Source organism: Eubalaena glacialis, chromosome 4 (genome assembly GCF_028564815.1).
Source record: "Eubalaena glacialis isolate mEubGla1 chromosome 4, mEubGla1.1.hap2.+ XY, whole genome shotgun sequence".
Classification (NCBI taxonomy): domain Eukaryota; kingdom Metazoa; phylum Chordata; class Mammalia; order Artiodactyla; family Balaenidae; genus Eubalaena; species Eubalaena glacialis.
In genome coordinates this window covers 67,851,662-67,923,750 of record NC_083719.1, presented here as the reverse complement: position 1 = coordinate 67,923,750, position 72,089 = coordinate 67,851,662, and positions in this window count along the sequence as shown.

Genomic DNA, 72,089 nt, shown 5'->3' with positions numbered 1-72,089 from the left:
CACCCTCTCCAGCATTTACTGTTTGTAGATATTTTGATGATGGCCATTCTGACCAGTGTGAGGTGATACCTCATTGTAGTTTTGATTTGCATTTCTCTAATAATTAGTGATGTTGAGCAGCTTTTCATGTGCTTTTTGTCCATCTGTATGTGTTCTTTGGAGAAATATCTAGTTAGGTCGTCTGCCCATTTTTTGATTGGGTTGTTTGTTCTTTTGATCCTGAGCTACATGAGCCGTTTGTATATTTTGGAGATTAACCTCTTGTTGGTTGCTTCATTTGCAAATATTTTCTCCCATTCTGTGGGTTGTCTTTTCATTTTTTTTTTAATCGTTTCCTTTGCTGTTTGAAAGCTTTTAAGTTTAATTAGGTCCCATTTGTTTATTTTTGTTTTTATTTTCATTACTCTCAGAGGTGGATCAAAAAAGATCTTGCTGCGATTTATGTCAGAGTGTGTTCTGCCTATGTTTTCCTCTAAGAGTTTTATAGTATCTGGCCTTGTATTTATTGATAGGTCTTTAATCCATTTTGAGTTTATTTTTGTGTATGGTGTTAAAGAATGTCTTAATTTCATTTTTTTTTTACATGTAGTCCAGTTTTCTCAGCACCACTTATTGAAGAGATTGTCTTTTCTCCCCTATATATTATTGCTTCCTTTGTCATAGATCAGGTAACCATAGGCGTGTGGGTTTATCTCTGGACTTTCTATCCTGTTCCACTGATCTGTATTTCTGTTTTTTGTGCCAGTACCATACTGTAGAAACACTAAATTCTGATGAACAAAGATAAGAATTACAGGTGACTTCTTGTTCATACGACATAAAGCAGAAGCTAATGGAGTGACATCTCTAAAGTGATGAATGCAAAAGAAAAAGCAAGAATTACATGCTTTGAAAATATCTTTCCAAAATGAAGGTTAAATAAAGCCTTTCTCAGACAAACAAAAATTTAAGGATTTATTGCCAACAGATAAACTACAAGAAATTTTAAAATATATGTAGACATAAAGAATGTAATAAACATAAAGCAGAGAATAATTAAAACTACAAACTAATAAAGAAAATAAATCTAAAATCTGGTCTTTTGAAAATATCAGCCAAATTGATAACCTTTAAATAAACTAACCTAGCAAGAAATAGAGGAGACAGAAATGACCAATACTAAGCATGAGAAGGAATAATACTACATATATTACATACATTTAAAAGAGAATAAGAAAGATTGGGTCCATCAGTTGAACAATGGAGGTGAAAGAGACTGATTCCTTGTAAGGTACATATTTCCAAAAATCACTTAAGAAAAAATAAAAAATATAGGATATAGGAATGGTCTTATATCAAATAAAGAAACTGAATTTGCAGTTAAAACTATTCTAAAAATAAATCTCCAAGTCCAGATGGAGACTGATTGTGTTGAGTTCTACCAAATATTTAAGAATAAAATAATATTAAATCTGCATAATTTCTTACAGAAAATTAAGGAAAAGGAATCATTTTCCAACACATTATATAAGCCTAGCCTAACTCTAATACCAAAACAAGACAAAGATATTGCAAGAAAAGAACTGAGCACCCCTTAATGTCCCTCATGAATGTAAAAACAAATATCTTTAAGAGAATTCTAGCAAATTTAATCTGGCAATATATAAAAATAAAAATATCCAGCCAAGTGGAGTGTATCCTCAGGGAAACAAGGCTCATTCAACACTCAATAATCTGTGTCATTCATCATATTTAAAGACTTAGGGAGAAAAAACATATGATAATCTTAAAAGATGCAGAAATACCATTTGATAGAATTTGAAAATATTCATCATAAAAGCTTTCAGTTAAGTAGCTATAAAAGGGAACTTTCTTAATCTTATAAGATTATCAAGATAAGATTATAATCTTATCAAAACAAACTTATAGCTAATATCAAACTTAATGAAGAAAGACTGAGTGAATTTTTCCTGAGATTGGGAGAAAGTTAAAAATGTCCTCTCACCTCTACTATGTGACACTGTATTCGAAATCCAAGCCAGTGCATTAAGGCAAGAAAAATAAATAAAATGCATACAGATCAGAAAGGAAGAAATAAATTGATCTGTTTTCGTGTTATAATTTTCTAGGTAAAATATTTTTTATGTAAAAAGAATTCACAAAGAAACCTCTCTAAACTAATAAATTAGTTGAGCAAGACCCAATACAGACATAGAAAAATCAACCCTATTTCTATGTACTTGTAATGAACAAGTAAAATTCACAATGGAAAAAACATTATAATGACACTAGAAAAAAGATGAAATACTTGGGTAAAAATCTAACAAAATATATGTAGGATCTGGTATATTTGAAATTATAAGTTACTGACATAAATTTTTAAAAATTGGAGGTATACCATATTCATGTTGCTAAGTTATAGTACCCCAACATAAAAGGCAAAGTACTGTATGATTCTATTGACATGACACTCTGGAAACTGGTAAAACTATAGGAAGGAAAAGAGGTCAGTGGTTGCCAAGAGTTGGTTGGTAGGGAAGAGGTGGGTAGCATGGGGGAATTTTTTTGTGGAAACTATTCTCTTTGTAACTAGTGTGGCAGATACAAGACTCTATGTGTTTGCTACAATCCATAGAACTATACAGCACAAAATGTGAATTTTGTTGTATGAAATGTCTTTAAAATATCAACTAGGATGTTGGGGGATATTAGGATTGCTATGGACTGAATTGTATGCCCCCAAAATTCCTATGTTGAAGCCCCAGTGTGAGTGTAATTGGAGTATGGAAGCAATTAAGGTCAAAGAGGTTATAAGAGTAGGGCCCTAATCTGATAGGATTCGTGTCCTTATCAGAAGAGACACTGGAGAGCTCTCTTTCTCATCACCATGTGAGGACACAGGAAGAAGGGTGCCATCTGTGAGCCAGGAATAAAGCTCTCACCAGAAACTGAATTGACTAGCACCTTGTTCTTGGACTTTTTAGTCTCCAGAACTGTTAGAAAATAAATTTCTGTTGTTTAAGCTGCCCAGTATATGGCATTTTGTTATGGCAGCCCAAGCTGACTAATATTTAATACAAGGACTGGACAAGTGAATCTAACTGTATTATACATGAACTAAATAACCACATTGAAGGAGATGGAAAGAAAGGAGCTGACCTAAGAAACATGGGAAAACAGTGTTTTGACTGGATGCAATATGACTAAAGACAAAAAGAAATTTATGCAAACAGTTTACTCTAGTTGAAAATTATTTTTTCCTCACAAAGGTATGGCTTCTGTGTTCTGAAACTATAGTTTGTATCTTAAGATTGAACAAATAGGTAATATATTATAGAAAATGAAAATTATATTTCTCACGGTAAGAAAATGAAATTAACAAATAATGAAATGGAGAAAGCTAGATTGAGCTCACTGCTCCTGAATTAGAGTCAGAGTAATTTTTATGGACTCATTTAAAATATATATTTAGGGAAAAATCGATAGAAATATAATTGTGTGTTTGTGCATGGTTAGTATACACTCATACATTCCCTAGCTTTATTCATTCATAGGAGTTTGAAGCAATGACACCACCTAGCACCCAGATAATTGTTTCTAAATACCATTTTCTAATAAAAGGAACCAGGGCTCCTTGAAGAACAGTCATTCCAGGGCTGGTATAGGGGAAATACAAGATAAACCTGAACCATCTTTTGGATTCCATGAAGTAAGGAATTGCTATATAAGAAAGGGGGAGGCAGGGAAAGAGAGAAGAAGGGAGGGAGGGAAGGAGAGAGGGAGGGAGGGGGGGAGGAAGGAAGGGAGGGAGGGAGAAGGAAGGAGAGAAGGGAAAGTTGGGAACTTATTAAAAGAACATCATATAGACAACCTGAAAGACTTCTCAATGGCCACAAAATTTAAAAATATACATACCAGTAGTATTGGACTATAACATAATAAATATCCATGTGTCCATATTGCTGCAAATAAATATTAAATGAGGAAGAACAACACTTCCTTACAGAAGCATTCTAATTAGTAATGTAGAAGCAATAAGGAACTAGAAAATCATTATTAAAATACAAGAGTAATAATTGCCACAGACAGGATCCACTGATGGATATTAAAATTAGTGGATAAAAGTTTAAGCAGAAACAAGATATTTCTATAGTTTCAAAGTATCTCTCCCCCAATATTTAATAATTACAAAAGGACAAAAATAGAAATTTTGCCTTGGAGAATCCTGATAGATACCACTTCAGTCAAGTGATCAAGATTTACATTACCAGCAATAAGTTATGATAATATCATGTACCTCCTGATATTATGTAGTGAGGGCATATCACCTCTGTGATATTTTCCCCAAAATGCAAAACCTCATTCTAATAATGTAAAATGCCAAACAAACCTATGTAGAAAATATTAAAAATAACTGTCCAGTACTCTTTTAAATTATCAAGGTCATGAAAGAGAAGGAATAACTGAGGAGCTCTCACAATAGGAGAAGACTGAGGAGACATGGCAACTACATGCAATGTGAATGGACAGTGTCTTGAAAATGCTCATTAATAGCTCCAAATTTTGAGGGTAGAGGGCTAAGGAGAATTCTTTTCTATTTTCATTTGAGGGAAGCCAAATGGCTTTGAGGAAAAGATATGTGAAACAGGGACATTAGACAAGTAGTGATAACTCACTCTGATAAAAATAAAAGTCTACAGTGCTTCACATAGAATCAGGGAATGAGCTGCATCCAAAGTGAATCATCAGATGAGAATATGATTCAAACTCCCAACCCAAAGAGCAAATCCTTGAACAGAACATTCAGTAAAGCCTCAGAAAAGAAAGCGAAACTAAGTTCCTTCACAAAAGCTATTTTTTCCCAGTTTTACCCTCTTCGGTATGTTACAGAAAAAGGCTCAAATACACAGCTTTCTTTCAAATTACAGCTTAGGTATGGAGACAAACAGGTATTGGATAAGGTGCAAAGAAAGCCAAACATCATATAAAAGTAAATGAATGGTTTGCACTGCGCTGCCCACTTTAAACATGAGCAAGAATTAAAGAAAACATGATTGTACAGATATAGCATTACCAAAAAAAGAAAGAAAACAAAGAAAAAAAACAAAGACCAAAAGACCCTATGGAGCCAATGTGGAAAAATATACATGATCAAAGAAATTATTAGCTGATAAAATGACACAATTACAGCCATCTCAATTACCTAATTGCAGTCTAAAAGATGAAAACGTATTAATCTCATGCTCTGTGATTCCAGGTTGTCTACTGTAGTGAGAGGTGCCCTCAGAGGGAATTCAAAACATATTTTAGATTCCTGTTCCTAGTATTTTAAAATTAAATTGTATTAACATGCAGTCATAGTTAATTTAGCTCAGTAAATGAATAATAATATTGTGCCTGTACAAGTTAATGCAGTAACAGAAAGAGTAGTTGTTTTATGTTGTTTGGATTATAACTGTTCCATAAGTCTGTAAGGCAACAGCTAGATTCTTCATTTAGTAACTTTTTTTGTCAGTGATTATCACTGAGATAATCATGACATTTTATCACAGTGAGACAATCATTATATCAATTTGTTATACAAAATAAAGACAGGTGATATAATTATTCTAGCAAAAGGCAAAATAAATGCCCTAATCCTTATTTCCAAATTCAACATTAACATAGATTTGCTGGAACTAGACATTATTTATTGTAAAAATTATACTACAGAAAAGAAAATGCTTATATTTTATACAACTGATTTTTCACTAATCATTAGGATATGTTTGGAACGATTTGACAAAACTATTATCAAACTAATAAATAATTACATTCCAGAAGCTACCTTCTTTTGCTCATTTATTCTGTCAACAGATCACTTTATGGGTCTGTGTAATGTGAAGCACACCCAGATGTGAATAGATTTCTTTGGAATTAAAGAAGTCTAAAAATGCTGCTGATTAACTGGATTTTTCTGTGCTCTAGTATCTTGACAGAAATTGTCAGTTACATTCATCTAGTCGAGGCATCAATAGAAAAACGTGTACCTTATATTTGCAAAGTATATGGAATCATATACTACTTGTTTAATGGATCTGTAAACCGGTGGATATTACCCAAAATAAGACCATCAAATTTGCGTTACATGTAAAATAATACACAAACTAATGAAAATATATAACATATTAACCAACAGAAGTAATGTAACATTATGAGTCTTCAAATTAAACCATAAATTAATGGAATTCAATTAACTTCTACTAATATTCTTTGAGGAATTTGACAGATTCTAAAATTAATTTTGAAAATACATGAATTGGTAATGAAATTTGTAAAACTACAGCAAAGACTGTGTTTGGTACAAAAAGATTCAACTTACCAAATATTTAGGCATAATTCAAAACCATGTTAATTAAAAAGCTTAGCAATAAACTAAAATTTCATATATGATAAAAGGTAAATGTGGCACCGCATAAAAAGCCTGATTGTTTGATAATAATGGAAAAACTGGCTTGGTATATAGATACAGTTATAGTTGGATACCTAATCAATATAGTATACAAAGGAGTCCATGTGGAATAGAGATTTAAAGGTTATAATAGTAGTGTTGTAATTAATAGAAAAAAATAGAGGGATGTCTTTGTGATCATAGAATAGAAAGGAATTGTTAGATAAAATCTTAAGAAGAAAAAATAAGGCAAAAACAATAGATTTTTCTCGTCAACATTTAGGAATCATGGTCAATAGAGAGGACTATCTATATCCAAACCTACAAACAGAATTAAGATCTAGAGTATAACTAGAGTTTGGAGAAGTCAAAATAGAAAACAAAACAACAACAAAATACTTAACAGAAAAATAGGGGACTCAAATGAATTCAAGTAAAAGAAGATATACTCGATCATCTAGTAATAAAAGAGATGTTAATTAAAACAACCTTGAGATACCATTTTATATCTATCATATTGGCAAAAATTTGCATTTCTACAATACAATCACAGTTTTTACTGAGACAACCTGAATGCCTCTGGTTTACTAGGAGAAAGATCACTTCCTAGGAAGTGTAGAAAAGTAAAATGCACAAATGAATACTTCCAGATACTATCACATTCCATGTATCTGAAAATATTTTCAGTTTTTCCTTATGTATGATTATGGGTAGAGAATTCTAAATTCTTTTTATTTTGATTTTTATTTTTTATAACTTGAAGACATTGTTCTTTTGCCTTTATGATCAGTGTAATGATCAGTGCATTGCTAATCTAATACTCATTACTTTCTTGATGAACTTTTCTTCCTAGTCATTGGAAATTTTTAAAATCTGTTTTCTTTTATTCTTGGCACTTTGAAATTTCAGAAAGGTATCTTGAACTTCATCTTTTTTCTCCTATAGGAACTAGGTGAGCTCTACTAAACTCTGATGACCTTCTTTCTTTAACTCTGTGCATTTTTATTATTTTTTAAAATAAATACTCTCTTTTGTTTTCTCTGCTCTTACATAGTGGAATAGTTTTTAACTATATTTTGTAACTCCAGGATTGATCTACTATGTCTCTTACACTCTCTCATATTTTCTGCCATTTTGCTTGATATTCAGGAAGATATTATTGACTTTATCAGCTATTCTTTGTATTCAATTTCTCATTTTGGCAATAGTATTTGTAATTTCCAATAACTACTTTCTAATTATCTATCCCTTTATTTTAAGTGTCATTTTCTTATACTGTCAGAATTTACTTTACTTTGATATTGTAGGCTCCCCTAATGTCAAGGGGTAGATTTACTGAAAGACAAGCTATATCTTCAAAGGCATAGAAGAATTTAACATACACAAAAAAGGAAGGAAATTCATATTGTGTTAAAACAAAAATAGAGGAAAAACATCACACACTTTGCTTGGGGAATTGCAATCCATCCATTTTATTTGAAATATATCATACAAATTCTGGGATAATCACATAGTAGAACAGATTAGAATCTGGTTTTGACAGGTAGTTCTTACATGTCTAAAATTTGGAACCAGTTTATTAGGCTGTGGGAAGCCAATGAAGTTTGCATTATTTAAGATATAAAAAGTTATAAAGCCATATATATATATATGTATGTGTGTGTTTCTGTGTGTGTGTATATATATGGAGAGGGAAGATGGGAAACTGGGCACAATACCCAATAAGAAGATTTAAAACTTAGATGAATTATGATGCCATTAACCAAATTGTATAAGCTGGAAGCTGATCTATAAGGGGATAGTAAAGTGCCTCCATATATCACAAATATCTTCTATATTAAATTGTTAACCTCTGGGATAAAATTATGTTTTTATAATTTGGAAAACTGAGTGACTAAACGAGAAGCTAAATTATATTATTTTGGTTGAATCAAATAGTCCACTTTCCAAAGATTTTTTTTTTTTTTGACTAATTTTTTGTCCACACCCAACAGCAATCTTAACATCAGATTTAAGTATAGTTTAAGAAAGTAGACAGTTCCCTTCAGGAAAATAGACTCCAGAATGAGTTTCCCAGGTCAGTGACAGATGACATTTATTTCTGTTTTAATAATCTAAGAGGAATATTAAACACCTAAATACTTAGGAGGAAATCAAAATATATTCCCATAAGCAAAACGTTGGTAAGGGAATATTTATAGAATTTATAATGCTACAAAAATTGTTTTAGGAATAACTTAACACTTGCATATTAGTATGTAAAACTTAACAGAATTATTTTATCACAAATCAAATAATTGTATTTTCTTCTTCCAAAGCATCCAGTATTAATCCCTCTTAGTGCTCCTTTTACAGACTCTTGCTGTTTCTTTATCACACCAAACTCATTCTGGCTCCAGGACCATTCTATTTGCTTTTCTCTTTCTGTGGAATCTCTTGCTATAGATCTTCATGTTACTAATGCTCCACACATTTCTGGTCTTTGTTAGAATAACATTGCTTTGGAGATATTTCTCTGATCACTTAATCTAAAATAATACTCTCCCTCCCCATTCCGTCTATCCCTTGCTCTCATTTTTCTTCTCAGTACTGTCTTGGCATTATATTAATTGCTTCTTTATTTCTATAGTTGCTTAGTGTCAGTTTCCCCTACTAACAGATAAGTTCCATAGGAACAGGAATTTTCTCCAAGAGACTGAAGGTAGAGTACATGATGCTATTCCTGCAATACTGTCTGTGATCTCTCCCTTGTCCAGTGACCTGTGTAGTACTGTTTGGCACAGATAAGGTCCTCAGCCACTTAATCTAAATGAATGAATGAAAGAATAGAGCGGGTTTTGCCAAACAATTCTGAAAGAGTGCCAAAATATTGTTAACACATCAAACAATTTGCATTCCAATCTCTCCTTTCTGCCACATTACTCATCCATTCTTATGAATCCATTTTTAATCTTCTCCTTCAACTTTTGTATTCTTTCAGTCATCAATTAGTACTTTTTTTGTATTAGTATTACATGTTACTGCCTCTCCAATCACACTTTTGCCAGACTAAGATTAGGATTCTGTTTATTTCATACTTATACTATAAAACTAACTCCTAATAGATGTTACATACCAATAATTACCCCATGCCTGTGATCCCTGTTACTTATGTAATGGATGCCAAACTTCCTATTTTAACACTTAAATCTCAAACTTTACTGCTTTTCCCACACCATTCCCTCACTATCCCCTACTACCCTTTATTAATGTTATTAATTGTTGACTTTGCTATTTCTCAACTTTATGTGTTTTAGTTTCTTTTCACTATGCATAACTTGTTTTTTTTCTCTTTCATCTATCATTCCTCCAATACTCAATTCATGATGTACTTCCATTGATGTTTTCCCTATTCACTTCATTTTCCAGTATTCTCTCCTGAAATAAATATTTTACATCTGATAATACCTTACTGTAGGTGATGGTAGTACATATTTTTATTTATGATTAGTATTCTCCTCATTCTAAATCCTTACCCTTACCCCTTAGAAATATAAATGCATACATAGAAACTTACTTCAAGCCCTGGTGTTTAAAACTTAATAATTTGATTATCCCACTATTGCTATGGAGATAAGTCCTGACTTTTTTGAAAAACACAAGTCTCCAAGAGTTGACAATGAAATATTTATTTTTAAATACAGTTTTCTGACGTGGTGCAGATGTGGTGTTGGAACAGTCATACCAAGATCCCTTTATTGTGTGATAAGTAAAAATTAGCAAATCATAGAAAGGAAGACTAAGAAAGAGACTGGTCAAGTAGAAGGATGAGTCTGTATATTTGAATATATATATATATTAAATTTATATTTAAAAGATAACCATAGAAAAATGATAAAAGAAGCTAAAAGTTTGTAAGATTAATGTTTTCCCCCTGAATGCTTATCTGGCTGGAACAGATATTCAATTTACATCTGGGTAAAGCTATTGCTGACAAATTCTGATCTACCTTGTCAACACCAGGTGTTATTAGGTTGTTTCTACCGCATTCTGGAATAATTGATTTCTGTGTAATATAAAATTCTAATGAGTAGAGTGCACTTAAACGTCTAAACAAATTGACTAAAAGAGTCATAAAATTGGACTAAAGACGGTAAATTTATTTGGGGGAAGTAGAGTCTCTGGCTGATACTTGTTGCTTTTGATGGGAGATCCATAAGTCTGGATCATAATTATCAACTTAAAATCAGTTTATTTCTGGGGACACTAAATGAGTATAAATGAAATCATAAGATAAGTAGCAGAAGTGCACATGGAGTGCAATGCTACCATGATATAAAAAACCAACAATCTGAGTTTTTATCATAATGATGGGTAGTTACATATCCTTTTAAAGGTTAGAATTTAGTATTCTGGCAGTGGAAAAATTCTGAAAAAAGAAGATGATTAAATTTTTTAGATATGTGATGACCCCTATATCGTTACTTATACTTTCTTTAGTAAAGATTACACAGTCATGATAGTTAGTTAATACCAATGAAATATCAGAACAAATTAAAAGTTACATAGTATTTAAAAAAAAAAAAAGAAGACCAAAGGTGCTGGAAAGTGATGTTTTCTTTGCAACTATTCAGGTACCTAGTGACAGATACTTAAACAGCTTCCAAAGAGACTGATTTAAATGTCAAAACTAAATATACTTTTTATTTGCTTTTGAAATGGGGTTTAACTTTTTAATTTTGAAAATAATTTGAGTTATTCAGAAAAACATGTCTTTAGTAATTTGTCGACTGAAATGTAAAGTGATTGTCTTTTGCTCCTTTTTTCCCCTGCAACTATACTTCTCCTTGTCCTTGTAGAACAACTACAACATCTGGTTAGTATCTGATATATTCAGAGTAGAAATAACATATTGTACTGTTTTGACCTTTTCAATATTCTGCACTTTAATTGGCTGTTCATTCTATCTCTTCCCTACAGGTTAGTGGGACACCAGGCAAGGGGAAAATGCAATGAGTAGCCAATCAAATCATAGAACACTGAGAAGGTCAAAGTTGTATAGTAGAATCCTGTAATTTACAGGAATATATGAGACATTAAAATTCTACCACATCCTTCTTATGACAGAGACTATAATGAAACAGAAAATGGCACCACGTGAATCTGTTCCTACGACAATCATTGTTCTGAGAGTTGAGAACATAATTTAACACATTCCAATTATGATTTTTGAAATTGTATTATTTTGGTATCCCACAGATTTTGTAGTGGTGAAGTTAAATTACACTTAGATAGTGGAACTATTGTCTAGCAGTAGATATTCAGTTCAACATAGAATAGCTTATCAATCTTAAATTTAAATAGGTCTACACTTCTAAAAATCCAGAGAGACATTATTCTCATAAGGCATACTTTTGTCTTATGCAGGACTCACCAGACTTACTTGAAAAACTTAGGGAAACTTGTTTTTTATTTAGAAGGGAGACCCCAAACTAATATGAGAGTTTTCTCCATTTTCACAGAAGCTATCTTCATTGATGATAAAATCCGGACTCAGAGTTCCCTAAGAGAAAGCTATGGGGCCTGAAGCTGTAAATATATTCTGTTAGCTGGTTCTTAGATGATAATCAAGGAAGACAGTTATACACACACACACACACACACACACACACACACACACACACGCACACATGTACACCAAGAGCACTGGAATTGATAAATTTGTGGATAAATATAAAAAATGTTTGTCTTGAATGCCCCCAAATTTAATTGATTGATGAAAGCAAATATATTAACAATGTATTGAAATAGAACTAAAGTGGATAAAAATAATACACAAAGAATAAGGGAGGCTGGTTAAAATTATAGTGCTGTTAAGTTCTTATACTGGAGAGAAGGAGGGTAATATTAATACATAGTATAAAGTGATAGGTTAAGGATATATATTGGAATCACTAGAGTAAGCATAAAAGTAATTAAAAATATACAGCTGATAAGCCAAGAAACTAGAAAAAATATTAAAACAAGCAGGCAAACAAAAACAAACAAAAAACCAAGATTAACAACAAAAACAAAAGGTAAAAGAAAAGGAGGAACAAACCAGAAGAGATGTATAAAAAACAAATAGCAAGACTGATGATTGAAACCTTACATATTAGTAATTACATTTAACGTAATTAGATTAATATGTTTTATTATAAGGCAGTGGTTGGTATCTATTTCTCTCTCTACGTATATCATATAGAGAGGCAGCTTAATTATAAAGACCCAAGTTGAAAATAAAAGGATACAAATATAAAAGTGTAAGAAATTTGATGTGATTGTATTTATATCAGATAAAGCTGACTTAAATACAAGGTGCATAGCCAATGGTTTGAAAATGGGTTTGGGGGCCATTTCATAATAACAAAGAAGACTTCATGACTTAACAAACCCAGAAGGAGGTATTTTGTTGGTAAAAGCCAGTGAGATCCTAGGCATCCTTACATTAACCAGAGTTCAAACCCCACTATCATTATAAACTCTGTATCCAGAGCCATCTAAGGAGGAAAGCAAAAAGAAAGGAGAGGGGTAGAAACTTGAATTGATTCAATTAACCCAAAAGAAACTAAATTTTAAAAGAAGACTCCAACTTACTTAAAAGGCCAATGTTTTCCACTGACATCAGTGGATATAAGAACTTATAAATAAGTTGAATTCACTAGCAGAAAAACAGGTTTCATTTCTTACCTCTGAATTCTATCCATAGAATATAATTTTTTACATAGTCCAAATTTATATATTTTTTTAAATAACATTTTTATTTTAGAGCATGTTTAGATTTTCAGAAAATGCAAAGATAGCATAGAGTTTCCATATACCTTGTGCCCAGTTTCCCTTATTAAACCTTATTTGAGTGTGGGAGAAAAGCCACTTGCCAGCATGGAAGAGGAAATTGCTTCTCAACCACAATCAGGAAAATAAGTAAATAAGTAGAGAGATACATAGATAGATGATAGGTTTTTGAGCTTTAAAAGCTGATTAAGACTAAATCTTACAGAAGGATTAAATCAAGAATAAGGCCTTCACACTAATTTTTAAAAACTCTGAATGGACTAATGAATTTCAGAGTAAAGATCCAACTCAGTTTGTGGCACCTTTCAGTTATATAAAAGGTTTAAGGAAAAGAGAATATATGTGCATATATGTGTGTGTGTGTGATCAAAATCTGACATGCTAACTAAAATTACATAGAGAGAGGAGAGTAAGATAAAGGTAAGGAAGAAAAATACAGAAAATATGAGAATTTTGTCTAGAAAGAAATTGTGTGTTGTCTTTTGGCATATACAGCTAACTAGAATCAAATATATAAGAAGTCAACAAAGTTTGAGAGAGCTTAAATCCTGGTGTCAATAGAAACATTAACCCAGACTAAACGAAACTTGGATTATTCTATATCTGTGGGCAGGATGAGGGTTGGAAAGTGCTGTTCAACCTCCAAAGTGGATGTGGCCAAGGAAAAAACTTTGAGAGGAAGGAACCAGGGTCCCAAATAAAAATCGACACTGATCCCAGGGAACAGATAAAAGGCTAATCAAGAAACATTCTCTACTCTTAGAGCAGTAGACCCATAGACCCACATAATATTTCTAATGCTAGAGAAAATTCTGTGTTTGAATCTTTCTACTTTATACTGTTTGGTCTCATTGGGATAGTAGAAAGATCTAAGACATTTTTTTTGTAGTGATGCTTGTCATTTTAGTAAATAGGTATCTTATTCCAAAGAGTCCACCACCAGACCTGATGTAGATACTACAGCTGCTACCCTACTATCAAAAGACTACATAGCACATCACCCAGGAACCCTGGATTTTGAGCCTGATTGAACATTACAAATGCAGATTGTGGTAGTTATGGGGGCTGATCAGAAATAATCCTCACACATGATAAGACTGTACATCCCTCCCCCACTTTGAAAGAAAGTGTGGCTTTCTATGTGGATTTGATCTATATATATGAATGGAAGTGACAAATACATTTCCAGGTAGAAGCTCTAAGAGCTAATATACAATTTGCCATTTTCCTTTTCCCTGCTTTGTTGACTCTGAATCATGTATTAAGATTGAACATCTGTCATCCCGGGTCTCTGAGTGACTGTGATCTGAGGCTTATAGAACTTTTAAGTAAAATACCCAAGGCCACATAATCTGTTACAATACAGATATGGGAATTCAACACTTGACTGTCATCATAGTAAAAGTGTGTGCTGTTAACTACACTATTACAATAGAAAAATAGACAAAGCAAAGGAATAACAATTCACAAAAGAATAAATACAATTGGCCCCATATATATATATATATATATATATATATATATATATATATATATGTTACATATATATATATATAAATGTTTACTTCAGTAAAAACAAAATGAATACTTAGGAAAAATTAGATCATGGTGTTGCCTGCTATCTTGATAAAGATATGTGTACACGCACAATCACACACAAAGTGCAATATTAGATATAATGCAGGGCAACAGGTAGTCATGCACTGCATGTGGTATTATGTTAGTATACTCTTTATGGAGAGTAATTTGACAATATTTACTTAATGCCATGAAAATGTGCATTCACTCAGATCTAGCAATTACAGTTCAAGGAAGTTATAATAAATAGATAATTTCACAAGCATACAAATCTTAGTGTGTATGGATATTTAAAATGCTTTGTCACTTCCAATAATATTTTATAGGCCAATGAAAGTTATATGGCATGTCAAAATTCATATAGACAGAATTCAGTGCCATCAAATTCTGGGGAGGAAGATAATTAGAATGAGCCTTAATGTCTACCACAGGATGACCATGTATCATCATATATTCAATATATATTTTTGCTTGTGAAAAATATACTCACTTTCTTCCAAAGGGTATCAGACTGAATTTTTATTCTAGTCACAGCATCAGACTCAAAGATAGGGATGCAAAGTAGTTTCCACATAAGTTTCAAATATGGTCCTAGGCTCTGTAGCCAGTAGAAGTCCTTCTTTTCCACATCCTCCTTAGATACCTAAAAAATGAGTTTTGAAGCATGTACCATCATTGGTTTGTCATGCCAAAAAGTGGTTGCTGATCCCAGGGCTATTTTAGGTCTTGGAAGGTCTTGTTTTTTATTCTCTACTTCTGATTTCTTTAGCAGCACACAGCTCTCAGATACTTAGTAGGCTTCTCCTCTCTTTAACTCCAGTCATTTCCCTTTTTTTTTTCTTTTTTTTACATTTGCTATATGTTGAGGTTTTGTGACCCTATGCCTTTGCCTTTCTCTCTCTTAAATTAGATTGGTTAACTTGAGACTATAAGGCTTTTATAAAAAAGCCATTAGTTTAGTTTCTTTTCTCTCATTTGACAATCCAATTGAAAGATTTTACTCAATGTCACACCCACAGTTAGGCCTTTTCTCTCAGGAATATTATTTATTTATTCAGTTTTTAAGAATGGATGCAATGTTTTTACTCTTAATTTGACCCTTCCATTGGGCTTTAGTGAATCAAGGCATTTCTCCAATGTATATATTCTTGAATGGGTCTAAAATAACTGGATTTTCCAGTATTTCAAGGCCATGAATTTCTGGAATCAGTCTAGTTTCTTTCATTTCTGCTTGAAAAGTAAATGATTCCTTTCTGAATACATTTGTTTATTATAATTCCTACATAGTAAGGAACTAATATTCTTTTTTCTAACTTTGTCCAGTAGAGCTAAACATTTATGAAGTAAATTTTCCGTAAGGTGATTATATGATATATTGCTCAAACCAGGACCCTTTTGAGAGGGAAGGGAAGACCACTAAGAGTAATACCGGGTCAATGGATACAGACTGGAAATGTACTGAGCAAACTTGGATAGAAAGTCACACTATCTGTTATTCCAATCATAGCAGATGAGAATTTTACAAAATATTTTGCCACCGTATTAATCAAGAGCACTATCTTTCTAGGTTCTGGATATCATTTTTTCCTGTCTATGGGAAGATTGCTAATCCAATGCCACATATTTTAGATTTTTGTACAATACCACTCGATTTCTGTATACTGCATTCTACATGAGACAAAATGGGCTAGTTTATATTACAGTTTAAAAAGCAACTCTAAAATCTTTATGGTTTAATGAAACATATTTTTATTTCTCTTATATGCTGCTTATCTATTATGGGTTGGCAGTGAATCCCTGCCCACTTTGGAGACTTTATGGACTGAATTGTGTCCCCCAAAAGTTCATATATTCAAGGTGCACCTCAGAATATGACTGTATTTGGAATAGGGCCTTTAAAGAGGAAACTAAGGCTAAATGAGGTCACATGGGTGGGTCCTAATCCTACAGGACTAGTGTTCTTATAAGAAGAGACACCAAGGGTGTACATCTACAGAAGGATGACCATCTTAAGAGACAGCAAGTTGGAAGCCATCTGCAAGCCAAAGAGAAAGGCCTCAGGAGAAATGAAAACTGTCAAAACCTTGATTTTAGACTTTTGGCATCCAGAAGTGTGAAAAAAAAAATTTTGTTGTTTAAGCCACCCAGTCAGTGGCATTTTGTTACAGCAAACTAATACAGAGACTCAAAGAATCTTTTCTTGGATTCCCGACTGAACGTGGGCTTTCATGATCACTTGGACAGGCAGAGTAAGCTTGATGAGTCACACTCTGCCTGAAGCAGGATGCTACCGGAAATTACATATATATATGTGTATATATATCTTATATATATATGTGTGTATATATATATATATATTTATTTATTTATTTAATGTCATTGGCAAAACAATTCATAAAGCCACACATGATACTTACAAGATTCTGGTTCTGCATGTAAGATCTTGGAAGTCACCACTCTGTCCTAACAACAAATACAAAGGTGAGCAGACTGAAAAATTAACACCTCTTCTTGGATACGTAAGAGTTAGTAGGATACAGGGAAAATTGCTGCCCCCAAGACTGGAGAGATAGACAAGTGTATACAGGGAGTCACAGCTTACTGGAGCAGACTCAAAGTGGAAACTACCTTGGGAACCAGTGCCAGAATAGGAAACCCTGAACTGTTATTGACAAGTTGCTGGAGGCTCAGTTTGGACAAGTCTGAGATTAAAAACTCAAGGGTTGTGGAGTTGGGGGACACAGTGTTGGAGATTTACCTCCAGGAACTTGACCAGATTCCCAAAGTAAAAATCTGAGAAAAATCCCCTCATGCTTCTAGCAGGGAGAGGGAGAAAGAAACTATTTTGAAATATGCCAGAGTATTCTGCTCTTCTTAACAAGGCCTAAACTCAGGGGAAGCAACATAACTAGAGCCTAACCTGCTGGGAAGTTATCAGAGCCTAACTGACCTGGGGGAAGAGGAATATGCATCTCCAGCCAGCTCTAGCCTTCCCCATGGGAAAAAGGGAGCCCCCAACTCCAGCCCATTCTAGCTATCCTGTCCTCCAAGGGAAGATTAAAAAAAAACCGGGAAACTCTTGTGAATTCACAGACCAGAGTTATAGGCTCACTGAAAGATTGAGTCATAGGCTCACTGAAATCATAAGACTATAGAATGCTTCCTGGCCCCCAGCACCTCACCACCACCACATTACTAAAGGCCTATTTATAGCAGTTACTTTTATCTGTTACATAATGTCTGGCTATCAAGAAAAAATTACAAGGTGTACCAAAAGAAAAAGAAAACAGAGAAAAACACAACTTGAAGAGACAGAACAAGTGTCAGAAAAAGACATGGCAGGGATGGTTGGACTTTCAGACAGAGAATTTAAAACAATGATAATTAATATGCTAAGGGCTCTAATGGATGAAATAGACAGCATGCAAGAACAGATGGACAGTGTAAGCAGAGATGGAAATCCTAAGAAAGAACCAAAAAGTCACACTGGAGATTAAAAAATATTGTAACAGAAATGAAGAATCCCTGTGATGACCTTTTAGTAAACTGAATGGTGGCTGAGGAAAGAGTCTCTGAGCTAGAGAACATGTCAGTAGAATACTGGGATCTACATAAAGAAGCAGAGAGCATCAAAGAAAGAATAAGTGAAAGTAAATAAAAGCATCTATTTTTCTTACTCTTAGTTGGCTAACACAGGGGTCCCCAACCCCCAGGCTGTGGACTGGTACTGGTCTGTGGTCTGTTGGGAACCGGGCCGCACAGCAGGAGGTGAGCAGCGGGCGAGCGAGCGAAGCTTCATCTGCCACTCCCCATCACTCCGCATGGCTCCTGTTATGGCCTGAACCATCCCCCCCATTGCTCACATTGCCACCTGAACCATCACCCGCCCCCGTCCATGGAAAAATTGTCTTCCACTAAACCAGTCCCTGGTCCCAAAAAGGTTGGGTACTGCTGGACTAACAGATAAGAAATTGTTCAAAATAACAGCAAAACTATTCAATTATGTATGCACCTTATGTGTATATATGTATATATATGCTTATAAATGATTATATATAAGTGAAATGAATGCCAGCAATGATACAAGAGATTGGAGGGAGGAATCAGGATTATTTGGTTATTATAAGGTACTCACACTATCTGTATAGTGGTATAGTGATATTGGAAAGGTGGCTTGGATTGGTTATAAACGTATATTGCAAACTCTAGGGCAACCACTAAAAAAGTAAAAAGTATAACCGATGTGCTAAGGAAGGAGAGAAAATAGAATTATATAAAATGTTCAATTAAAACCAGAAAAGGCAGAAAAAGAATGGAAGATAAAAACAAAGAACAAGGGCAACAAATAGAAAACAGTAACTAATGTGGTAGATATTAACCAGATCTATCAATAATCACTTTCAGTAGCAGTGGTCTAAATCTACCAATTAAAAGACAAAGATTCACAGTGGATCAAAAAACAAGGCTCAATTATATGTTGTCTACAAGAAACCCACTTTAAATGTAAAGACACATATAAATAGTAAATGGTTAGAGAAAGATATACCATGGTAACACTAATCAAAAGAAAGCAGGAGCGCTATCTCAGTTTCACAGAGTGGACTTCAAAGCAAGGAAAGTTAACAAATAAAGAAGGACATTACATAGTGATAAAGGGTCAGTTCTCTAAGGAGACATAACAGTCCTTAACATGTATGTACCTAATTACAGAGCCTCAAACTATTTGAGGCAAAAACTAATAGAAATGCAAAAAGAAATAGATGAATCCACTATCATAGTTGGAGTCTTCAACACCCCTCTGTCAGAAATGGACAGCAAGAAGAAAATCAGTAAGGACATAGTGGGACTCAGCAGCACCATTAAGCACATGGGTATAATTGACATGGCCACACTTACCTTCAAGAGATTAGAGAAATGCAGTCCTTTCATGTGGCCTTCCCCCAGAAAAAGAACTGCAATATAAGTGAATAGTTCTAATGAGACTTGCAGAATCTATTGCATTTTCCCTTTGAGACCAATAAACCTATATATCTGCATTCATTATGCTTTGTGCAGACCACTGTATAGCTCTTATCTTACAATTTTGTTTACTGTAATTAGTAGCCCCAGCTAGATTATAAACTCATTAAGGCACAACCTATAGCTTTTTTTTTTAACCTCTGATACCCAGAAAAATGCAAGTCATGATTCTGAGTGTGTGCTTAAGGAATGCTATTTAAAGGACTACCTGCCTGATTTTCTTTTCATTCTTTCTGTATGAGGTATTCCTTTCTGAATTCTCTAGTTTAAATCTAATTATTCTTTTGATAACATGCACCAGTTATCCAGTGTGTTAGGCACTAATACAGTATCTCTTTCCCTGAAGAGCTCACAAATATAAATAAGTAGACACCAATTATATAGGGAAAGACAACAAGCACATACAAAATATACTGGGGAGGTAAATAAATCCTCCCACAAGGAATTTTATATAGTTTACAAGGATTAAAATGCACAGATCTTATGTGTATAATTTAACAAGTTTTGACAAATACATGCATGTGTACACTGATGAATTTTACAGCCCTATGAAGATAAAGTTCTTATCTTTCCAGAAAGTTCCTCATGCTCCTTCCCAGTCAATTCTGATCACTCCCCAGAAGAAACCACTGTTCTGATTTTTAAACACAAATGATTTGTGTTCCTGTTGTTCTAGAAATAGAGTCATAAATGTAGCATATGTATTTCTAGCAAAATATTTTTGAAGTTCATATTATTGGGTATATTTGTAGCTCTTTTCTATTGGCATTGTATAATATTTATTTTTCTTTTTTATAATATCCATTTATTGTTAAAGGATATTGGGTTTGTTTCCAGATTTGATTATTCTGATTATATGGCTTTTAAGAACCTTCATATAAGAATATATTTGTTGACTTACATTTTTATCATCCTGGGTTAGTTAAGTAGGAATAGACTCACTGGATCACAGGACAGGTGAATGTATAACTTTATTAGAAACTGCTAGGACAATTGTCACAGTTTTTGTATCATTTTACACTTCCATCGGTTGTTCCACATACTTGCCAACATCTGGTCATTTTGGTCTTTTGGTAATTATCCATCTGGCAGACCTGTAATGGTATATCACTGTAGTTTTAATTTTTATTTCTCTGGTGACTAATGATATTGAACACTTTTTCTGATGTGTATTGAACATTTGTCCATTTCTGCATCATCTTTTGTAAACAGGTTGGCAAGTGATCTTGTTTTATCTTTTTTTTTTTTTGTCTTTTTGACTGTTGAGTTTAGGAGTTCTATATATGTTCTGTATACAGGGGTTTTTTTGGTCAAATATATTTACTGTGAATATTTTCTCTATATAGCTTTATCTATTTATTTTCTATAATATTCTTTTGATGAGAAAAGTGATTTGTTGTTGAAATACAATTTAGCATTTTTGTTTTACAAATTTGCTTTCTGTGCCATTTTTAAGAAATGTTGCTAACTCCAGTTATGAGGATATTTTCTTATGTTTTATTCTACAAGGTTTATAATTTTAGCTTTAACATTTATGTTTGTGGTCCATCTCAGATTAATTTTTATATATGTTTGAAGGTAGCATCAATTTATTTTTTCCCACATTGATATAAAGTTCTAGCCCCATTTTTTGCAAAAAGAAAACCCTTATACTATGAATTTCTTCAATGACTTCATTGAAAATCAGTTGATTGGATGAGTTTATTTCTAGTCTTTTTTCTGTGCCATAGGTCTTTATACCTGTGCTTCTGTTATTACCAGGCTGTCTCAATTCCCATAGCTTTAGAGTGAGTGGAAATTAGGTAGAATATCTAAAATCAGGTAGTATTTTCCTTCCTACATAATCCTTCTTTTCCAAGATTATTTTGCAGAGAAAGACTACATTTTTCTTTTCTTGCATCAGTCCTGCAATATTTGTCTTTTTTAGAGATTTTCCATTTTATCCAAGATGCAAGTTTTTGACATATATCTATTGGTTACAATCACTTGTTATACTTTTAGTGATCTGAAGTGATGTCCTCTCTTTGTTTCCCTTTATTGGTAATTTTTTTTCTCTTTTATTGTCTTAATAATTCCTATAATGGTTTATAAATTGCTTTAATCTTTTTTAAAGAACACATTGTTCTCCTTTTTTTCCTGCTTGTCCATTTTCTAATTTATTCATTTCCACATTTATAATTTTAATTTGACTTCATTTAGCCACTTTGTTTTTAATGTGTCTTTTTTCCCCCTAATTTTTCTAAGGTGGAGAATACATGATTGATTTTAAGGCTTTCTTATTTTCTAATACAATAATTTTTCAAGCCACTGTATTATTTGCAATTTACAAAGTTTGATGTGGTGTATTTATACTTCATTCAATTCAAATATTTTATATTTTCCTTTTTAATTTCTTTTTTAACAAAAGTTTTTAGAGATATGTTATTTAATTTGCAAATATTTGGGGATTTTAAAGATGACTTTTACTATTGATTTTTAGTTTAATTTTATTAGGGTTAAATAACTTTTTTTAAGATTGTGAAATTTATTAAAACTTGTTATATGGCTCAACAAATGATATATCATGGTGAATGTTCTATATGCATTTATAAAGAATATCTGTTGTATTGTATTTTTGGCATACTGCTCTACAATACCAGTAAGGTTAGGTCGGTTATCTTTTTCAATTTTTTTTAAACTCTAGGATTATTTTGTTTATTTCTTTTAGTAATTATTGAGAGTTTTGCTGAAATCTCCAACTTTATCTATCTAATTTACTTCTTTATTTTGAAGGTCTGTATTTAATCTTACACATATTTAAGACTAATATCTTTCTGATGAAAAGACCTTTTATCATTATGGAATGTATTTTTTCATCTCTGATATTATTTTTCTTGAATTATACTTTGCCTGATATTAAAATAGGCAAATAAGTTTTCTTATATTTACTGTTTGCATATTGTATATTTTTCCAGTTTTTAATTTTACCTATCACATGTCTGTGTATTTTTATTTTATAAATATCTACTCTGTCTGATCTTAATGTAGTTGTACCTTCACATTTACTTTAATCTATGTTTATACTTTTTATATTTTATACTTAAATATGAAATAGGTATTTATATTTTAAAATGTAGAGTAAGTTCCATGTAGTTGGTTCTGTAAAATTTTCAGCCATTATTTCTTCAAATATTCTTCTCCTCCATAATTTTTTTCCTCTAATTCTGGGATTCCACATACATATATTAGACTATCTAATATTATCCCACAGGTCATTGAAGACCTGTTCTCTTTTTCATTTCTTTTTCTTTTTCCACATTCCATAATTTCACTTGCTATATCTTCAAGTTTACTAATCTTTTATTCTGTAGTGTTCAATTTGTTGTTAAATTCATATAGTTAAATTTTAGATACTTTATTTTTCAGTTCTAGAATTTTCATTTGGTTACCTTAACAGTTTCTATTTATTTTCTAATATTGCCCATATATCACTCATTATGTTGATCTTTATTCCTTGGATGTTAATTTCAACACATAAGCTGTCTTTGGTTTCATCCTATTGACAGGTTTTTGCCTCAATATGGGTTTCATTTTTTTCTGCTTCTTCATATGTGTTGTGAACTTGTAATTGAAAACTTCTGACCTTTTTATGCCTACTTTATTGAGATACTAGATTTTGGTTTCTTTTTTTAAAGATTGTAGAGTTTTATTCTTACAGGCAATATATTTACTGTTGGATCAGATTGTTCTGTCAAGGTTTATTTGGGGCCTAGTTGGGATAGGTTCCAGAGTAGCTTTCTCACTAGGGCTAAAGTAGTTCTAATCTGAAGAACTGGTCTCCAGTTGATGTTTTCTTACAGACCTTGCAGGGTCTCACCCTGCATGTAGAGAGCTTATGATTTGGCCAAAGACAGAAAGGGCCACACACAGATTTTTCCAACTTCTTCTCTTTGTAATGCTTTCCTGTCCATTATCCTAACCCTCAAATTTCAACCTCCTCAGCAGCCCTGGACTGTGATCTCTGTTTCCTCTATCCAGTGACATTGTATCATGGAATACACACTTCAGTTTCTTGGAGAAATATTTCTCAAACTGGTATCTGTGGAATCCTAGGGTTAATTAGAAAAATTCTTATAAGTTTAGAATTTGTTTTCATTATCTGTGCTTTACTTAAGTTTGAAAGGCTTGAATAAAATGTAACCTAAAATAAATAAAAGTCAAGCAATTTTGAGCTACACCTGAAGTTGTAGCATGGCTGTGAAATGAAGCCAAAATTGCAGAATTGCATAATTTTTTCCAATCATATCTTATCAGCATATGAAAAGGAAGAAAGTGATGTGGTTTTTCATGATTTTGTGTTAGCAAGACCATTCTCAAAAGATTGAGGAAGTAGGAAAATATAAAATGCTTATAAAATTCTGGCACTTTCTAAGAGATTCTTAGAATCAGATAGGCTTAAGTGCCATTAAAATGTACATTAGATCATGTTAATGTCTCCATTAAAATTCTTTAACAGCTTTTAGTTGCAATTTTTTAAATTAAAGACTTGATATTTTTAGAGTAGTTTTAGGTTCACAGCAAAATTGAAAGAAAGATACAGGGATTTCCCACATACACCCTGCCCTTACACATGCATAGCCTCCCCTGTATCAACATCCCCCACTAGAGTGGTACAGTTGTTACAATTAATGAACCTACATTGACATATCATAATTACCCAATGTCTATAGTTTCCATTAGGGTTCACTCTTGGTGTTGTGCCTTCTATGGGTTTAGACAAATGTATAATGACATGTAGCCATCATTATAATATAAAACAGAACATTTTCAGTGCCTTAAAAATCCTCTGTGCTCATGCTTCCCTCTTCTCCCCTGCCCTAATTCCAGTCCCTTGGCATCCACTGATCTTTTTACTGTGTCCAGAGTTTTGCCTTCTCTAGTGTCATATAGTTGCAATTGTACAGTATATAGCCTTTTCAGATTGGCTTCTTTCACTTACTAATATGCATTTAAGGTTCCTCCATGTATTTTCATGACTTGACAGCTCATTTCTTTTTAGCATTAAATATTTTATTGTCTGGATATACCACAGATTATCCATTCACCTACTGAATATCTTGTTTGCTTCCAAGTTTTGGCAATTATGAATAAAGCTGCTACACACATCTGTGTGCAGGTTTTGGTATGAACATAAGTATTTCACTCCTTTGGATACATACCAAGGAACATGATTGCTGGATTGTGCACTAAGAGGATGTTTAGTTTTGTAAGAAACCTTCAAAGTGTCTTCCAAAGTAGTGGACCACTTTGCCTTCCCATTATTTATGAGACTTCCTGTTGTTCCACATCCAAATCAACATTTGGTGTTGTCAGTGTTTTGGATTTTGGCTGTTCTGATAGGTGTGTAGATTTCTCTTTTTTTTTTTAAATTTCCATTGAAATTGAAATTAAAGCAAAATCAGGTCTCCTTATGATGATTCACACTAAGCCTTGCCATAATTTGGCCCTTGCACAATTTTTACCTTAATTATTTATGACTATCCTCCTCAAGTGTTGTGCTCGAGCCCAACTGATCATTAAGTTCATCAACCACATCAAACTCTCTCCAGGCACAGGGCCAATCTGAATGCTTTTTCTTCTATCTGGATTGTTCTATGTCCACTCTAATGGACTTTTTATCCATTAGATATAAACTTCAGTGTTACTTCTGAGAGATTTTCTCAAATAACCACCCTATAGAGTGAGTGTTTTATACCATTTTATACTTTTTCCATCTCCATCTCTTAATTTCGGTCCATTATTACAAGTACCATAATTGCAAATACTTAATTTTACTTTTTAATTTTTCTCCCTGACTATAATGCAAAGTCAGTGATGATGGCATCCAAGTCTATCTTATATGTATGATATTCTGATATCACACAATTTCAGGTAAATAGTGGGACTTTAAGTATTTATTGACTGCTGAGTAAAGTACAATGTTATAGAGAGCATAGATTTGTTTACATTCACCTCTCATGAAATAAATGGAACTTAGTTTGGGGAGAAATCTTAAAGGTCATTTAATCAAATATCTGACTTCACTGAGACTCCCTTTCACAGATATATACCCAGATTTTGCTTGAATGCTTCACCCTGGGAAGATTAGCAGTGACATCCTACTGGACATATACACAGACTAAATAAAAGCAGAAAAAGTATTCTCCCCAAGAATAAATATTTTTTCAAAGCTAAACAATAAGGTCCAAGAAAATCCAGGGTTTGCTACAGAGTTCAGTGGTTTGCCTGCATCTTCTGCATTGTTATTGCCTTTCAAATGTGTTGAGACCCTGGAAACTAGCATAGGAAATGAAAAAGGCCAATGGAAAAAGTTTCAATCATGACTACCAGGACAATGATAACTTACTGACACACTTAGCTGTAACTCACTTTCTAGTGATACTAGGTAAATGTCTTTATAATATTTTGATATATATATGTGTGTGTGTGTGTGTGTGTGTATGTGTATGTATGTATGGATGTGTGTGTGTATGTGTATGTATGTATGGATGTGTGTATGTGTATGTGTGTATGTTTTGTTATGCCAGGATCCAAGTTTTAGAAAATCTCAACTCTCCTAGATTTGGGCCATGCTACTATGAATCCTAACTTTAGTTAGTTTTCTAAAGTTTGCATACTTTTTCATTTCTTTTGAAATTTTTCCTTAGCTCCAAAGTATAAGTGTGTAGCTACTTAACTTAGTGTGTTTATTAGTGAATCTGCTATGCTGTAGTTAGTTTTTTGTAACTCTATAGTTAGTTTCATATAACATTGACTTTCTTCTTGAACAATTATGTATGTCAATAACAATACTCTAAAACCAATACTCTTATTTTAACAGGTATGAGGATAAGCTCCCCTGATGATAACTGCTAAGATGTATGGTCAGTGCAAAATCTGCTATCATAATATGCAGACTAGAAATGAATACCCTTAGGTCTTTTTCTATGACTTTTGATAAACTTTTTAGACCCTATGAAAGTCTTTGTTCTTGAGTTAATACTTACTCTTGACATGCAAATCTCTAAATGTTAGTAAATGATGAATTTGGATGTTTCCTTTAAAAAAGAATCAGCCTCTACTATTAAAATTTTTTTCTAAAATATTTCTTTGGATGTCTGATTATAAATTTGATACTGGCTCTTTTCATTATTTTAGATTAGGATGTCCTTGCACATAGTCTTCACTCTACCATGCATGGAAATTAATTTTTCCCTTAAATTCTCATAAAAATAGGTGATTTTTAGGCATTTGGAGCAGATCCTTACAATATAAATTTTGAGGGTCGGTATTAAGTTGTTTCAAGTGCTTTAAAAAAATTAGCAATGTTTGTTTATTTTAGTAATGACTGTTAATCTAATGTCCAAACTAATCAATTTAGTAAATATTATGAATTAAATTTAGAACTGTGTCAACTGAGAAAAAAGTGACTATTGACTAATTGAATTATCATGTGGCAAAATTTTAAATTTGAATATGTACGAATGTGGGCACTTGTGTTTCTTTGTATTTGTGTGTTGCAGAGGGAAAGAAGACAAAAACAGTTTTCGGGTGCAACTGTTTTTTTTGTTGTTATGTATTATTTTGTGTACTTTTTAATATTAATATGAGATAGAAATATGCTTCTGCTAAAATATAATATTTATATATATATTTATATTTTCATTTGGGCATATGGACTTTGGATTGGGTACTGGTGATGTTTTATTGTTTAATCTGGGTGGAATTACAAGGTGTATTCACAATGTGCAATTCACTCAATTTATGATATGTACACTTTTCTGTGTGTATGCTATCCTTTGAATTTATTTTTTAAAGAATAAAAACTGATTATAATAATTAAAAAAAAATAGCATTAGATTACCAGCTAAGTAAAGTATTATATTTGTAAAGATTAAAATAAAATGTATTTCTGGTAGTTGTTGCCTAAGTAATTTGGAAACACTCCCCCATGAGAATAAAATCAATACAATTTTTTTAGTAAAAATCATAGCCAATCTTTAGGAGAAGAGAAAAATCCAGAAAAATGGGCTAACTCTTCAGGGCTGCTTTCCCCCAGGGGTGTCTGATCCAAATAAAAAACTTAGATATTCAGACTCCATAAAAATTAGTACACAGATAGTTTGAAACTAAAAGGAAGTAAAAAATTACCATGTAATCATAAAAAGAAAGCTGATGAAGCTGTAATTTTATCAGAGTGCTGTAAAGCAGGAGATTATTTTAGAGATAAAGAGGGGCATTTCATAATGATAAAGAGGTTAAGCCATCAGGAATATATCCCACTTATGTATGCACCCTGTAACATCTTCAGAATACAGAAAGCAAAAATTCAAAAATGGCAAAGAGAAATAGAGAAATTGCCAAGATAACGGAAAATATTAAGAAACCTCTCTCAGTAGCTGCTAGGGAAATAGACAAACAAACAGAAACAGTATTAAAGATGAAAACAAACTTGATCAATGAGCACGTATACAAAATTACACCCAAAATTGGGAGAATTTACGCTTTTTCAAGTATACTTAGAATATTTACCAAAAAAAAAAAAAAAATTAAGTAAACCACATGCTGGGCAATAAATAAAGCCTCAGAAGTCCTTAAATGTTTGAAATAATTCAGCCTAAGTTGTTTGAATGCCATATAACTCAGCTAAAATCAATAAGGAGAAGAATAACTAGAAACCCCAAGTAAATGCAATTAAACAATACTAAGTCATCAAAATGAAAACACTGAAGGCTTAAAATCAGTCAACTAAATTTCCATTTGAAGAAGCTAATAAAATCATGTCCTTCAACTTCAAAGAAAGTAAAAACGAATAATAATGACAGAGCCAAAATCCATGAATATACAAAAAAAGAGAAAAAAATTGATAAAAAGTTTGTACTTTTAAAAGACTAATAACTAATAAAATCTTAGCAAATTATAAAAAAGACATAAGTAAAAATTTACCAATATCATAAATGAAAAAGGAGCTATTAATAGACTTCCATTAGACATCAACATAAAGAGAAGATAAAAATTGATGCATAAATCTCATGTACTAAATGAACATCATTTTCAAAACAGTAACTTTGCAAAAACTGACAAAGAAATAGACCAATATTTAGCCTGCAAATTGAATCTTTTATTTAAAATCTTCCCACAAAGAAAATCCCAGGCTCATATGGCTTCACTGGTGAATTTTTCCGAATATTTAAGAAAGATAAAAACAACGATATTGCGTGAACAGTTCCGGGAAATAGAAAAACAGAGAATACATTCCTGCTCTTTTTATGAATCCAGCATATCCTCAATCTCAATACCTAACAAGCACAGTATAAGAATGGGAAATTACAGAGCAATATGCATTAAAAACTGTGATGGTAGATGGAGTAGTCTTTTATATTGATGGCCTCTAATGAACCATGTCTCTCAGTATTCATGCTCTTGTGGAGTCCCATTTTCTTCAATTTGGCCTGAACCTATGAAATGATTTTGCCAATAAAATGTGGTAAAAGTGATACAGTGCTAGTTTTGGACCTAGGTTTTAAAAAGGTCTGGCAACTCCTGTGTTTTGCACTATTGGGAGCTTTGAGCAACATGTAAGAAATTCATTTATCTTGATGGGTAGAGAGACCATATGAAGAGGCTACACGGAAAGAAGTCTGTAACATGGAGAAAGTAGGCATGCTGTTCCATTATTCTAGCTAACCAAGCCCCAACCAACCAATTAGATGCAGCTACATGAGGAAGAAGCACTAGCAGAAATGTTGCCCATCTGTATCCAGTCCAGACTTCAGAATAATGAGCAAATAAAATGGCTTCTGTTTAAATCTCAAGCTTTGCAGTGATTTGTCATGCAACAGTGGATAAGCAGAGCAATAGGGTGTATTATATCTGAATAGTTCTACTCTTACGTATACAACAAAAATGAATCTATAGGTCATGAAAATACATGTGCTGGAATATTTCTAGCAACCATTATTTATACTGGACAAAAACTGGAAAACACCCACATATCCTTCAGCAGTAGGGTGGATAATACATTTTGGTATATTTGAAACACTATAGTGCAATACAAATAAACAGCTACATTCAGCTAGTTGAATGAATTTCACAAATATAATGTTCTACAATTCAAGCCAGACACAGAAGAGTTCTGAATAATTCCATTTATATAAAGAAAAAAATATAGGCAGATCTAAACTATACTGCTAAAAGTCAGAGTAATGATTATTCTGGGCAAGAGAGTATAATGAATGGTCAGAAGCAAGTCAGGGAGTTTTGAGGTGCTGGCAGTATTTTTGTTCTTGTTCTGGATGGTAAGAGGTGTGTGTTTCATTTAAGAAAATTTATTGAGCTGTACACTTATGTGCTCTTTACATTGATAAAAAGTTGGAAAACTTATACAGTACCAAGTGACAAGAAAAACAAAAGACATTATTGAAGAAGGTGAGACTACTGACTATCAAATATGAAGACTTATAGAGCCCTAAGAATTAAGAAAGTGTGGTATTAGTGAAACAATAGACAAATTAGGAAACAGAAGAGAATCAATAAATAGATCCATAGTTACATGAAATTTATTTATGACCAAAATCACATTATAGTATAGTGGGGCAAAGCATGATCATTTCAATGAATGATGCTGTTTCAACTGACTATCTATTGTAAAAATCACAGCTTGACCATTCATACCTTACATGAAACTATTTCAAATTTGATTATAGATAAAAATGTGAAAGTTGAGATAATGAAATATGCTGAAGAGAATATCTTTGCAATCGTGGGATTGGGAATGTTTTAAACAGGACACAAATGGAATAAACAACAACAACAACAAAAGAAATGTAATACACTGAATTGCATTGAAATTGAGAACATCTGTATATCAAAAGATACCACTAAGAGAAAGAAAAGAAAGGCCACAAAATGGGAGAAGATATTTGCAGTATCTGTAATTGACAAATGACAAATGATATAATACAAACGAATAAGCAAGCATATGAATCAGTCAAAAAAAAAAAGACAACCAAATATGATGTGGAAGAAACATGTTATTCAAGTGGTAAAGTGGTATATAAAGAGTGCTCTATTTCATCTTTCTTAAGGGAATGCGAATTAAACTCAGTAGATACTGCTGTATGCCTGCTAAAATGACTAAAATTAAAGACACTGGCAATACCAAAAGTGTGCAAGGATATTAAGCAACGGAAGCTCTCATAACATGCTATTACCAGAAAACTGATAGAACCACTTTGGAAGACAGTTTGGTAACAGCTACTGAACTTAAACGTATATATCTTAAGACTCAGTTATGCCATATTCAGAAATGTATCCATATGTTCAGTGAAAGACTTGTAGAAAAATGTTCATAACGGTGTTTATAATCACTTCAAATTGGAAACAACTCAAATGTCCAACATCAGAATAAAGAAATTTAATTTATTTATCTTATTTATATTAAGATGTGCATGCAGGTATGTATAATAGTATACCAAAATAAAAATGAAAAACTATAACTGTGAGCTCTAACATGGATGACTGTAACAAAAAATAGTAAAAGAAAGATTTTGAAACCAAAGCATTGGTTTCCCTCTGGAGAAAATGGTGGATGTACTGAGTGAAAGCAAAAGGGGTGCTTCTAGAGAGTTTTGAATATTTGTAATAGATGCTTACTTTGTGCTAATCCAGTAAACTGAATTTACACTTGGTGTCTGCCTGCTTATTATCTGTCTGTCTGTCTGTCTATCTATCTATCTATCTGTGTGTGTATTACTTCACTCAGAAAGTTAAGGTCATGATTTCTGCCACAAAACTAGTCTTTTGTCAGGATATTATTTAATAAGATTATATGTATCAAGGATGTTCCTCTAGATTCAATTAAAATAACCTCTATTCACAATAACCAAAATAGAAACTTAACTGATACCTGCATTAAGCAAAACAAGTTTAAAAGGAATTAACCTTACTTTAAACAAATGAGCTAGTATAAGACCAGGAAAAAGTAAGATGTGCATTTTTTAATGCTGTATAATTCCACTTAGGTTGCAGTTTTCATACATTGTTAATTTTTTTAAAAAAGAACTTCCTATAACAAATTTGATAACTATGGCAGTTACTCATTATATATGCCAGGCATAAGATTATCATTTTCTTTGTAAAATCTCTTTAAAGGCACTGCATTGGGAATTCTAAGGTCATCGCTCTTTCTCTGTTACAACATACTGGTTATATATTTAGCACAGATAGATCCATGATGCTTTGGAATAAATAGAGCTGCAAGCACTTATACATTAGAAAATTAAGATTATAAAACAGTTAAAATGAAAATAAACATGTGCCACATCTGAATATAAGGTCTATGGAGACTTCTACAGCAAGTCAGTATTGTCATTGGTGTATAAAATGTTGAATTGAGTCTGCCCACGTGTAAACCTCATTCTGATTATTAGGGCCTGTTTGAAAGCAATGCTAACCAGATTCTCCAAGAAACAAAACAGAGCAGTGATACTGTTAAATGGAATCTTGATGGAGTGCCTTAGTGACTGTCAAAGTTTCACTTGGTTAATCCATTTGAGGTATGAAGAATGGGAAAGGAGAGAATAGAAATTGAAATATAATAGTAAGGGTGATTTGTTTTTGACCTAATAATATGAAAGAAGTAGTTTAGTTTTCACAATGCTTACTCACCAAATCTGTTCTTTCTTAAAGAATATTCCTTTAATCATCTGAAATCAATCTTTCTTCTCCATTGGTATATTTAAGTCTCCAGTATCTACAGTGAATGTGTCATGTTGCAGTCAAGTATTATGTTAATTAAAAAATGGTTCTGGTGATAAAGATAGAGAGAATACATCAAGTGAGTAAATATCTGTGACATTTTCCTTCTCCTCTTAGAGCTACAGCAGTACACACTGATTAACAGTTACAGGGAATCTTGTTAGCTGTCTGCTTTCTACAAAATGAACACATAAATGCAAGAATGAGAATCTAGTAAGGTTCAAAATGACCACAATTCATTTCTCTGTCCTGTGTGTTTTACTTTTGTTCTCTCTCTTTCTCTCACTCTCACTACTTCTCTCTCATCTTTTGTCCTTATTAATATACCTTCAGAAAAATATTGTATTAAACACACATAAGCATTTGTGCATACACACACCTATGACATAATAAACACTGGTTTATATTTTTACTGTTCTGTTATTAAAAATTTCCTGGAGAGATATTCATAAATGTGAAAAAGGTAATTAAAAAGTAAAAATGGAAAACAAGCTAATCTGAGCTGAAGTGGAAAAATAATTTTAAAAAATAAGATACAAATAATGTGGGTCATTTGGAAAGCTCATATAGTTTTTTCCAAAGAAAACAAGGAAGTTAAGCACGTGTTTTACTTATATTAAAAAAGAAAAAGATTCTTAAGAAGTCTGACTGTTTATTCAAGTTTTAAGGATCCTGGGATCATCTGTTAATGAATTATAGAGGCCTCATTCATTTTGCAGTCAGCCAGAGAGCTATTTAGTTTTATGGCTTTCTCCCTCAAGGTGTTAAAGCTCACAGGGCACCTTATAATTCACTTATATTATAAGTACCCCTATAATTTTAATTACATAAGGCAGATGAGTTTAATTCTTGAATTTTTATGAGGTATACTTGAATAAACATGTGTTTAAGTTTTGAGTCCAACTTTCTCCTTGAACAAAAGAAGACATATAAATGACACTGTCTTAGTTATTAAGGAAAGTAAACTACTTTACTTTCCTCACTCCAAGTTCTCTAAGGGACCCTTCTCTCATCTTACCCCACACAAAATATTTTGGCAATCCTGTTAGACACAGTCTCATCTATAATATACTAAGAAAGGAGAGAAACTAAGAAGTCCTTAGAAAATTTCTATTACTTCTTCAACTTTTCATTTTCTTATTCCTTCCTAAATCAAGACTATGACACTGACTGACTCTACAAAATCCAAGAAAGAATATTAGCAGAATAGACAGGTGATAAACTGTCCAATGTCATTAGGAGAATTCTGTTCCTATCTATTCTGTTCCCTTTTATGTAAAGAATTGAATCAACTATGCAGGTGGAAGTCAAAGAAAACCAAACTAAACCAACAAGCAATAAATAAAAGTTTAAAATAATTGGGTTTTTTTTTGTTTGTTCGTTTTTTTAGTTTGCTTGACAGATTGCTAGTCCTAAGTGATACTCTCAGAATAAAGCCTAAATAAATTTAGGAGAAACTCTATTTCATGCATATCTCTTTCTAGGTCTTCATAATGCAAGTTACTATATTAAAATTTCTGATAAGTATTACAGTGAAGAAATCTGCTTACCTGGGTAACACATTAATCTCTCAAAACTACTGGCCAGAGAGCTCTATTTTCCAAGTCCTTGCTATCTGGTTGTACCAATATTTTGGAGAATCTATCCCGAGAAGCTCTTTGATGTAAACAATAAATATGTTTGGGAAAATTGTATGCCAAACTAATTTTTTAACTTAATTCTTATTCTAGATAGAATTGTAAAGACTATAGTTTCAGTAACCTCTAAATATATGATTGATACCTTTAGGATTTGGCCAAATAATTTTCTTATACCAGAGAACATCTATACTGTAAAGTATTTGTAAACAATTGATAATTCAATAATTTTACAGCTGAAGTAACACATATCTCTCATTTTAAACACAGATTTTTACAGTAATGTGTCAAGGACATTTTAAGGATATTGTAAATTAGTTCTTGTTTGCCTGCATTAATGGATTTAGTCATTCCATACATATAGTTTAGTCACTGGGTCAGGTATGGAGATAGAATAATAATACTAAATGTAATAATAATTAGTGGTTAACAGTTACTGAGTGCTTTCTGTTTATATTACATGTTTTATCTCAGTTTATCCTGAATATTGCCCTGTAAGGTAGAACTATTATTGTTCCCATTTTCCAGATCAGGACGCTAACACAAAGGCTTAGTAATTTGTCAAGTATCACAGCACTATTAAAATACATAGCTGAACGGTGGCAATCTGGTTCCAGAGTCTGCGTTCTTTACTATGCAATAGAATGAGTAACATAGAGATGAATAAGGTAGGCTTCCCTTTGCAAGTTTAAAGTTCAGTGAGAGAGTCATGACTACAAACAGATATGGAAAAACAAGTGGATGATAACAGTAAAAGTGAAATGAGAAATACAAAGAAGTAAACATATATGAGTTGATGGCAAAGTGAGAAGGTCAGTGTTGAATATGTGTGAGTACAATGGCAGAGGTAATCTGGGTCAAGATGTTAAATAAAGAATTGATAATACTCGAAGGTGCTCAAAAAGAAGTTAGTGTTAAAATATAATTAGAAAGTTGACAGGATATAAGTTGAAATCAAGGAAATCAAAGCAAGAAGATAATGTGAACCAGGGTGAATCCTGGTTAATATTAGCAATTAATCTGCGATATTAAGGTGTAATAGATATTATTTTTGCTCATGTTCTCAACGAACAGGAAACACTAACCAATCCATTTACAGTGCTTATTTTATAATATGGCTGACTTATATGAGAAGCAACATAAATAATAAAGTAAATATATTTTTAAAAATTCTATACTGGATCTGGCATGCATTTTTATTTAATTTAACTCCCTTTGACAAATGTAACATAAAAAAAGGAGTAGAATTTATCAGTATAAGCCTATTTATAATTTGATCCTCTTGGTTAAGTAAGTCAGATCAGGCACAATGAAGCTGTCATCTGTGAGTGGTCAGGGAGTAACTGCCAGAAGGAAGAGAATTGTATTCTCAGGGCTTAAAACACTAATAGAGTTTCTGCATAAGATATTTTTATTGAGGTGCAAAGTAGTTTAAAGAACAGTGTTAATAAAGACATTTACCACAAAAGGAAATATAAATTCAAATCTTTTCTAACGTTTCTTATTAACTTTATAAAAGTAAAGAATTTTAAATATTAGCAAGCATTTGAAGCTAAAAATATGCTTTAAAAGTTAGTTTTATTATAACTCAAGCTTTCAGTTAAGCTTTTTTTCCACTCTTGCTATTAACTCCATCTGCAAACTGGCATTTGTCCATTTGAGCATGCATGTGTGTGTGTTGGGAGCTGTACGTGTTTAACAGTAATCTAATATGACAATTTTCTGACTATACAGCATCCTAGATTTAGCCATCAATGCAGTTTTATTTTATGTCTTTGAGTAAGTGACCTTTCTATTTCCTGAAATATAATATTGCCTATTCAATTCAAATGCTTTGGGCAGTTTTTCTCTGTAGTGTGTACTTCCTACACTGAAAAATGCTAGTGTATACATTTATTGAAAGCTATGTCACTTATTAATTGAGCAAAACCAACACCTACTGCATTTCTTTTTCATTGTTTAAGGAATACAGTAAGTCCCCTACATATGAACAAGTTCCATTCTGAGAGTGCATTTGTAAGTCTAATTTGTTCGTAAGTCCAACAAAGTTAGCCTAGGTACCTAGCTAACACAATAGGCTATATAGTACTGTACTGTAATAGGTTTATAATACTTTTCACACAAATAATACATAAAAAAGAAACAAAAAATATAGAAAACATTTTTAATTTTACAGTACAGTACCTTGAAAAGTACAGTAGTACAGTACAACAGCTGGCATACAGGGGCTGGCATCGAATGAACAGACAAAAGAGTTACTGACTGGAGGAGGGAGAGGAGGTGGGAGATGGTAGAGCTGAAGGATTGTCAGCAATAGGAGACGGAGGGCAAGCTGCAATTTCACTCACGCCTGACATTGATGGCACAGGTTCTGGTTCCTTGCTGGATTCAATTTTATCTACCCTCTTGAAAAAGTGATCCAGTAATGTCTGGGTAGTACTGTACCAGCTACATCACCGCTGCTTTTATGCGTGCTTCCAGACATCCTGGACCTGAAATAAACATGCTCTACTACTGTACTCTATACAGTACTGTACAGTAAAGTACACAAAAGCACAACCACTTGTAGAGGATGCATGCACATGCAATGTACGCCAGACATTTGAACTAACTTACATGATTAGAAATGCAAACGCACTTTCGCATCTTTGAAAGTTCGCACTTTGAAAGTTTGTATGTAGGGGACTTACTTTACCCTCCTCCACGTACCAGTTTAGCTTCTTTTTAATTATTGCTTGTTAAATTACCCTGCTTTTCATTGGTATTATTTTGTATCCAATATTTAAAGAGTATCACTCAATTGTTGAATTTTAAAATAGCATTCTAGTCTTCCTTTTTTTTCTGTATTGCTGATTCTAAACATCTAGTTTGCATTTTCCCCTCCTTGTCACCCGTTGTGTTACTACCTGCAATATCTGTTTATAGAATGCTATGCTTTATTCAGATTTGAATAAATTTTTATTCAGATTTTTCCTAACTTGCCCAAGAAATCAATCCAGTGATCTTTACTAAATCATAATGTTGGTGGGAAGAGTAATGGTACAGAGCATGGTTTTATTAACAGTAGTAGTTCTTTGGACAGCTATGTGAAATGATGAGTGCGAGATGTGTGAATCTAAACACAGGCTATGGATGAGGATATGGTAGTTTTCTTAGGTAGTATCTGAGGAAGCTGTGAGCTTATATGAACCAGAAGAATAAAGATACCTTGATGGGGATAAAGGGAAGAGGAGAACTACCATATCAGTACAGGATCAACCTATTTTACCATTTTCTTGAATATATTAAAAATTAGTATTTAGAAAAGAAAACAAAGAACAGAAACCATTGTCACTGGGAGGCGTTTTTGTTCAATGAAGGTATCTTCTTGAACAACACATTCAGAGTTGCCAAAAACAAAATAAGATTACTTCACATAAAAATAGAATATCAGTAGAAGATATATTCAGTGGTTTGTGATTACTAAGTTGCTAAGGTCAATAAATAATGTGTTTCATGGTAAAATAGGCTTTGGCAGGTATATCAACTCTTTCAGTTTGTAGGAAACCAGAGAGAAAATACTGAATGATTCAGGTTAAAAATTGTTCTATTTTAGAATCAGATAATCTGTTAAGGAGCTGACAAATTATCTTGTTCAACTATGTAATTATACAGGTGAAAAAACTGAGGCCCAGAGAGATAAATGAATAGTTTCAGAGCTATATAACAATAGCAGGTCTCATAACTCCTAGATCGGGGAAGGGAAGGTTTTAGTATGCTGTGTGATTTTCTGTTTTTCTGAGGCCCTGAGCCTATATAACACAACAAATATGTTTTTAAAACAGTTAAACGAAAGAGTAGATTCCACTGGATTGGGGAATTTGTCATTCTGCTAAAGATGATAGAAAAGAAAAATTTTTCTTTCCCTAACACGTAGGATAAGGGTTAGAGGGGATGGTGGGGAAAGGAGGGGCTGCTTTAGCAGTAAACTGGATTCATTCTCCACTGAAGACTTAACACACACAGGAATTTGCTGCAGTGGATTCAGCACAAAATTTGGTCAGAGAAGAACCCTGTTGGACCCCAATTTTTTTGAACCTTTCAGAAATCAGCATGACTTCTGCTTCATAGAATCTGTAGATATTGAGTGGCTTTCTGAAAGGTTAAAAATAAAAGAGATCATGATGTTAGAAGCCTGTGCAGGAGTGTATTTCACAAAAGGTGGGTCTCTTACTGTGCAAGGAAAGACATCTTGCTGTGTGAGCCTCCTTATAGCAGCATTTCAGTTTTAAAGCAATCTGTGCACTATGTTATTGCAGGATTTCCTTATTTCTCACAAATTACCTAATTTAAACCAGTCACAAACACAGAATGATTCACTTGGCATATAGGAATAAAATATAAACATAAATATATATTTTTATGCATGGTAGAATGTAGTCATGTTTATTTTCAATGAGATTACAGATAATATCTTGCGTGAAAGATTGCTAGAGGCTGGGAAATCTACAGTGACAGACCTCTTTTTATTTTTGGAATAAAACTTGTCAAGCTTAACAGTCTTCTATGAACTGAATTAAATTTTTATGCTGTAGTATCATTTTTGCCAAAGCAATTGCTTGACATTACGAAAGACTTATTTACAGAAATGTTTCCTGTATGAGAAAAAAAGAGGTAATCCTATCTTTTCTGAGAATATGTGAGGTTTTTACATTTTTTAAACATTTGTGACGGTTTGAGAATTTAATATGATTATAACTCTTTCATAATCTACAAATGCTCTTTAGCAATAGAAATTGCTACTCATTGCATAGGATTGGAATAAAAACATAATCTGCAACTTGGAATTTGAAGATAAATGTAATAATACTTGCTTTAGACAAGTACTATTGAATACTTAGGGAAATTATGGCCAAATTACCATAAAGGGATGAAATTACATGTAGATAATGAATAATACTATGAAAATAAAAATATACCTGTGATTTTTAATAACCAATTAGACTTGAGCTAAAATAAATGAATCTTACAACTTATCTTCTTTTTATAAATGTGTGACAATTATCAAGTATAATTAACCACCATCTTTGTGATATTAGCTAGAAAAAATGTTTGGTGATAATCTAGTATTATGTCCAAATTAAAACCTTGGAATAGAATAAAATGTTCAATAGATTGAAAACTGTAATTTAAAAATAACATTCAATGTATTTTTAACGTAAAAGACAAATAGACATCAAAATACAAATCTGGGAGCTAGATTGTTAGCTACTCTTTTTGCATTTCTTCTGTTCTCCACGCCAGTTCTTCCTAAGGCAAACAAGATTCCTTAAAAAGAGCATTCTATTTTTATAAAATTTCTCCATACTTCCTACATACTCTACCTTTGCACTTACGAAAAATGGAAAGAATGGGGTGTTTGAGAGAGATTAGAGTATATAATCACAGATAAAATAATATTGAATAAAATTGATTAATTATCACTAATTCAAATATCTCATAAACTTCTTATAAGTACATTTTAAAATAGATTCTTAGTTTTCTGTAACTTGTAACAAAAATTTTGGTATCACTTAAAAAGTCTCAATTATACTGTGAAAATCTTTGGGGTTTTACATCATTGGTATTCAAGGTATTCAAAGTTACTCACTTTATTGACTTCATGCCCATTTATGTTCCCTGAATGGCTGCAAGGGTAATCAAATTATACAATACCCAAGTTTCTACTTGTCTAATGTATTGTATTAGATTCTGCTTGTGTAATATATATTTTGAGTCAAATAGCTATTCCTCTATATGATGTGGTACAAATACTATATTATAATCATATAGGTCTGTTTCTATATCTCAAAAAGTGACATCCATTGCATCACTGGCTACAGTGGATTAACATGGCACAAACTGTATTTAATTAATTAATAAAATATAAAATGCTCTTTAGGTTTAAGTAATTAATTTCATTTATATTGTGTAATTTGTTATAGGTATTTCAAAATGACCACCTCTATAGACTTAGTTGGTGGAGGTTCCCTTCAAAGTTCCTTGCTATGCAAATGTGGTGTTTGGATAATTCAAAGACCAACTCCAGTTCTGTGAAAAATGCCATTGGTAATTTGATAGGGATTGCATTGAATCTATAGATTGCCTTGGGTAGTATAGTCATTTTAACGATACTGATTCTTCCACTCCAAGAACACGCTATATCTTTCTGTTTGTGTTGTCTTCAGTTTCTTTCATCAGCGTCTTAGAGTTTTTGGAGTACAGGTAGTTTAATCCTAGCTATTTTAGGATTTAGGTAGTTTAGTTTAATCCTAGGTAGTTTAATCCTAGGTATTTTATTATTAGGTAGTTTAATCCTAGGTATTTTATTATTTTTGATGCAATGGCAAATGGGATTGTTTCCTTAATTTCTCTTTCTGATCTTTAATTGTTAGTGTATAGAAATGCAACGGATTTAAATGCAAATAAAAACTACAATAAGGTATCACCTCACTCTGGTCAGAATGGCCATCATCAAAAAGTCTACAAATGATAAATGTTGGAGAGGGTGTGGGGAAAAAGGAACCCTCCTACACTGTTGGTGGGAATATAAATTGGTACAGCCACTATGGAGAAGAGTATGGAGGTTCCTTAAAAAAATTAAAATAGAGTTGCCATATGAACCTGCAGTCCCACTCCTGGGCATATATCTGGACAAAACTGTAATTCGCAAAGATACATGCACCCCAGTGTTCATAGCAGCACTATTTATAATACAATACAAAACATGGAAACAACCTAAATGTCTGTCAACAGATGAATGGATATAGAAGATGTGGTATATATAGGCAATGAAATATTACTCAATCATGAAAAGAATGAAATAATGCTATTTGCAGCAACATGAATGGACCTAGAGGTTTTCATACTAAGTGAAATAAGCCAGACAAAGACAAATATCATATGATATTATATAAGTGTGGAATCTTAAAGATACAAATGAACTTATTTACAAAACAGAAAGAGACTCACAGACATAGAAAACAAACTTATGATTACCAAAGGAGAAAGGGCAGGGGATAAATTAGGAGGTTGGGAATAACATATACACACTATTATATATAAAATCGGTAACCAACAAGGACCTACTGTATAACACAAGGAACTCTACTCAATATTTTGTAAGGGAAAAGAATCTGAAAATGAATATTTACATATGTGTGTGTGTGTGTATATATAACTGAATCACTGTGCTGTATACCAGAAACTAACGTGATATTGTAAATCAACTATACTTCAATAAAAAATAAAATTTAATTAAAACAACAACAACAAAGACCAATTCCAGTCAATTTCTTTTGCCTAGAGTCTGTTTCTTTTCCAGGCTTTCCTTCAAGATTCCCAGAGGTACCTGGAGTCTTAAGGGGGAGATGGATAGGAAACAGATGACCACATGGTCTAGAAGACTTTTTCACTGGATAATTGTCAATGACTGTAAATCAGCCTATTTAGAAAAGAGAGGATTCCAAATGTTGGACAGATCTCTAAAAGCATTAAAATGTGGACTCAGCAGCTTAACATGATCTGGATCTCCTGATTTGGGTGTGGAGAGAATGACCCATTTAGTGAGTTTCCACTCATAAGTACATATGATGACAGTTGTCCACAGAATAGTGCTGCTGTTCTCTGGGCCCTGCACATTGGCAGTTTAGTTTACATTGTGGGGAAATAGAGGAAAATCACATGCCTTGGAGAATGCCGAGTAATAATTTTGCATTGGTTCTACATGTATGGCATGCTGATACCTGAGTCTATTTCTTTATTTTTTTTTAAATTGTAAACTTAAAAATCATATAAAAACGTGATACAGGAGGTGAAAATTTTATTCTCCATCACAGAAACAGTTCTACTATGACAACTATTAAGATCTGGATAAGAATACATAGGCCATTTTAGTACAAAGAACATTAATATTTGTGGAAAGAAATTTAAACAAATTAACTGTGCTCCCTCTTTACTAGCTTTTAACAAAAAATTTTGTTCTACTTGAATAGGTTCTAATTTTATACAAACTTTATTTGATTAGTTAATTAATTTTGCTTCTGAAGTTATTTCTCTAAAGAAATTACTAGCAGTTTGTAAAGCATGCTGTTCAGAATTGTTTTGACATATGTGGGTAGAAAAAATGATGCTGAAAATATAAAACAAATGCCTTTGGTTTGGAACATTCATCCTTAAACATCTGTTAATACAATTGGTATTGCAACAGAATGCAAACAAATTCCTCACTTTGGACCCCACTAGGTTTGGAACATATAAAATTTATAACAAGTCTTAGGAGCCTTGGTTTCAGTTCCTAAGAATGCTTTGCCTACGCTCACCAATAGCCCACTCAAAACAAATCAACCTCACTCCTCAAAATTGTATCCTAGATTTATGATTTCAAAAGCTTGCTGTTTGTCTTATACTTTAATTCAACGTTAGGTTAACCACCTTAAATGACGCTTAAATTAACCACCTTAAATGACGCTTTTAAAAATCATAAGTACTATTATTTCTTACACATTACTGAAGAACCATTACCCCAGTTGAGCTCTTTGGAAAAGAACTATAATATATTTACTGACTTTCAACTCTTATGACTATAAGTTGTGCTTTTGTCCTACTTTAGCTGCAGACTAAATGTTCTTTTTTATTTTATTTTTTCACTTCTTATACAGGGTTTTAGAAGATTCGCTTTTCTTTTGCTGAGAAAATATACAGAGCAAATTTCCATCCAAGTTCTTTTATCTCCTCTAAAGCTGTACCGAAACCAGAAGCATGGCCTTTTGATTCCTCCATGACCCCAGCATTCTCAGCAGGTATGTTCAGGGCAGGTGGTGGTGTGAAGCTAGTAAGCAAGGACTGGAATGACAGTGTCTCCCCTGCTGTCCTCACAGGGCAGCTTCCATGAACTCGCTGTTTAAGTGTGTTTACAGTCTGACAAACTGTAAAGTTCTACCACCTCTTAACACTTCTCAAGGCATTTCATTGTTTGACATCATTGTGTTGCCAACAGCAGAAAACACATACTATGATTTAAATAGTAAAAATACAAGATGTCTTTGAATTTAGTTAAAAGACTGTCATAACATGTTAATAGAGCAGTGCATGCATAAGGATACTCCTCCCAAATTCCCAGTTAATATACATGGCTAGATTACTTAATGAGAATTTGCTTTATTAGTAATGTTACAATGCCCACGATGATAATTAAATAAGATGTTCAGTAATCTATCATAACATTTACAATCTCAACATTTATATGTATTCCACATTTTCAATTTTCAACTGTGAATTTAAGCAATTCTTTATAAGTAATGTAATAACCACTAAAGCCATTCATATCACATGAAATTCAATATCATATATCATGAAATTCAAATTCAATATCATATTACATATTATATAATAGTAATCTCTGAGAAATTCTAGACTGTGTTGCCTTTCAACTTTATATTATATTAGTGCATGAACACATTATTGTTTCACAGTGACATATATTATCATTTTAGAGTGCATAGTTAGAATTTGTTACACTGCTTTTAACTATCTGATTTTTTTTTTGTTCATATATTTATTTGTCTGCTCTTTTGAGAGTAAAGTCCGTGAGAGCAGGTATTTGGTTATTTATTGTTGTACCCAGTGTCATTCAAAGTTTGGAAAAATACCTGAAATATAACAAGTAACCAATAAATATTCAATAAAAATCTTAATTAATGTAATATTCATTATGCCACTTTGCCATGAGAAGCTTATATGACTTGAAATAGGAATTTGGTTGTTTCTAAATTATTATTTTTACAAACATCTTTTTCATTGAATATATGGAATTATACAGAGTAAAAAAGTATTACATATTTAATAATTTTCTCAAACATTAGCATTTTTTCAGTAAAATAAAACCTATTTTTATAATATCTGAAAATTGCACCTTTATGCCCAAAAATCTCTAAACTTTTGCTTAATCTCATCAATTTAATTTTTTTAATTTCACTGACTTTTGCAGTATTTTCTTATGTTGCTCAAATTTAAGTTTTTCTAAACTTTTGAACATAAAACATATCTTATTTCATTTTATGTAATGTTTAAAGTGTGCATGTTTGTGATTGTATATATTTGAACAATTTGCTTTTCATATTTGATAAAATTATATTAAATATCTGCTTCAACTTGTTTATTATTGTGTTATAATCACCATTTTAACATATGACTTTTTTATTGAATTGTGTATATAATTTTCTGTAAAACATACCAGTGTATATGATTTCTGCAGAAATATGGGTATAATCAAAACAAAGGTATAAATCAACTTTACCTGCAGAAGAAAACAAACGTGAATTGCAATATTGAGTAATATTGTTTGTAAATGTGATAAAGTTAATGTTCACTATTATATAATATTATTTTTACTGTGCTTTCCTAAGACTTTTCAAAACTGCACCCTTTTCCAGCCCTCTGTTTATACACTTACCTCCCACATATTTATTATATCATTTTCTATTTCTCTCAAAAGAATTAAATTGGAGAGATGGTTATTTGTTTTTAGAAGAATTTTTTCACAAGAACATACTGCAACAATAGTGTGTATGGAAAGCACATGGTTTCCTAAAAGTTAATTGTGAGAAATTAAAAGTACATTGGGGGCTTCCCTGGTGGCGCAGCGGTTGAGAATCTGCCTGCCAATGCAGGGGACACGGGTTCAAGCCCTGGTCTGGGAAGATCCCACATGCCGCGGAGCGACTAGGCCCGTGGGCCACAACTACTGAGCCTGCGCGTCTGGAGCCTGTGCTCCGCAACAGGAGAGGCCGCGGTAGTGAGAGGCCCGCGCACCGCGATGAAGAGTGGCTCCCGCTTGCCACAACTAGAGAAAGCCCTCACAGAAACGAAGACCCAACACGGCCATAAATAAATAAAATAAATAAATAAATAAATAAATAATTTAAAAAAAAAAAAAAAAAACATTGGCATTTTCATTTTCAATGATTGACTAGGAGTACAAATATTTTAAAATTAGTGTTTAAATATGTCTTTGTTTTGTTTAAATATCTTAAAATATCTTTGTGATAGGTCTATGGATAATTGTTGAAGTAAAAATATAATAAAATCAATCATTAAATCCAAATTAAAAAAAAAAAAGCAACCATTTGAAAGAAGAGTAAACATAAAGTTGAGCATGTATATCTATTAGCTGAATTGCTCCTAAACTGCAGACCTTATTTTAGGTTGCTGAATGCTCATGTTTATTTATTTATTTTTCATAGAAAATTTATTTCAAGTTTATCTCATTACAAAGCTGTAGCAGTTTTATTATTTTTAATATCCAGTAATTGGCTTATATATATAACAAATCCTAACTTATGTAGTTAAATTTTATGTAATCTCCCAAATTAGTTTTATTTTTCAACTTTCACTTAAGTGCCCAATATTGAATATATTATTTAGATAAGTGTTTCTTGCTCCAGTGTGATGACTTATTGAAATCAAACAAATAATTTATCACCAAATTCTTAATAATCAGAGTGTGTAAATGATTTTATACATTGCAACATTTGTAGGTTATCCTCAGTAACATCATTAATTTTCACTTCCTCTTTTGGTCTCCTCATTCATTTTACTAAAAGAGTAGGAGAACATCAAGCTCATTAATCCCTTCAAAAAATGTATGAAGCACTTATTTCATATATTCTAAATAAGTGTGTTATCTATTTTGTATCATAGCAAAGAAAAATAACGTTTCAATGCTTTGAACCGTTAATATAAACGTCAAATCTGACCCATCAGGCATCATTATAACATATGATTAAGAATTGTCTTAGTGTCATCCAAGGACACTTTATGGACTCAGTGATGTCATCAGCAGAATATTTTAATTGCCACTTGGACATTTGGCTTATCAAATGTCTTCTTTTATGCAACCCAATCCTAAGGACAGAACTATAAGCTTGACTTAATTTCTTACAGCCCCATAAAGTCTTAGGATTTTGAAAGAACTATTTTGTTGCTATGTTATGTCATGCTTATGTGTGTAGAGAAATTCAGCTAAAGAGTGTAGAGTGGAAAAGATAAAATTTGGATAGGTTAAGGTCTGATAGATGGAGAAATAGAAATGTAGGGTAGTGGGAGTAGAGAACCAGAGAATGATCATTACATTTAAGCAGAAGCAGGGTAAACAAGAATAATAGGAACTCTAGAGACTGAGGGTCAACCGGAGATGAGATTTTCATTGATGCAGTAGGGATAGGGAGGAGTAGGAGGAGGGAGAAAAACAGAGAAATGGATTTTTTGTAAATGATGTTGCCATGATTGGTGCAGTAGGGGAGAGTTGTTGTTTCTGTGCTTATGAGGAAGAGCATCACCAACACATTTAACATGGAGAACAAAAGGTGGAAAAAATCTGCATATTGATGATGTGGAGATGTTGAAATAACTAATGCTAGAAACGCACTACCTATGAGATTATTTTATATGAAAGAACAAGTTTCCTTCTTGTTTAACCCATTTTTAGCTGCATTTTCTGTGATGTGCAGTTGAAAGTTGTTTGATAAACTGTAAAAATTAATTTATTTCTAAAATGAGTACTATGATATTGTACTTGATAATATACAAAAATGATTTTACCACTGAGAAAGTTAAAATATCAATGAGTAAAATCAAAGATACCTGTGTCAATCTCATCCTATGCATCTTAATTCTCATGGTTATTACTGTGAACAATTTACTCATTTTCAATGAAACCTAGGTTCTTCAAAAGACCCAAAACAATTAATTTCAAGGAGTTTAGGTCTTGTCTTTGTAAAGCAATAGACAGTTTTAGGAATAACACCAAAATGATTGTCACTTAAATGTATTTTACTCTGCTTAATTGTCCTTAAAAGAGGTAAGGTACTTTTACAGAAAAAAAAAAGTATGGATTATTTCAGCGTATTTCTAGATATTTATAGGAATAAAAAAATCCTATACTCAAAAAGATAAAATGTACAATGTTGGGTATCCAATTAAAAATTACCAGGCATGCATAACAAGCAGTAAAATATCTGTAATAATGAAGATATTTAATCATCTGTGTTTGACCCACATATGTAATAGATTATAGAATTACAAAATAAGGATATTAAAAGATGTATTATAATTGTATCCCATATGCTCAAGAAAATAGAGGAAAGAAAGACCTGTAGAGACATGAAAGATAGAAAAAGAGATCCAAACTGAACTTCTAGAAATGGCAACTACAATGATTGAGATGAAAAATACACTGGATGGGATTAAGAGAAGATTAGACATTGTAGAAGGAAAGATTAGTGAACCTGAAGACAAAACAGTAATATTATACAAAATAAAACACAGAGAAAGAGATACAGAAAATTTAAAAAATGAAGAGTATCAGTGACCTGGGAGATAACATCAGATATCAGTGGAAACCCTGAAAGAGAGAAGAAGAGATGGCAGACAGACACAAATTTGAAGCAATGACAGCTAGCATTTTTCAAACTTGGTGAAAACTATAAACATACATACACAAGAAGCTAAACAAACCCAAGCACAAGAGTAAAAGATAGGAAATTGCAAATGTATCCAGAGGAAAAGAGACTTGCTATATACAGAGAAACAAAGATAAGAATGAGAGCAGATCACTTTCTAGAAACCATACAAGCAAAAACACAATGGAAAATATCTTTAAAGTAGTAAAAAAAAAAAACTCTGCCTAGAATTCTTTACCAAGAAAAAATATATTTCAAAAATGATGATAAAATAAATGTTTTTTTCAGTTATATGAAGGCTAAACAAATATATCACCAGCCAAACTGCACTACTAGAAATGCTAAAGAATTCCTTCACATAGAAGGAACATAGTACCAGATGGAAATGGTTTAAATCCAATGAATGACAAGCACCAGAAATGGTAAATTCATGGGTAAATATAAAGATTTTTATTAAAGATTTTTATTAAAATTATCATTTAAGGCTCTTTAAATGATAACTGACCAGCTAAAACAAAAGTAATAAATATGTATTGTGGAGGTTATAGAGAAGTAAAATGTCAGACAACAACAGAACAAAGGTCAGAAAAGAAGAAATCCAAAATATACTGTCATAATGTCCTTTCACTCTGCATGAAATGATAAAGTATCATTTCATAATAAACTGTGATAAGTGGAAAATGCATATTCTAAGCCCTAAATTAAACCTGTAAATAAAACAGTTAAAATCAGTGTATTAAGTTTCTCTTCCCACATAACAAATTGCCACAAACCTAGTAGCTTTAAACAACATGTATTTATTATCTCACTCGATTATCAACTTTCCTTGGGTTAGGCGTCTAGGCATGTTTTAGCTGGTTCCTTTGCACAGAGTCGCACAAGACTGCATTCAAGGTATTGTCTGGGACTACATTCTCATCTGAGGCCCAAGATCCTCCTTCAAGAACATGTGGTTGTTTCCAGAATCATTTTTTACAATAACAGAACTCATGGCAGCTTGCTTTTTCAAAGCCAGCAGGAGAGCATCTCTCTGACCTCTAGACCATCATTTAAGGAGTCCATCTGATTACCCAGGTCAGACCTACCCAGGAGGAGTTCCTTTTGATTAACTCAAAGTCAACTGATTATGAGAACTTAGTTAGAAAATGCACAGTTCTTTCACATGTTCCTTATAATGTATCATAATCCTGGGAGGGATAGCATATTCCCAAATCCTGCCTCTACTCAAGGGGGCAAGTGTCGAGCAAGGACATAGCTCATTGTCATAAAAGATTTATGCCTACTGCAGACAATAAGCCAATAAAGGAAATAAAATAGAAACATAAAACTAATTAATACAAAAGCAGGCAAACAAAGATAAAGGAGGGACAAATTGAAAACAAATAGCAAGATTGTAAATTTAAACCCAACCATAAAAATAATCTCATAAGTGTAAGTTATCTAACAATGTCATTTTTCAAGAAGCAATTAGCAGATTGTATATAAAACCAAGACCCAACTATATGCTGCCTATTTTATGTAAACTTTAAATATAAATTTACAAATAAAATAAGAATAAAGCAAAAAATACACCATGATGATGCTGATGACAAGTTGGAGTGACTGTATTAATATCAGGCAAGATAATTTTCAAGCAAAGAATAATATCACAGTTAAAGAGAATGATTGTTTAATGATAAATGGGTCAATTCATCAGGATGACAGAGGATGCTGAACCTTTTTTGCATATCATATCACACTTACAATATATTAATACACATATAGCAAGATCTGATAGATCCATAAAGAGAAATAGAGAATTCCACATTAGAGCCAGGAATTTCAATACCTGTCTCTATAATTGATAGAAAGAGTTGACAGGAAATCAGTGACGTTAGAGAGAAATTGAGTAAAACTTAAATACTTTGATCTAATTGACATTTCTAGAACACTGCACTCAACAACAGCAGAATGTATATTCTTCTCAGAGCACACAGAACATGTTCCAAGATAGAACATATTCTGGGCTATAAAACAATTGAAGAGGATTCAAATCATTTGAAAATTGTGGGATCTAGCTAAAGCAGTACTTAGATTGCAACATATAACACTAAGGATGTATATTAATTAGAAAGAAAGAAATATTTCAAATAAATGACTCTGACTTTGGCACCCACTTTAAGAAACTAAATAAGGGGAAGAGGTTTCCAGTTCAGTGTGTAAGGAGCTTGGAAGTAAACACTCCCTCCTAACAAGTAAAATTGCTAAACAAACTGAAAAATGAACAACTCTTCTTAGATCCTTAAGAGTAGTGAGGTCACAGGGCAAGCCACTGACTCCCAGTATTGGTGAAAAAGATAAGTGGTTACAGAGAGTGACAACATACTGTAGCAGAAACATCTGTAGGAACAGTGCCCAGCGGGAAACCTGAACTGTAATCAGCTGAGCCACACTGGAGGCTCAGTGTGGACAACTCTGAGATTTAAAAACTCCAGGGGGACCCAGTCATGGGAGGGGAGAGGGCATGCTTTTGTGAATTTTACCGCCAGGAGCTTGACCAGATTCTCACAATAAATATTAGGGTGGGGAGGGAATTGGATTTCTAAATAAGCCAGAGCACTCAGCTCTTCTTAACAAGAAATACCCTCATGAAAAACTAGTTAACCAGAAACTAACTTGCTGGGGTATTATCGGACTAAATCAGCTAGAAGAGGAGAAATATCCAATTCCAGCCCACTCTAGCGATTCAGTACCACCTATAAAGGGGGAGAAAAAACTAAGAAACACTTGTAAAGTTTGCAGTCTGGAGGCATAGACTAAAAGACTGAAACCTAATTATAGGACTATGAAATGCTTCCCTTTCCCCCTGCACCACATTACTAAAGACCTATTTATAGTAGTTCCTTGGCTCAGTACATCATATCTGACTGTCAAGAAAAAATTACAAGGTATACTAAAAGGCAAAGAACAGTTTTAAAAGATAGAGCAAGTATCATAATTAGACATGGCAGCAATGTTGGAATTATCAGATAGGGATTTTAACAACTATGATTAATATGCTAAGGGCTCTAATGGATAAAATAGATGAGAAAAGAAAAAAATCACCAACCTCAAATTGTGTACCCTGTGAAATTTTGCTTCAAAAGTGAAGAAGATATAAAGACTTTCTCAGATTAAAAAAAAAAAAAAAATGAAGGAATTTGTTGCTAGTAGAATAGCTTTGCAAGAAATATTAAAAGAAGTTCTTTAGAGAGGAGGAAATATTAAAAGAAGTTCTTTAGAGAGGAGGAAAATAATATAGGTCAGACTTGGATTAACATAAAGAAAAGAAGCATGATAAAGAAAGAATAAGTGAAAGTAAAATAAAAACATTTTTCTTATTTTTTTTTTTAATTTTTAAATTTTTCTTATTCTTAATTGACCTAACAGGTAACAGTTTGTTCAAAATAATAATAGCAACAATGTAGTTGATTATGTATGCTTATGAGTGATTATATATGTGAAATATATAACAACAATGACACAAGTGATGGGAGTGAAGAATTAGAATCATTTGGTTCTTATGAAGTGCTCACACTGCGTACAAAGCAGCATAGTGTTACATGAAAGATGGCTTGGATAAGTTGTAAATGTATATAACAAACTGTAGGGCAACAACTAAAAAAAGTAAAAAAAAAGTCTAACTGATATACTAAGATAAGAGAGAAAATAGAATCATATAAAACATTCAATTAAAACCAGAAAGGCAGGGCTTCCCTGGTGGTGCAGTGGTTAAGAATCTGCCTGCCAATGCAGGGGACATGGGTTTGATCCCTGGTGCGGGAAGATTCTACATGCCGCGGAGCAACTGAGCCCGTGTGCCACAACTACTGAGCCTGCGCTCTAGAGCCCATGAGCCACAACTACTGAGCCCATGTGCTACAACTACTGAAGCCTTTGTGCCTAGAGCCCATGCTCCACAACAAGAGAAGCCACCACAATGAGGAGCCTGTGCACCGCAACAAAGAGTAGCCCCCGCTCGCCACAACTAAAAATAAAGCCCCACGCTCAGCAACAAAGACCCAAAGCAGCCAAAAAAAAAAAAAACCAGAAAGGCAGAAAACGTATAAGACAAAGGTAGGAACAAAGAACAAGAGTGACAAGTAGAAAACAGTAACAAATACGGTAGATATTAATCCAGATATATAAATAACCACTTGAACTTCCGAGTGATTCGGAAAACAAGAACCAAATATATGTTGTCTGTAAGACCTGTTTTAAATCTAAGGACACATATAGATTAAAAGTAAATGGATAGAGGAAGATACACCGTGCTAACACTAATCAAAGGAGTAGCTGTATGAATTTTAGAGCAAACTTCAAAGCAAAGTTATCAGAGATAAAGAGGGGCATTACATAATAATAAAAGGGTGAGTTCTTCTCAAGCTCACAGGAATATGCACCAAGGTAGACCACATTCTGGTCCATAAAACACACCTTAGCAATAAATCATACAGTGTCTGCTTTCAGATCACAATGAAATTAAACTAGAAGTCAACAACAGAAAGATAACTAAGAAATCCCCAAATACATAGGGATTAGACAACAAACCTCTAAATAACACAAAGAAAAAGAAAATCTAAAGAGAATTTAAAAGATATTTTAGCTAAATGAAAAGAAAAGCACAACTTACCAAAATTTGTGGGGTGCAGTCAACATAGTACTTAGAAATTTATAGCATTGAGTGCATATATTGGAGAAAAAGAAAGATCTAAAATTAATCATCTAAGCTTCCACCTTAGGAAAATAGGAAAAGAAGAGCAAATTAAATCCAAAGTGAAAGAAGAAAAAATAATAAGAAATAGAGCAAAAATCAATAAAATTGAAAATAGGAAATCAACGAGAAAATCAATGAAACCAAAAGTTGGCTCTTTGAAAAGATCAATAAAATTCTAACAAGGCTAAGAAAAAAGAGAAAACACAACTTACTAATAGCAGAAATAAAAGAGGGGACATCACTACAGATCCCATAGATGTTAAAAGTATAATAAAGAAATACTTTGAACAACTCTATCCCTATAATTTGGTACGTTAGATGAAATGGACCAGTTCCTCAAAAGAAACAATCTACCAAATTCACATAGGAAGAAATAGAAAATTTGCGTAGGCTAAATCTGTTAAATTAATTGAATTAATAATTTTCCAAATCAGAAAGCACCAGGCCCAGATGGATTCACTGGCAAATTCTCCCAAACTTTTAAGGAAGAAATTATACCAATTCTCTGCATTCTCTTTCAAAGGGTGAAAGCAGAAGGAGTACTTCTTAACTCATTCTATGAGGCCTAGTACAAAAAACAGACAAAACATCATAAGGAAAGAAAACTACAAAACAATGCCTCTCATGAGCATAGATGCAAAAATCCTGAAACAAATATTATCAAACCCTATTCAAAAATTTTATGAAAATAATTATACATCATATCAAAAAGGATTTATTCCAGGTATTTAAGACTAGTTCAACATTTGAAAATGCATTAATGTAATTCATCACATTAATGGACTAAAATTAAATCACATTATCATATCAATAAATGCATAAGTATTTTACAAAACCCAACACTCATTCATGTTAAAATTTCTCAGTAAGTTAGTAATAGAGGGGAACTTTCTCAACTTGATGAACATTATCTACAAAAATCCTACAGCTAACATCATACATAATGGTGAGATACTCGAAGCTTTCCCACTAAGATCAAGTATGAAGCAAGAATGTCCTCTCTCAACACTTTTTCAGTATTGAACTCAAAGTCTTTGCTAATGCAATAAGGCAAAACAAGGACAAAAATATACAGATTGGGTAGAAAGAAATAAAACTGTCTTTGTTCACAGATGACATGAGAGCCTTTGCAGAAAATCCAAAAGCATCAACAACAAAATCTCCTGGAATTAATAAGCAATTAGAACCAGGTTACAGGATATGAGGTTAATATACAAAAAAAAAAAAAAAAAAATTCACTTTCCTATATATCAGCAATGCATGAGTGGAATTTGAAATAAAAAACACAATACTATTTACACCAGCATCAAAAAAATGAAATATTATGGTATAAATCTAACAAAATACATACAAGATATATATGAGGAAGACTATAAAGTTCAGTTGAAAGAAATCCAAGAAGAACTAAATAAGTGGGGAGATAACCCATTTACATTGATAGAAAAAATTAATATTGTCAAAATACCAGTTCTTCCCAAATTGATGTATAGATTCAATGCACTCCTAATCAAAATCCAAGTAAATTATTTTTTACTTATTAACGAACTGATTCTAAAATTTCTATGCAGAATAACCAACATAATTTTGAAGGAGAAGAACAAAGTTGGATGACTGACACTATCCTACTTCCGGACTTACTACAGTAATCAAGATGGTGTGGTATTGGGAAACAATAGAAACATAGATCAATGGAACAGAATAACATCACCATAATGGAGTCAACTGATCTTTGAAAAAGGTGCAGAGGCAATACAATAGAGCAAAGATTGTCTTTTCAACAAACGGTGCTGGAATAACTGAACATACATATGTAAATTAAAAAAGAATAAATCTAGACACAGACCTTTTGCCCTTTATAAAACTTTACCTGTAATGGATTCTAGACCTAAATGTAGAACACAAAATTATAAAAACTCATAGAAGATTACATAGGAGAAAATCTAGATGACCTTGGGTTAGGTAATGACCTTTTGGATAAGGCACCAAAGGCACAATCCATGAAAGAAAGAATTGTTAGGCTAGACTTCATTAAAATTAAAAATTTCTGTTCTGCAAAAGATACTACCAAGAGAATGAAGAGAAACCACAGACTGAGAGAAAATATTTGCAGAAGATATATCTGATACAGGATTGTTAAATACACAAAAAAACCTTTAAAACTTAACCAAAAAAACACTTGATTTAAAAATGTACCAAAGACCTTAAGAGACACCTCAACAAAGATATTCAGACGTCAAATACGCATATGAAAAGATGCTCCACATCACATGTATTCACAGAATTGCAAATTTAAACAATAATAGGATACCACTATGTACCTATTAGAATGGCCAAAATCCAGAAAACTGACAACACCAAATGCTAGAGAGGATTTGAGTAACAGAAACTCTCATTCATTGCCAGTGGGAATGCAGAATGGTACAGACAGTTTGGAAGACAGTTTGGAGATTTCTTACAAAGCTAAACATACTCTTACCATAGGATCCAGCAGTCGTGCTCCTTAGTTTACCCAAAGGAGTTTAAAACTTACGTTCATGAAAAAAAGTTGCACACAAATACTTAGAGCATCTTTATTCATAATTGCAAAACCTTGGAAGCAACCAAAATGCCTTTCAGTTGGTGAGTGGATAAACTGTGGTACATACAGACAATGGAGTATTATCGTAGTGCTAAAAAGAAATAAACTATCAAGCCATGAAAAGACATGGAGGAAACTTAAATGTATATTACTAAGTGAAAGCAGCTAATCTAAAAAGGCTACATACTGTATGATTACAACTATATGACATTCTGGGTAAGGCAAAACTATGAAGACGGTAAGATCAGTGGTCGGCAGGGGTTGGAATTGGGAAGGGATAGTAGGCAGAACACAGAGGATTTTTAAGGGAGTGAAACTACTCTGCGTAATACTATAATGGTGGATGCATTCATTATACATTTCTTCAGAGCTATAGAATGAAGAGTGAAACTAATATAAACTGTTGACTTCAGATGATAATGATCTATCAGTGTAGGTTCACAGTTTTAACAATTGTACCACTGTGGCAGGCATGTTGCTAATAGTGGGTGAGGCTATTCATGTGCATATGGGAAATCTCTGTACCTTCCTCTCAATTTTACAGTGAACCCAAAACTGCTCGAAAAATAGTTTTTAAAGAAGCTAAATAAAAACAAAAGAAACTCCAAAGTATAAAAAATAATGAGAAGAAATCTATGAAATAGGAAAGATAAAATAATAAGGAAAAGTAGTGAACAGAATAGTTATAAGTTTGAGAATATCATGATAAACATTGAGACATATCAGAAAAAGAGAAAACACAAATAACCAATATCAGGAATAAAACAGGTGATATTTAATACCAAAATTAGAAAAATACAAACAGCAAAAACCAATAAAAAATAATCCACATAGTTCTAAATTATGGAAATTATTTTTAATAAAGCATGCATACAGTGAGTAGCCATATAAAGCGTTCAGAACAGTCAGTAAGGATGATTTCAGTAGCACTAAAAACAAATGCCCTAATTGATATTTTTAGAACACATCACCCAACAACAGCAGAATAATCATTTTTTAAAGTGAACATGAAATTTTCAACAATAGTGAACATAAGGTGGACCATATAATTAGTGTCAATAAATTTCAGAAAACAATTGCTATGTTACAGAGTACATATTTACTGACCAAGCAGGAGAAAATCTGTAATCAGTAACAAGAAGTTATCTAGAAGATATCCATGTATTTGGAAATTAAACAACACATATCTAAATATATCTTATATTTTTAAAACGGATATTTTCAATTGAATGATAATGAAAATGCAATGTATTAAAATTTGTGCAATGTAGTGAAAGCAATGTTTAAAGGGATTTTTTTTTTGGTTTAAATCTTTCTATTAGATAATAAAAGTTTAAATTAATTTTCTAAATCTCTAAATTAAAAAACTAAATAGAGTAAAAAATTAAAAGCAAATTAAGTAAGAAGTAAAATTATAAATGAATATGTATTATAAGTTTATTTTAATAGCCTCAAACTGGGAACAACCCAAATGTCCATCAATAAGAGAATGGGAAGATAAATTTTTCTAAATTTATATGATGGAATCCTACTCACCAATTTAAAAAATACTTACCAAATTCAGAAAAATGCTGAATCTCAAAAACCTTATGTTGAATAAGAAAAATCAGACACATAATAATATGTAATATATTATTTCATTGATATTAAATTTAAAAACAAAACTTAAAACTGATTTCTGGTGATAGAAATCATCACATTGATATCCTAGGGAGATGAGAGCTAGGTGGAATGATCATTAGGGAACTCCCTGGAGTGATGGAAATGTTCTGCCTCTTAATTAGGTCATTGATGATGTGTGTATGCCATCATTAAATCTTGTTGAGCTGTAGAAATAAAATGTCTATATTTCACTGTGTTTACATTTTACCTGAGTAAAAGTGTAGAAGTTATTTTTATCAATAAAGCAAAAAGAGTGGGGTAATTTTACCTCCATATGGACCTTTTTTTTAAATATATTTGACATTGCCATATGAGTACTTCAGCCACACTTTTCAAACTGTTCTGTGAAACATGGCAGCAGCAAAATAGAACAGCACTTTACTCAGGAAGCAACTGCTTAACTAGCTGTATGGAAATGACTTTGGATCAAACAAGTTTATTACTTTTTAAGAATACTGGAATACTATTTTTATTTATGTTTATTTTTAGCCTCAATCAACTTTTCTGTTTGTTTATATAGAAAGTGAATAGATCAATAGTAATCAGTCATACCACACAGAGAGCCCTGATATAGTGCAATTAGTTGTGGGACCTTAAAAAGACCTTCTTGACTCATTCATCTACTCATTCAACAAGCATATGAGTTTCTGTGATGTTCCTGGCCTGATTCAGGCACCAGAGATATATTGACGAGCAAATTAAGAACTTTCTGTATGAAATTAAGAGAAAAACAAAGGATGACATAACTGGACATTAGCTATCTCAGTTGAGATCTATGATAACTGAATTATAGCAAATCCTTTCTCACTTATTAATAACTCTGCAGAGACTAGATGAAATAACATATATAAAATATTTGAAAATTGTAAATACAGGACATTAGAGTTACGTACAGTATGCTTCATCAAGTAAACTGCTTTACAATGTAATGAGCTTAACTTGGCATGTAGGAAGACTTTTAAAATATAGTTCTAGAAATGTTCTGTTACTTATTTCTAAGGAGATACCAAAGTTTATTTTGGCTGATGTATAAGCAGAGATAATAACCACTGTATATATTTATTAAATGAGGCTCTCACTGTATGCTTCTATTAGTCAATGTCGTTGAATCCCTTTGTCTGCTTGGTTTGAATAATTTTCATATATATTCATAGGTTAGCTGACAACAAGAGGAAACAAAGACACCTACAGAAGAAATTCTGCCTCTTCTGTAAGTTCTTATCAAATACATTTATTATTTACAAATCCTGGTTTCTAAACACATGAAGTATATAAGTATACATTGTGTATTTGTGCAATTGTGTTTTGGGTACAATTAGCATATATGTGTATGTATATATCCATATACATGGATAAATAGCAACTAAGATATTCCCTTAAACAATAAATTTAAACCATATAACCATTTGGGGGGGAAAACATGAAAGAATGGAGTCTTGTCACATCTTTAAAACATGAGAGCTATAAAGGATGGAGTGTGAAACTTAATACTAGGAGATTTCAGGCTCTATTAGCAAGGCCATCATTTCCTCATTATAACTATACATTGTACTGTTGTGATATACAAGCCATAATTGAAAGCAATTTTTACATCTAAAAAACAAATAGCAATATAGAGGAAGAATAGAATATTTAGAAAAATCACTTAATTAACTTATCCTAAATTTTGCCTAAAGAAAGAAAAAGATTTGTCATCAGGAATTTGTATCTACCAACATGTTTTATACTAGAAGATAAATAATAGTGATAAATTGGTGCAACGAGCGAACAATATCAAAATTGTTTCAAATTTTCATTTAGACTCCATGCTACTATAGATGGCAACATGGGGAACACTGAAAATTGCTGCTTGGATAAAATTTGGATAAAATATTATGCACCAAATAGGGAATTTATATTTCTTTATTTTGTCTACATTTACAAAAACCAAAAACAATATTTGACAAATTTCCCAGCAGTTTCAATACATTTATTTTAGAGCTAAATTATCCAATTTTACAGGATATATTGATAAGCTTTACCACATACTTGCTGTCTCTTCAGTTCACACTGTGTTATGTAAATACGGCAAAAGTATACTGCTACTGACTAGCCATAGTTAATTTCTTATAAGTAATTTAAACGTATGTGTTATAGAATTAAAAATTAGATTCAACAATGTTATCTCTCTAGAAAATATATTTTTACCATCTATAATTTTTTCACCATCCTGTATTTGTTTCTCTGTATCATCCACTGTAATTGTCCCTTAAATATTTTTGGTTATTATTTTTTAATGCCTTTTCATCTTTTAAAATATGGAACTCCCTAAATATAAGGATTGTACATATCTCATTACAATGTGTTTCCAATACCTGACAGAGTGCCTGGTGCTGAATAAGCATCAATATATAGTATTGAATAATGGATTATTAACTAAATTAGGATGAATTCTATTTATGGAATTCTGTTCCATTAGATTGGGAAAGATGGGCTAGCTTGGATATCTGCTTTCTGCACTGCTACCATAACAGAAAGAGGACATAATGACTGGAGGTGGGGTGTCATTATCTTTAAAGAAGATTTTATCTTTTAAAAGCTTGTGGAATGATGAGAAAGAGGTAAACCTATCTTAAGGAAAGGGGAAATTGTTAGGTATAATAGCAGCCTAAACTGTGGCTTAATGACTAGAGATTACATCTAAATGCAAATTTAGAGAATTCACTACATTTCCAGGTAGTCATCTATTGGAAGGGAGGAGTTCTACTCCTGAGACATCTATCAGACAGAGTGGGTGGTAGTAGGAAACTCGGAAAATGAAGTGGGAAGGGGAGAAACAAGGACCCATATAACTAGCAGAATGAAGCAAAGGACTAGCAGGACAAAGTGGAGGGGGTAGGACGGGGATGTGAAATATCCTAAGTTCCTGGTAGTAAGGTCAACCTGCATTGTGTTTGAAGGTTTGTTTTTATTTTTCCTCACAATGCGTGTTTGCAGTTTTGGTCTTTTGTGTTTTGTTGGTGGTGGTGTTTTTGTGTGTTTCTTTGTCTGTTTGTTTGTATTTTCATGCTTCATGCTGGATAATGGAACATTTATAAAATGCATGGATTCAAGAAGAGGAACAACAATCTACTAATACCTGGGTGTTCATTCTTTACTGATGTAGTCAGGCTGAGACAGAGTAGGGTGGGGTTAGAGGTGATGAACAGGTATTACTCAGTTTGATGTGCTAGGTCTTGACGTTCCTATCCCCTCAAGAGATGGTCTCACACAATCCTTACTATGCAAGTGCTCCAGGAAGGAGAATGGCTGGGTTTTCCTAAATTTCTTGCCACTACTCTCTGTTCTCTTTTTTGTTTACTGTATGTAGCTTACTCTGGATTCTGCTGCTTTTACTGAAATGTTGAAGTTCCCCATCCACTTTCCCCTCCTTCTGGATCTGAAGACCATTGGTCTTCTAATAATGATATGGTTAGATCATTACAATCTCTCCCTCTATTTATCAAACTTGCTTTGCATATTTTATACTTAGGTGCCTCCCACAGACGTAACACCTAGGGTTTCAAAATTATCCTGCATTTCAGTCTGGAAAACCTTCAGTTTCTGACTGTTGAATCCCTTGCCCCTCATACTGTGTCTTCTCTTCTTTCTATTGACAACTCATCTTTTTGAATCCCACTTCTATTTAGACTGAATACAGTTTATATGTTAAGAAAGATCTATTTTTAGTGTTCTTTCAAATGCTCATATTCACATACCACGTGATACATTCTTCTTACATCAGAAGATTGATTTTACTAGTTACTTCTTATTTTCCCTATCAACTTCAAAAATATTTATGTGTCTATGTAGAATATAGTCTAATTATGTCTTCTCAGTTACTTTCAGAGAGCTGTAGTAAATTTGTGGTTAATATTTCAGAGGTAAGCAAATGAGACTGATTCTGGATATGACAGTAGTCACTGCATTCTGGAGTGTTTGGCTCTGTGTCAACGAGGATTTTTTTGAAGTGTTACACATTTGTTTTTATTTTCCCTTCAATCTTCTATTATCTGAGAGAAACCTGTTACCATTATAGTTCTGAGTCTTCAGTGTTTAGCTCAGTCAGTTTGCTAAATTTAAAGATTCGGAAGCTGTAGCCTTAAATATACTGCATTAGTTATATTGTTATTCATCGTTATCTAAATTGAACTCACATTAATAAAAAATCTATGAACATGATTAGTTTGTATAATAGAATTAATTCTGCATAGGAGAGCTTTTCATGATATAGCTATTTTGCCATAAGTATATTTTCAATAATCTATTGATATTTAATTTCTATTACTAATTTACTACTAAATATTTATTAAAATCTGAATGAATCATTTTGTTAAAATTTAGTAGAGCTAGCAGCTACTTTCTTTTATAATAAATGTTTATTCAAAGTCAGGTTTTGTTGTTGTTAAATCAGACATGTGTGCAAAAATTCTAACAAGCTTGCTTATGAAGGGTCTTTGTACCTGGTTTTAGATTGCTAAGGAAAGAAGATGAGACAGAGCAGGGTCATTGTTCTGGCTATATCCAAGTTGTTGAAAGCATCAAGACTAAAGGGGAATAAAAAGTTAAACATATTTTGTGTAGGCCCTTCTAGTAAGGTTGGTAGGGTGTATTAGCAGAAATCTAGGAAGCAGGTACAGAGCTAAGTAGTGCTCCTTGAAATTGAGCAGAAATAACAGCAGCTATCTGCCAAGTAGATCATTCACAATAAACAAGCAGGTATATTATGGAAATTCAGTTTTCATGAAAACTGAAGCTGATATTGTGCCTTTTTGTGTCTGACTTCTTTTACTTAGCATACTATTTCTGAGATTCATCCAGACTATATGTATGAGTAGTTGGTTATTTTAAATTTTTATTGTTGAGTAGGAGTCCACTGTGAGCGTACAAACATACAGACACACAGACACACACATACACATGTTTGTTTACATATTCACCTGTTGATAGAAATTTGAGATGTTTTTAGTTTCTGGCTATCAAGAATAAAAAGCAATTTATGTTCTTACTTCTCTTGGATGGAGTTGCTGGGTTGTACGTATAAATTTATAAGAAACAGACAAATTGTTTTCCAAAGGCTTGTTTCCAGTTACTCCTTATCTTTGACAGCATTTGATATTATCAGTCACTTTAAATTTTTCTATTATAGTGTGTTTGTAGCCATATCTTACTATGATTTTAATTCTCATTCCCTTGATGACTAATAACGCTGAACATTTTTTCATGTGCTTAATAGCTAGCTTTATATCTTCTGTAAAGTATGTCTTAAGATTATTTAGTCATTTTTAAATTCTAATTTAAATTGATCATTTTTAATTTATTTCTCTTTTTTATTATTGTTTTAAGGCTTCTTTATATATTCTTGAGCATGATTCTTTGTCATATCTGTATGAACCAATATTATTTTACTTCTGGTCTGTGGATTTCCTTTTCCTTTATTTATCACTGTCTATCAAAGGTTTTTATCTTGATGAAGTCCAATTTATAAATTTCCCTTTTATGGTTTGTGATTTATCTGTCCTATGCATGATATCTTTGCTTACTCCAAGGTCACAAAGATTTTCTTATGGAATACTTTTATTTTCTTGTAGAAGTTTCATAGTTTTACATTTTAAATTTAGGTCTGTGAATGGCTTAAATTTAATTTTTGTACATGGTGTGAGATGAAAATTTAGGCTCTTTTTTAAAAAAATATGGATATTCATTTGTTCCAACACCTTGACATCACTGTAAATCATAAATCGGCCATATATATGTAAGTTTATCTTCAATCTCTCTACTGTAGGCTAATGTTCTATATGTGTATCCTTAAGTGAGTTGTTATTACTGTCTTTCCAGTAAGTCTCAAAATCAGGTAATGTAAGTCTTCCAGTTTATTCCCCCCACCAAATTGAAATTGTTTTGGCTTTTCTGGGTTCTTTGCATATTGATATGAAATATTAATGCCAGCTTTTCAATTTCTCCAAAATTACTTCTTACATTTTGTTTGGAATTATATTTAATCTATTAATTAGTTTGGGAAGAATTTCTACCTAAACATTATTCTATGACTTCCAATCCAAACACATGCTAGATCTTACCATTTATGTCAGTCTTCTTTAATTTCTCTCAGCAATGTTTATAGGTTTAGGTGCAAAGGGTCTTGCATAGATTTTGCTGAATTTATTGCTATTTCATATTTTGAGATGCTATTGTAAGTGGTATTATTTTAAATTTTATATTACAATTTTTATTGCTAGTATATAGAAACAATTATTTTTTAATAAATTGTATCACTAAACTCACATATGAGTTCTAGAAGTTGTTTTGTGATTCCTTATTTTTTGTGTGCATAATTGTTTCATTTGTGAAAAAAAGATTCTTTTGTTTTTATTTCCAAAGTGCAAGTCTTTTATTTCATTTCCTTGCCTAATTGCACTTTTTAGAGCCTCCAGGAAAATGTTAAAGAGAAGTAGTGTTAGTGGATATCTTTCTTTTTCCCAATATTACAGGGAAAGCATGTCATCTTTCACTATTAAAGATAATGTTAGCTGTAGTCTTCTTTTTTGCTTTTGTATTTTTTTCACAATGTTCTTTCTCAGATTAAGGACTTTTACTCCTTCCCTAGTGTTCTTACTGTTTTGTAAACAATTAATAAATAGATGTTTAATATTTTGTATATATTGAGATGACCATATTGGTTTTATCCTTGTGAATATTCAGGTTTTTAATATCACTTTATCCCAACAAAGATAAATAAAATTAATCCCATATCAAGCTAGATATAATGAAGAGACAATTTAGTATACCAAATAAATAAATAAATAAATAAAAGCTCTTAAAAACAAAGAGAAAGAAGAGATTATAGATGAGGAATTCACACACAGGACATAACAGTAAATATGTAAAGAGAACAGAATGGAATATAGTAAGTCCCCTACATATGAACCTTCAAGTCGTGAACTTTCAAAGATGTGAACATGTGTACACATGTCCAATCACGTAAGTTAGTTCAAATGTCTGGTGTGCATTGTCACATGCCTGCATCCTCTACAAGTGGTTGTGCTTTTCTGTACTTTACTGTACAGTACTGTATAGAGTACAGTAGTACAGCATCTTTATTTCAAGCTAGATCTGCAAGAGGACTTCATTGAACTCCTTGCTGTGCAGCACGAGCTTACTAATGAAGACCTGATGGAATTGGAGGCCCAGAGAAAGGACAAAGAGAGACAAGAGGAAGAAGTAAGGGAAGAACCGAAGAGATTCACTTCGCAGGAAATAGCAAGTGGATTTTCTTTATTTGAGGAGGCACTGTTAGTTTTTGAGGCACAGGACCCGAACATAGAATGATACATGAAGGTTGCAGCAGCCGTTCAGAATGCAATCCAGTACTATTGTGTCATCTGTGACAAGAGAAAAAGAGCTACTACCCAGACATCACTAGATCATTTTATCAGGAGGGTAGATAGAATTGAATCCAGCAAGGAACCAGAACCTGTGCCATCAATGTCAGGCGTGAGTGAAATTGCAGCTTGCCCTCCATCTCCTATTGTTGACGATCCTTCAGCCCTACCATCTCCCACCTCCTCTCCCTCCTCCAGTTAGTAACTCTTCTTGCCTGTTCACTTGATGCCAGCCCCTGTATGTCAGTTGTACTGTACTACTGTATTTTTCAAGGTACTGTACTGTAAGATTAAAATTATCTTCTTTATTTTTTGTGTTTGTTTTTTATGTATTATTTTGTGAAAAGTATTATAAATCTATTACAGTACAGTACTATATAGATGATTGTGTTAGTTGGGTACATAGCCTAACTTTGTTGGACTTACAAATGTGCTCTCGGAACAGAACTTATTTGTATATAGGGGACTTACTGTAATAGCTTCAAAATGCTCAAAGAAAATAATTACCAATGTATTTTTTCTAGACAAGAAAGTGTTATTTATGGTCAAAAGTAAAATACAAACTAAAAACTAACAATAACGAAATTCTAAAGCATGTCCTCAGGAAAGAGGCAAATGGAAAGAGATACCTACAATACTTCTGAAATGCATGATAAATGGTAAGAAAGAACAGTAAACATGGATTGAATATGAACAGTAAAACACTATCATAATTATGTGTAACTATTGAAGTAAAAAAGCAAACAAGATAAACTTAACACAGGATACAAATAAGCATAGTTCACAGAAGCATTTAAGATTGTTGTATTTTTCAAGAGGAGGGAAGTGATAGTAATTATCTTTGAACCTGGGTGAATGAATATTCATTTTAAAATTTTAACAACACGTTTGATAGAAATGGAGTATATAGCTTTCAAGCTAGTAGAGGAAAAAGTGGAGTAAAAAAGTCAACTAAAATATGCAGAAAAGAAGAAAAATTGAAGTTTAGAAAAAGGTAGAAAAATAAAGCAGGTAAAATAGAAAGTATAAAATTAAAGGGCATTAATAAATTTGCATTTAACAGTAATTAAATGATTAAAAAGAGGAAAAATTTATAAAATTAGCTATATTTTGTTGCACTATAAAAATGAAGACAAACATAAAGACAGTAAAAAAAGTTATGAAAAATATGCCAGTCAAATATAACAATAAAACAATTCAGTGTTTTAGGTTGAAGATAAGGAACACAAAACAAAACAAAATAAAAAAACAAATGAAAACAAGGTTTCTACTTTATTGGCAAAGAAAAGATTCAACATCACCTGTTTAAGGTATGTACTCACTGCTATAGTTTAACTCTTGCATAGAATTCCAGAGGATATACCCATAAAATCCTACTCATTTCCCCTAAAGATGGATATCTAGGTTTCCTCTATATTTCTGTTCTCTCACCATGAAAATGAGTGTATTCATATTCCCTTATGCACCAAGAAAAGGTATTCTCTGGTGGTAATTGCCCAGGAATGTATTTCTGGGACATTAATATGTGCTACTTAATTTCACCAAGTTCTGAATCTTTCTTTTTTAATTTTTTAGACTATAGCCAGTTTACAGTTTTGCCATGAGCCAGTGAAGTTTCCCAGATCTCTAACATTGGTATTATCTTTTAATTTTTGCCAGCCAGGTCATCTGAAATTATTATCTTATTATATTAATCTGAATTTCCATTACTTTGAATTTATTACTTTTAACTTAACCTGAATTTTCTAGTTTAATTTCTCATCATACTCATGTTCTTTGCTCCATTTCCTATTGTTTTTTGTGTCTCGTTTGTTTTGCAGAAGTTACTCCTAAATTCCTGATCCTAATCCCTTGTCAGTTGTAGATGTTGTAAATATCAAAGTTCAGGCTGTCACCCCATCTGTTAACTTTGTTTATGTGCTTCACTGAATAGAAATCCATGAATCTTAAGATTTATACTTTGTATACCTTTGATTTGTAAAACTTAGAATACTTTCTCCACTCCATATTCTCAAAGGGGACTTCTTAAAATCACAGTGAAGAGAAAGAATATATTTCCCTTCACTTCATCCCTCAGTCAGCATCCATAACTTTATAAAGGCAGCATTTTCACATCTTTAATTATTCCAGGTATTCTTTTCATACAAACCACTACCTAAATTTGATAATCAAGTGTCACCCCAAGCTCAAAAGGCCTTGCCTTATGCTGTGATTTTAGTGGTTAATTCCAGGGTATATATTAACTTGGAAAAAATGGGCTGCTGCTAATGGGATATCCCATTGAAGTGCTATCTTTTGTCACTAAATGGAGTTTACTTAAGTCATTTGGTGGATTGTCTTTTTAGTTTCTGGATGGTGCTTTGAAGCACCAAAGTTTTAATTGTGTTGAAGTTTATCTACTTTTTCTTTGGTTGCTTGACACTTTGGTATCATATCTATGAAACTGTTGCCTAACCCAAGGTCAGGAAGATTTATGCATAGGTTTTCTTCTAAGAATTTCATAGTTTTTAAAAATAGTTTTAGTTCTTGTATTCAGGTCTTTGATGCATTTTGAGTAATTTTGTGTATGATGTAAGGTAGGGGTTGAACTTAATTCTTTACATGTGATATCCACTTGTCTCAGTATCATTTGTTGAACAGAATATTCTTTTTCCTTTGAATTTTCTTGCAACCTTTGTCCAAAAATGCCCATAAACTTAAGAATTTAAGACTCTTAATTCTACTTCATTTATCTTTATAGCTATCTTTATGTCAGTACTACATAATTTCCATCACTGTAATTTTGTAGTAAGTTTTGAAATTGAGAAATACAGTCCTCCAGTTTTCTTCTTTTTTTAAAACTATTTTTTGCTCTTCTGGGTCCTTTGTAGTTCTGTATTATTTTGATAATCAGCTTGTCAGTTTCTACAAAAAGAGTAAACTGGGGTTCTGATAGAGATTGCAATGAATCTATAAATTAGTTTGGGAAGTATTGTTATTTCAACAATATTAATTCCAATCTATGATGAACACATGATGTCTTTCCATTTATTTAGGTCTCCTTTAGTATATTTCAAGAATCTTTTGTAGTTTTCAGTATAAAAATCTTATACCTCATGGGTAGGCTCATTTCTAAATAATTTACCCTTTTTGGTGCTATTGTAAATGGAATTATTTTCTTCATTTCATTTTAGATTTTTCACTAGCAGTGTATAGAAATACAGTTGACTTTTTGTGTCTTGATCTTGCATTCTGTAAAATTTCTGAATTCATTTATTATTTTAATGATTTCTAATGTATTCCTTATGATTTTCTATACACAAGACTGTGCTCCTTTGCTGCAAGGATTTAACCATCTTAAGAGTCCTTGAGGGGAACCCAAAGAAATAAACACTTGTTGCACCAGGTAGTGACTCCCACTGAGTGTCTCTCAAGATATGAGACAACTACAGAAATGCTACCTGCATTCAATAAAGATTCAACCTATACAATTTGTTGGGAATGCCCAGACATGGTAACTCTCTGTGTAATTCATTACTATTCAGTGTACATACATTCACACTCATGCAGTAACTCTGAAGAGTTCCTGTTATTTGAGTATGGGCAAAAAAACCTTTAACATTCTCTGTGCCCAAGTTTCTTCAACGGTAAAATTAGTATTAAAAATCCTGCTTTATTGAGTTTCTGTGTATATTAAAGTACATGTTTATAAACTAGAGAAAGTATCTAGCACATTCCCTAGCTGCTATCTAGTACTTAATAAACATCAAATACTTTGCCCTACATATCCTTTTCCAGAGAAAAGAGGGATAAATCTTTACAGCAGAGGAGTATTTATGGCACAGGCTGTAGTGCTCTTTTCCTTTCCTTTCACATGCAATATGACCTGTATATGCTGGGCAATGATGTTACAGCTTAAAAAACTCCTATAATCAGCTTGAGGAATAGGGTCCACTCACCCATGTACCTCTTTATTCTCCCTCATCTACTTGACCAGCAATGCCTTTGAATATGGTACATGCCCAGGGTAAAGACGTAGATGTAGATGACAGCATTATAGATTTCAAACAAACATGTCAAGAAAACTCTCCTTCTGGTAAATGACTGAATAAGAAAAATAATTGAACCTAGTTTTCTGGAAAGAGAATGGGGAAACTTCTGCCCATAAGTAAGTTCATCACTGTTTAAGGCTTTATTTAAATAAAAAAGAAAATCTAGAACAGAACTACAGAATCTCTTATACACAGTGGTCCTCAAGATCCATAAAGAATTAAGTGATCACTGTTGGGAAAGGGAACCAATCTATACTCGTGTGTGGGGTGTGTGTGTAAATGAATGTTGCTGCACTTTAATTTACAAATTTGGAAAATACCATGAGGTGAATTGGTTAAAGTGAAAAGGTATCTGAGTAAAAAATAAAAAATATAAAAGAAGTCTATTTTCGTCATCCATGAGGATCTACTTCTGTATTAGATATACATAGTATATCTAAAATATAAATTAGCTGATAAAAGGTTATTCCTGTGAGTTTACTTAATGAAAACTGGATGCTGTACAAACTCGGGGCTGCATTACCACACTGACAACGACACTCCCCTATTACAAAACTTAGTTTCATAGTCTTTTTTTCTTCTCTTTGGAGTATACTTGCTTTACAATGTTGTGTTGGTTTCTGTTGTACAACGAAGTGAATCAGCTATAAGTATACAAATATCCCCATATCCCCTCCCTCTTGAGCATCCCTCCCATCCTCCTTATCCCACCCATCTAGGTCATCATAAAGCATAGAGCTGATCTCCCTGTGCTATGCAGCAGCTTCCCACCAGCCATCCATTTTACATTTGGTAGTGTATATATGTCAATCCCACTCTCTCACTTCGTGCAAGCTTCCCCTTCCCTCCTTGTCCTAAAGTCCATTCTCTACGTCTGCATCTTATTCCTGCTCTAGCACTAGGTTCATCAGTACCATTTTTTTAGATTCCACATATCTGTGTCAGCCTACAGTATTTGTTTTTCTCTTCCTGACTTACTTAACTCTATGACAGACTCTAGGTCCATCCAACTCACTACAAATAACTCAATTTCATTTCTTTTCGTAGCTGAGTAATATTCCATTGTATATATGTGCAACATCTTCTTTATCCATTCAGCTGTTGATGGACATTTAGGTTTCTTCCATGTCCTGGCAATTGTAAATAGTGCTGCAATGAACATTGTGGTACATGTGTCTTTTTGAATTATGGTTTTCTCAGTGTATATGCCCAGCAGTGGGATTCCTGGGTCATATGGTAATTCTGTTTTTAGTTTTTTAAGGAACTTCCATACTGTTCTCCACAGTGACTGTATCAATTTACATACCCATCAACAGAGCAGGAGGGTTCCCTTTTCTTAACACCCTCTCTAGCATTTATTGTTTGAAGGTTTTGGATGATGACCATTCTGACTGGTGTGGTTTTGATTTGCATTTTTCTAATTAGCAATGTTGAGCATCCTTTAATGTGTTTGTTGGCAATCTGTATGTCTTCTTTGGAGAAATGTCTTTTTAGGTCTTCCGCATATTTTTGGATTGAGTTGTTGTTGTTGTTGTTTTTTTTGATATTGAGCTGCATGAGCTGCTTATATATTCTGGAGATTAATCCTTTGTCAGTTGCTTAGTTTGCAAATATTTTCTCCCATTCTAAGTGTTGTCTTTTCACTTTGTTTATGGTTTCCTTTCCTGCGCAAAAGCTTTCAAGGTTCATTAGGTCTGATTTGTTTATTTTTGATTTTATTTCTGTTACTCTAGGAGGTGGGTCATAAAAGATCTTGCTGTGATTTATGTCAAAGAGTGTTCTGCCTATGTTTTCCTCTAAGAGTTTTATAGTGTCCGGCCTTTACATTTAGGTCTTTAATCCGTTTTGAGTTTATTTTTGTGTATGGTGTTAGGGAGTGTTCTAATTTCATTCTTTTACATGTAGCTGTCCAGTTTTCCCAGCACCACTTATTGAAGAGGCTGTCTTTTCTCCATTGTATATTCTTGCTTCCTTTGTCAAATATAAGGTGACCATAGGTGTGTGGGTTTATGTCTGGGCTTTCTATCCTGTTCCATTGATCTATCTTTCTGTTTTTGTGCCAGTATCATACTGTCTTGATTACTGTAGCTTTATAGTATAGTCTGAAGTCAGGGAGCCTGATTCCTCCAGCTCCATTTTTCTTTCTCAAGATTGCTTTGGCTGTTCGGGGTCTTTTGTGTTTCCATACAAATTGTGAAATTTTTTGTTCTAGCTCTGTGAAAAATGCCATTGGTAATTTGATAGGGATTGCATTGAATCTGTCCATTGCTTTGGGTAGTATAGTCATTTTCACAATGTTCATTCTTCCAATGCAAGAACATAGTATATCTCTCCATCTGTTTGTATCGTTTTTGATTTCTTCATCAGTGTCTTATAGTTTTCTACATACAGATCTTTTGCCTCCTTAGATAGGTTTATTCCTGGGTGTTTTATTCAGTTTGTTGCAGTGGTAAATGTGAGTGTTTCCTTGATTTCTCTTTCTAATTTTTCATTGTTAGTGTATAGGAATGCAAGAGATTTCTGTGCATTAATTTTGTATCCTGCTACTTTACCCAATTCATTGATAAGCTCTAGTAGTTTCTGGTGGCATCTTTAGGATTTTTATGTACAGTATCATGTCATCTGTAAACAGTGACAGTTTTACTTCTTCTTTTCCAATTTTGTTTCCTTTTGTTTCCTTTTCTTCTCTGATTGTCGTGGCTAAAACTTCCCAAACTATGTTGAATAAGAGTGGCGAGAGTGGGCATCTTTGTCTTCTTCCTGACCTAAGAAGAAATGGTTTCAGATTTTCATCATTGAGAATGATGTTGGCTGTGGGTTTTTCATATATGGTCTTTATTATGTTGAGGTAGGTTCCCTCTATGCCCACTTTTTGGAGAGTTTTTTATCGTAAATGGGTGTGGAATTTTGTCAAAAGCTTTTCTGCATCTATTGAGATTATCATATGGTTTTTATCCATCAGTTTGTTAATATGGTGTATCACATTGATTGATTTGCGTATATTGAAGAATCCTTTCATCCCTGGGATAAATCCCACTTGATCATGGTGTATGATCCTTTTAATGTACTGTTGGATTCTGTTTGCTAGTATTTTGTTCAGGATTTTTGCGTCTATATTGATCAGTGATATGGGCCTGTAGTTTTCTTTTTTTGTGACATCTTTGTCTGGTTTTGGTATCAGGGTGATGGTGGCCTCATAGAATGAGTTTGGGAGTGTTCCTCCCTCTGCTAAATTTTGGAAGAGTTTGAGAAGGATAGGTGTTAGCTCTTCTCTAAATGTTTGATAGAATTCACCTGTGAAGCCATCTGGCCCTGGGCTTTTGTTTGTTGGAAGATTTTTAATGACAGTTTCAATTTCAGTGCTTGTGATTGGTGTGTTCGTGTTTTCTGTTTTTCCTGGTTCAGTCTTAGAAGGTGATGCTTTTCTAAGAATTTCTCCATTTCTTCCAGGTTGTCCATTTTATTGGTGTACAGTTGCTTATAAAAGTCCCTCATGATCCTTTGTATTTCTGCGGTGTCAGTTGTTACTTCTTTTTCATTTCTAATTCTGTAGAATTGGGTCTTCTCCCTGTTTTTCCTGAGGAGTCTGGCTGAAGGTTTATCAATTTTGTTTATCTTCTAAAAGAATGAGCTTTTACTTTTATTGATCTTTGCTATTGTTTCCATCATTTCTTTTTCATTTATTTGTGATCTGATCTTTAGGATTTCTTTTCTTCTGCTAACTTTGGGGGTTTTTGTTGTTCTTCTTCTTTTTCTTCTTTCTCTAGTTGCTTTAGGTGTAAGTTTAGGTTGTTTATTAGAGATTTTTCTTGTTTCTTGAGGTAGGATTGTATTGCTGTAAACTTCCCTCTTAGAACTGCTTTTGCTGCATCCCATAAGTTTTGGGTCATCGTGTTTTTATTGTCATTTGTTTCTAGGTATTTTTTGATTTCCTCTTTGATTTCTTCATTGATTTCTTGGTTATTTAGTAGC